The 71,591-nt window shown below is 43.3% G+C and overlaps 3 protein-coding genes across 14 annotated transcripts in view; all 3 read right to left on the minus strand.

The window, feature by feature from the left end:
* Window positions 1-3,263: 3,263 nt before the first annotated feature.
* tet3 (tet methylcytosine dioxygenase 3) lies at window positions 3,264-33,381 on the minus strand. Of its 6 annotated transcripts, XM_053420552.1 has the most exons (12): window positions 32,715-33,381; window positions 32,173-32,291; window positions 31,961-32,020; window positions 17,359-20,314; window positions 15,439-15,529; window positions 13,615-13,708; window positions 12,734-12,942; window positions 11,897-12,047; window positions 11,669-11,758; window positions 11,186-11,323; window positions 10,689-11,037; window positions 3,264-9,936 (listed from the first exon to the last, which is right to left on the minus strand). In XM_053420552.1, the coding sequence occupies exons 2-12, from the start codon at window positions 32,176-32,178 to the stop codon at window positions 8,168-8,170; spliced, it is 5,913 nt and encodes a 1,970-aa protein (XP_053276527.1). In that variant the 5' UTR covers window positions 32,179-32,291; window positions 32,715-33,381; the 3' UTR covers window positions 3,264-8,167. The 6 variants fall into 6 exon arrangements, with proteins under 6 accessions (XP_053276527.1, XP_053276532.1, XP_053276530.1 ...); XM_053420557.1 differs by lacking the exon at window positions 32,173-32,291 and having other exon boundaries at window positions 33,081-33,381; XM_053420555.1 differs by lacking the exon at window positions 32,173-32,291.
* A 10,989-nt stretch (window positions 33,382-44,370) lies between these two features.
* Window positions 44,371-51,155, minus strand: ap3m2 (adaptor related protein complex 3 subunit mu 2). Of its 2 annotated transcripts, none has more exons than XM_053420559.1 (9): window positions 51,041-51,155; window positions 49,296-49,580; window positions 49,026-49,197; window positions 48,539-48,676; window positions 48,347-48,432; window positions 47,721-47,854; window positions 47,345-47,552; window positions 46,985-47,129; window positions 44,371-46,202 (listed from the first exon to the last, which is right to left on the minus strand). In XM_053420559.1, the coding sequence occupies exons 2-9, from the start codon at window positions 49,566-49,568 to the stop codon at window positions 46,102-46,104; spliced, it is 1,257 nt and encodes a 418-aa protein (XP_053276534.1). In that variant the 5' UTR covers window positions 49,569-49,580; window positions 51,041-51,155; the 3' UTR covers window positions 44,371-46,101. The 2 variants fall into 2 exon arrangements, with proteins under 2 accessions (XP_053276534.1, XP_053276535.1); XM_053420560.1 differs by having other exon boundaries at window positions 49,026-49,194; window positions 49,293-49,580.
* Window positions 51,156-53,075: 1,920 nt separating this feature from the next.
* The window catches only part of kat6a (K(lysine) acetyltransferase 6A), a 35,276-nt gene continuing 16,760 nt past the window's right edge, over window positions 53,076-71,591 (minus strand). For 4 of the 6 annotated variants that reach the window (XM_053420567.1, XM_053420561.1, XM_053420563.1 and 1 more), the window contains 13 exons: window positions 71,078-71,159; window positions 70,703-70,817; window positions 69,387-69,700; window positions 67,654-67,766; window positions 65,815-65,930; window positions 64,541-64,682; window positions 63,618-63,779; window positions 62,623-62,716; window positions 62,230-62,461; window positions 60,760-60,964; window positions 59,944-60,660; window positions 59,546-59,807; window positions 53,076-58,842 (listed from right to left, as the gene is read on the minus strand). In XM_053420567.1, coding sequence (XP_053276542.1) covers window positions 55,349-58,842; window positions 59,546-59,807; window positions 59,944-60,660; window positions 60,760-60,964; window positions 62,230-62,461; window positions 62,623-62,716; window positions 63,618-63,779; window positions 64,541-64,682; window positions 65,815-65,930; window positions 67,654-67,766; window positions 69,387-69,700; window positions 70,703-70,817; window positions 71,078-71,159 — 6,048 coding nt within the window. In that variant the 3' untranslated portion in view covers window positions 53,076-55,348. The remainder of the gene's footprint in view (window positions 58,843-59,545; window positions 59,808-59,943; window positions 60,661-60,759; window positions 60,965-62,229; window positions 62,462-62,622; window positions 62,717-63,617; window positions 63,780-64,540; window positions 64,683-65,814; window positions 65,931-67,653; window positions 67,767-69,386; window positions 69,701-70,702; window positions 70,818-71,077; window positions 71,160-71,591) is intronic. The other 2 variants (XM_053420566.1, XM_053420565.1) reach the window with 2 other exon arrangements.

Below are 71,591 nucleotides of genomic sequence, written 5' to 3' on the forward strand. Positions count from 1 at the left end.
ATTCAATATCAAAGTTTTAAATTATGGAAAGGCCTTTTCATAAAAATGCGATTTAAGTGTTGGGACGCTAAAGTCGGAGTGATACGTTCTGTTCTCCAATCTTCAATTTGGAGCCTATTGTGTTATCTTTGCTTAAGACTTGTGAAAACACATTACAATAATCAAGCCGTGAAGAAATAAAAGCATGTATGATGATTTTAGAGTCTTTAAAACTCAAGATCAATCTGATCCTGGATATATTCCTGAGATGGTAAAAGCATGTCTGAACAAGTCTTAACTTGGCTCTCAGAGTGTAGGCTGGCTCAAATATGACCCCACGGTTTTGGTGACAGACATGACATTGTGGATAGCGGATGCAGAGATGACTGAGAATCTGGGAATTTAAGTGATCTGGGCCTATTATGAGAATTTCAGTTTTTTTCAGAGTTCAATTGAAGGGAATGTCCTTACTTGTTTATAACAATCATCCACATGAACAATTCTAACTCATCTGAATGTCACCTACTCTCCCTGCCCTGACAGCATCCTCATTATCTCCTCTCTCTCTCTCTCTCTCTCTCTCTCTCTCTCTCTCTCTCTCTCTCTCTCTCTCTCTCTCTCTCTCTCTCTCTTTCCTCTGAACGAACCACAGTGAACATGAAAGATTGAAAGATATTATGAGTAAAGAGGTGGTGTTTTTGGCCATTATTGAATCATTTGAATCATTTAAAATTTCTGATCTGAATAGCAATGATTATTAAAGTTACATTGTTGATGAATGATGATGGAAATCTGAAAATACAAGAGGCTCGCACACCAAATTTGTCTTTGTGTATTTTAATAGGGGCTTTCTGCAGAAAGGATCAACACAGTCACAGGGATCTAAGAGTGAAGATGGAGGACAGTCAAATGCAAGGTTCATCTATAGGACAACTAGGGCTGTTTGTCTGAGCCAGTTCAGACTGGTTCTGTAGGTGCAGGTTGAGAGAGGAATTAAAACACAGAAAACGGATTTACATATGTTTCCTTTGGAGATAAAGCAGATATAAATTCAGGTCTTTGGAGAGTAAATAAGTGATAAAAACTTCATAAAGGTTGCAGGTGAGTTCAGATCATAAACAGTTCAGGTCATGAAAGTATTTAGACTATTATATATGTATTTACACAGGTAATACAAGTATTTAGACAGGTCGGCCAAAGCTTACTTTTAAACTTAAAAATAGGTTTCAACACTTAGTCAACTCATTTTTCTTGTTTTTAGAGGCCAAAATAACGTATGAATATCACCGGCACCATTTCTCTTCCACATGATGTCCCTCATTTAAATCTTTGATAGAAGCAGTAGTGTTCATATTTTAACTTATGCGCATGACTGTTGGTCGATGGGTGAATGAGTGGCTGATAATACGACCCGGTGCACAAGATGGTGTCTCTCAACTTCTGCGTATAAGTGGTGAGCTTAACCCTTTCCGGTGGAAAAGACCTGGATCGTGATAGCTGTAGCATTACGTTTGCAATAGTCGCAATCATGAGTGTTTTGATCTTTGGTAGATCGTGGAGACACCGCCTATAGAAAGTCGTTTAGTTTTTGGTCTTGTCACTGACTTACATCCTGGAACGTTTGTGCACACCGTCCTCAAACGGAAAGTAGTAGAACGGCGTCTTATGCAACTAGCGAACAGCCTTCTTGGAAACAATTAATGACTGCCTACATTTCTGAGGGTGATCGAAGTGATCGCGACAAGCAGCAAAAATATGCTGGACCAGTTGTGTTTAGATACAGTTGTGTATCCTCGAAAACAGAAAAGCAAAACCACAAGCAGCACTCATTAAAATACAATGTATAAGCCTCTGTTTTTGTTGTTGTGCTAGCATTAGCTGGGAGAGCGTAACCATATACAGACATATACAGTGATGTCATGACGTGGCTCTTTGAACGGCACTGGCCTGTGAAAAAGCAACTGTGAACCAGCACTAGCACCAGCCCGGAACTGGAGCCTGGTTCGAGTTGGTGAAAAATTGATATTGGACAAACGGCAGGTAGAGCTGCCAGAAACAGTACATGAGCTGCACTACACCTTAATTCCTTAATCGTTCAAAGTTTCAAAATGACTATTTCGGACGGCGGTGCTTTTTTTCTTGTCGTCGATGCATAATAGTTTTAGAATGATTATTCATATGTTTAAAATTCAGTTTATGGGGGGGGGCAATTACCATATATAAACATTTGGGGCAACGTGGCTACTGCCCGGCATTACATGATATGCTACGATGGTGAGGAGGACTAAGGCAGAAACTAGATTCTTTGTGGTGTATCAGAGAGGCAGTAAATCAACAGTGTTGTTCGTTAAGTCTATTTTATGTTGCCCAGTTTTTCTTTACTCTTTTAAGGGTTAAGAACAGTGGATGATGCACCTGTGACTTGTGAATATGGCCCATACGAATCAAATCATTGATTAATTGATTGAAAGCTGCTTAATGAGGACACTGCACTCTGCTCTTTGGGTGATCATCCTGCTGTCAGCAGAACGAGGGCCTAGTCCGCCTGCTCTTGTTAGACTGGAATCAATAGTGATGACATGCTCTTCCACTGTTCTAGGGCCTGCTGCTCTTTTAAATACCATGAGTTAGCTGCATGTCTCCAAACAAATTAAAAGGGCTTCAAGCGCTGACCTTTTCAGATCAATATCTTTGTTCTGTACATACCACCGATAGAGCAGACTGAAATTGTGTTGCTCACAATTGTCTTGTCTTTGTCTTATGAGAAACAAATGATCAGGAACAAGAGACTACAGTAGGGTGTCACGTACGGTGGGGTAGTGGTTGGCGCTATCGCCTCAGAGGGTTCAGGTTCGAATCCCAAGTCTTTCTTTGGGTGATCATGCTCCGTGTCTGCCTTAGTTTTCTCTGGTTATTCCGGCTTACAAAATTATCTCATGTTAAGCGGTGACTCTAAATTGACTGTAGCTGTGAATGGTTGTTTGTCTCTGCATGTTAATCCTGTGATGGTCTGTCGACCTGTGTGCAGTCAGTTGGGAGGGGCTCCAGCTCACATGGTATAAATGATGAATGGAGACTACAGTAATTATCCTGTCCAGGAGATGTTCTGCTGCAGTTTTATATTATCTTAATCGTGAATTCCCTTCACTCTTGATCTATTCCGACTGGTAGGTGAGCCATGTGTGACAGGAGGAAAATGGAGACGGAGTATTCACAATATCTGGTCAGCACCCGAGCTGGAGCTCTCTACGCCTGCCTGTAATAATGAATGGAGCCAAAACGCCTTTTCACTTCAATGGTTTTATTTAACGCGCAACATAAAACAATATTGTGGGCTTTTTACCACATACACTATGTATTCACATAACACACCATACAGCTACAAAGAGAGAGAGACTGAACAAAAACACTTTTTTACATACTGCATCCTTGACATGAAAAATAAAGAACCAAGAACAATCCCAAAACTCAAAAAGGAATGTAGCTGCCAGTTGTGTTGGTTCGTTGTCTCTTTTTTTTTTCTTTTTTTTTTTAATGGGCCATGGTCAAAGTCTCTTTCAAATTTGGAGTGTTCCTTAAATTAGGGTCATACACAGTGAGATGCATATGTATGTCTATGTGTGCATGTGTGTGTGTGTGTGAAAGACAAAATATACAAGGTGTTAAGAGAAAGAGAGTGGTGGAGTAAAGGAAGTGCATGACTAGGGAGAAGAAGAGGGAGGCATTACACAATTGCTAACCTTGTATTTTCGAAATATCTTCAGTTAACATGAACATATACAACATACTCAAAAGATAACTTTAATAACCTTTGGTACTTGCGCTGTACCAAACATGAACCCCAGATAACAGTCCTCATATAATCTGATTCTATATCTCGTCCGAGTTTAAATGACTTCAAGTACAACGTGGAATGAATGTTGATACAGAGTAGGATCAGCTGTTTGAGTCTCCCCCTGCCCTCAAAAAAGAGATGTACATTTGTAGCGTTGTAACAAAAGACTTTTCATAAAGTCAGCACCAGGGCAGCTTCCAATCCCGTGAAACTGCTTTAACCAGTATAATCCTCTGGACATTCGAGGAGCTCAGAAAAATATTTGTGGTGATCATTTATATCCCTCAAATTTCTTAAAACACACACTGAATTTAAGGTGTAGCATCAGAATAGCACCAACCCTTGCAAGAAGCACCCACCAAACTGGTGAGTCATTTAGAAATGTACAGTTATTAAGGTATGATGTATACCGTATCCTCAGCACCCTCGATTAGGTTAAGTGTTTATGTGTATATAATGTGGGCCATGCATCATGGGTAAAAAAGGAAAAGTGGGTCCAGTCTCTTCCCCTGCACCAATCACACTACTGTTAACCATAATGTGTGTGTGTGTTTTATAAATATCATCACAACCTAAACACTGTGTCCTCCACAGGGACGTCAAGTGCATACTTACTATTATGAGAACTAGATTAGATTATTATGACAGATACATCTAAACAAGCAGGGAGGCAGATATACCTGATAGTCTAACACAACTGACAAAGATTGTGGTTGTTTAATTACTCGCTAAAACATCGCCCACTGGTTCACATTAGACTTGATCTGCAGCCACCAGTGTGACCCTAAGCATTTGTAACATGTGGCTCCACTGGTTAAACAAGAGCAGGTCTACTGATATTACAGGAACAGTTCAACATTGTGGTTAAATACGCTTATTAACTTTCTCGCAGAGAGACTTGAAAACACTGAAGCTCTTTCACGTGTGTTGGCATAAAATACTAAAACAGTTGCCTAGCACGCTATGTGATCCATACAAAAATCTAAGTGTGAAAACAATAGGAGTTTTTTTCCCCCAAAGTTTCTACACTTAATGCTAAGTAAAGCTAACCAGCTGCTGGCTCTAGCTTGACATTTATCATTCAGATGTGGAAGTGGCTTCGATATTCTCATTGTTCCCAAAATGTTGAACTACTCCTTTAAACAAATGACAGCGCAGATCAGGTTTGTGGCTACCTACTCAGATTTGTCCTTAGCTTACTGACCGTTGTTGTTGAGTTGTGATATTTTTCAGGTTTAAATTAAAATCAGACATTATTATGACTTTATAATGAGAGTTTCTCTACAGATGTTATTAGTCGAGGTTTTGGTCAGACAACATGGGGGGATCATAAGTGAGTAAGTCAAGTGCAGTTCCATTCGATAAGTGGGCTAATGAGTTTCTAGAAAGTGACTGGTCTTTGTCGGTTACATGCTGACATGGGGAACAGTACTTAAGTAAGCAAAACAGCAGTGTTACGAAGCACACATTTACACACAACACATCGGATCCAAGTGTTGTTTACTGTTGTTAAGGTCTGTCAGACACTTCAAAATACCCCCTTTTTATGTCATTGTTTAGTTACTATCCTCACCAGTTAAATAATCTTACCTAAATATTTTAATATATACATTTTTTAAGTCTCTCTTGAGAAACCCCCCCAAAAAAACTAAGCTTCAAGTTGTGAATATTCGGCTCTTTCTTTTTGTCTTTAAAATCAAGATTAAAAGTGCTTTTATAAATCTTTTCTTGTGTATGTACAATTTGTATTAGCTATATAAAAAAGATGAAAAAAACATCAAAGACAATCATTATCATCATCACCATGTAATAATAAATAAAGAGTAAAAAAAAAAAAAGAGGTTTAAACGAGTGAGGAGGTCTAGAGCACACAAAGGGACATATGCTTGATTCTCTGCCCTCAGTAGCACGTTGGGATTGTGACCAGTGTCTCTACAGCGTGAGGTACAGAGCTGGAGACTCACCCCCATGGAGGGGTGACAGGGTCTTTCACAGATGGGCCTTGACCCCAACAACCACCCAGCATCCAAGAGTTAGTCTGTGTCAAGTTCTATTAATCGCTCATGTTCATTGTAACTTTCATCATATGTTGAAAGCAAACCATGATACCTGCTTCATGGAGAGATTATAAAAATGAGGCATTCATGGGACTCTACTGGCTGTTATCAATAGTCTCTCTCTTTGGTTCTTCTCTTTCACACACAAACACAAACACACACACAGACACACACATGCACACACAAAGTGAGAGAGTCATTGACTCAATGCAGTTGCATTTGATGCTAAATCCCAGAAGCGCCACTACTTTTGAAAAATCTCTCTTTGACTCTCAGTGCTGTAATTTTTTCTGTGAATGAGTTACTGAGAACGCATCGAAAAACGTTGCTTTCCCTGCTCTGTACAGTGTACTTGTGTGTGAGATCAAACCACTTTTCCATGATAAACTGCAAAACAATCCCCTCAGAAGGAACCTTTTCTAAAGCCCAGTGACAGAGCTGCGAACACAAGGCCGCTGCTTTGATTGGTTGGCTCTGTGGCGAAAAGGTTCCTGCAGAAGGACACGCCTCGCTCTGCTCCAAGATGACAGCACCATGCAGAGGACGGAGTGGGCCCTTCACAGTAAATCAAGTGTAATAGGAGAGCACCAGAGTGTTTCTACGAGCACCGAAAAGCACCACTATCCCAGCACTGTGTCCTTCTGCTCTGACCCAGGATGGGCCTCCCAAAGCCATCTCTGTTCTTCATTCACATTTGTGCCACAATGGGGCAAAGTTCAGCGTTACCTGGTGCTGCTTTGGCAAAGCTCATCCATGATCAGCAAACAGGGTGTGAGATCCCCCTCTACTGGCCATAGATGGTAAAAGCAGCAATGCAAGACTGCTGGCTTCTGAATGGATCTCAAGTACTTGAAGGTTTGTTTGTAACACGCCACTTTGAAACAGCAGCCACTGCTGCCCTCTAGAGTTTACACTGGAAAGTGGTCAACCCCACTTGAATGTGATCGGAAGATCTAGAGTGCCACCTATAACATCTCTATATGATATTTGCTGATCTGGTTCAAACCGCATTTGAAAATAGTACCACTTATTTTAGCCTCTGTGGATTACCAGATGTTTTCCACATAGGAAACAAATAATGTCATTAGTCATTATACTTTTCTGTGCATGGTAAATTTCCTGCACTTGTCAATAAAAATAATCCCAATCACTCTGATACTGCACCTTGGTCCAAATAAAAATATTTACTTGCAAATACCATTTGAGCCAGATCTGAGCTTGAGCACCAGAACAAAAACAGCATCAAGTGCCATGAAAAGTAGTGGAATGAAAATCTAACAGAGCTGAAAGTTGAGCACCAATTGAAAGCTGGAGGGTGTAGAAGAGGCGGAAGAGGAGCGCATCATCCAGGTACAAGGTAAGCAGTAATTTGGGGTTTAAGGGCTAATGGTTAACATTTTTAAATGGGGCTTTAAATTACCCCTATTTGCATCAGAAAGATTGGATTATCTATGATTTATTATTATTTATGACTTCAGAGCGCGGGATCACTGCTCTCTGATACACACTGAAACCATCCACTGTGGAAAATGTGGAGCATTCAGCAGGACAGCCAAATTTAGGATATTTAGACCCACATTGATAATATTTAAATATATTTTTATGGTGGCCTGAACTAAATTGTATTAAATGAAGGTTTCATGTCTGTCTATAATAGAGATACATATCTACGGGAAGCCTGCTGTGAAGGCTTTACTATAAAGAGTGGTATGATTACTGTGATATTGATTTGCTTTCTTGCCCCGCAAATAATGGCTCCTCCTCTAAGCACAGCTGAATATTGACAAGAACAAAGAAAATCAAATAGAAAATAGGGGACATGTTTTCCAAACATGAAAAAAAAAAGTTTGAGTCCCACTGACTCAGACTGATTGATTTGAAAAATATATATAAGCAAAAAATTCTATCATTAATAACATTAATGAAAACATCAATAATAAAAAAAACGTCTTCATTATAATAATACCTGTAATAACAACATTGACAATAACAATAGCAATCATAATAATATTGATAATAGCAATAATTAGAACCATTAAAATTCTACAAACAAGAGAAAAGCAATGGAGTTCCTCTCCAGGGAAGAGAGAGACAGAGCACCACAGGCTGGAGTCAAAACCACTGCCTGACATGAGGTAAAAAACAATAAAAATGTCCCCTCCTCCAAGAGGACAGCAGAGGGGGCAGGATTCAGAGATGCCAGGCTGTTAGACGGGCGGAGAGACATTCATCCTGCTCATTACTGTCTCCAGCCCTTCACTGCACCACTCTGTAGTCAGTTTGTGTCTGTCTGACCTCAGACAAAGTGGCTGTAGGGCCCAGTGAGGCGGGTGAAGGCATAGGGAGACACAGTAACCATAGAGGTGGTGTGGAACGTGGGGGCTAACCTTGTCACTGGCCCTTCCCTCTTGTCTTTAGATTGTCCTGGGCCAGGACTCGCACCTGCTGCTGTAGCCCCCCATTTGCGTTTCTTACCGAGGGCCTTGATGTCTTCCTGGGAGAGGCCAAGGAGGGCCGCTTCCTGCTGCCTCTGCAGTGCTCGCTCCGCCAGTATCTTCATTTTGGCCTCCCACAGAGCCAGGCCGTGCATGGGCTGGTTGAGGTTCTTGTGCTGATAGAAGACCAGGGAGATGCGGGTGGGGTGGGAACGATCAGGCCTTCTGAGTGGTGTGGTGGCATGTAATTCCCGACGGGCACATTCAATCAAGATGGAGCCATGGGCTGGTGCAACAGCTACACCCCCAATATTGGGATCCAGGAAGTTGTGCTCGCTGTCCGAGTACACCTCGTCCTCTTCCCGGCGCCTCATGCTCTCGATGTCACTCTCAGCTCGCCTGAAGTCCCAGTTGACCTGATCTGACTGCTGCAGGGCATCAGGGAAGAGACGGCCCTCAGGGGCAGGGGACGGAGTACTGCCTGCCACTGAACCTCCACACGACTTCCAGGCCTTCTCCTGGAGCCCAAGGGGAGTGGAACATCGATTCTCCCCAGTCTTGGACCAGATTTTGTCAGGGTATGCTGCAGGATTGCTGTGCTTCAAACCAGGGCTATATGCAGCAGGGCTGGGCCAGTGTCTGGGGTTGCCAGGGTCTGGGGTACCTGGCTGTGGTGTAACTGAGCGTGAGTGAGAGGTGCCAGGCTGTGGTGTACCTGGGTGAGGGGTGCTTGAGTGTGGGGTGGAAGGACGTGCAGAGCCTTGGTATATGTTGCCTTGTAGCGGAGTGCCAGGGTAAGGGGATGGAGATGGAGAGAGAGGTACCTGGTGGGTTGGTGATGGGGCAGGGGAGGCCATCATGGCATGCGAGCCTGGGTATGATGCCCACTGCTGGGGGAAGGGAGAAGACTGCCGCTGCTGTGAGTGTTGGTGAAACTGCTGCTTTTCCAGGTTCAGTGATGAGGCTTCAGAACTTTGTTTCTGGTTCAGATGGCTGTCCCAGTTTGATGGAGCGATACTTCCATTAAGCTTGTGTCCTGGCCAAGCAGCATGCTGGATGATGTTGCTTGGTGTGTTAGCACCAGCCTGGCTTGGCACTGTGCCTTCATAGACTGGCACATCCATAGGCTCCTGTTTGATTACTGGAGTGCCCCTGTTGGAGTGCTCAGAGGAGACAGAGGAAGGACGGGACTGGTTGTAATCTGCAGGCTGGCCATAAGCGCTATGGTGTGGTTGGCTGGTTTGCTCCAGGTGGCCAGGGTAGGACTGGGCCAATTTGGCCTGAAGGCTCTGAATATCAGGTTTCTGGTCTACTTGGACAGCCTTACCGCCTGCTTTGGGCAAAGAGCCATTTCGACCCTCGTAGGTTCTCAGCTTAGGGGGGAAAAGTGCATTAGGTGGGTAGTTGTAGTAGCCATAGTGCACTCCGGGCAGATTGGTTGGTGGATGGTAACCATTCACTAGATCAGGTGCAGAGGGCTGGCCATTTGGGGGGAGGCCTCCCCTTGCATAGTAGGCAGGGTGTGGATAAATGTTGTTGAATGGGTCTGCTGCCTGTACAGGGTATCCACCAATTGATCCGTTGAAGGGCTCCTTCTTAATGTTGGGCTTCATCTCTTGTTTTATAATTGCTGAATGAACAAAACAAATGAAAGGATAATTACACTCTAAACTTGTTATCATCTTATTAAAGGCATTTTATCTTTTTATTTTCTATATTCCTGCATTGGACATTTATTCTTTGATTCATTTGACACACTGATTACCGGTTAAGGTAAATGAATATCAGGCTGCCATACAAGGCCTCAAGTCAAACAACATAAGCCATTTTCAGACATAAAGACTTTACTTTGCTTCACTTTTCACACATGCACAACACAAGAGGACGTTCTCTGGACAGTAGCTTTCGCAACAGCAAGAGGTGGTGCAGCCCGGTACAGCAGGCAGAGACAGGACATATTAATTCTGCTGCGGAGATCACGTGATTTTCTTAACAACACTCAGACACCGGTGTCTGCTCTTATCACCAAAACTCTCTTGACATGTTTGTGTCTTTTATGTGTGTGTAATTGCCCTTTTTGGCTTTGTTTTGTCTTTTTGCTTAATTTTTTGCATCTGGTGTGTGTTAAAAGGGTCATGAACCCCCTTGTGGTGATGTGTCTCACATCGGATTTTCCTGAGTTTCTACAGATTTTATAAGCCAAGAGCCAGATGGAGAGAGTCTGCAGATAATCTGGGGCCTCTCACTCTTACATCATCATTTACACATGCACCTCCTCTGGAGAAAATACAGAGGATCTGCGTTCAACGCATATCTGAAAGCAGCTATAATTTTCCTTAAAGTGAAACAGAAACAGTTTCACAAAACAAAACAATAACCCACCTTTATTGGCTTGGGGTTGAGGTGCACTGCAGACCTCAGTCTTCACCACTGTTTTCTCTGGCATCTCCCCTGCCTGCTGCATTAGTTTAATTTTCTTCTTCTCGGTCGCAGCCTTCTTGGCGTCCAGTCGGCGCTGTCGGCAAGATTTGGCAGGTTCGGGCAATTTGCGTACTTCACGGCGGAAAGCCTGCAGGACATGGATGGCTTTTGTTTTCATCTTGAGGTTCTGGGCCTCTTCGCTGCCAAACTCATCAGTCCGGGAAATCTTGTAGAGAGGCAACACATGAAGCTGCTCGTCATCAGGGATCTCCGTCACCGAACGGTTGTCCTCTTTAGTTAAAGTGCACACCTATCAGAGAGGGATATGGTGAAATGTAAACTGTGCTGGGCTACAGAGCAGCCCTTTATTTAGCTTCACAGAAAAATAACATTGAGGCCGTTATTCACAGTGAATTAGCACCAAAACAAACAATTAAGATTATGGTGAGTGGTCTTACCACTGTGCAACCATTATGGAGATTGTGCTGGTCCTTATGAGCGTGGGCGCAGAAGTCCATGCAAGCAGTGACTCCAGAGAACGGTCGGCCTTCCTTTAAGCCCAGCCTGCACTCTGGAGCTTTGGACTCTGTCTGACACTAACGGACAGGACAACAATATGAGACAACATGTTAACAACTAAAGTATTTTTATCCATTCTCAAAGGCAGAGAGAGAGAGAGAGAGAGAGAGAGAGAGAGAGAGAGAGAGAGAGAGAGAGAGACAGAGAGAGAGAGAGAGAGAGAGAGAGAGAGAGAGAGAGAGAGAGAGAGAGACTGGTTTAAGCGAGAGAGACACTTTGTAAGAAGCAGGAAGTGTTTAAGTGTGACAGCCAGTGTCTTGATAGCCTGATGAACAGGACCATTTACTGTATGTGAAAAACATTTGAGGTCTAGTGGGTGGTGAAATTAGGTTTTTATTGTCTCAAGATTATGTACAACAAACCTGATTACTGTACGCCTGTGGGGCGAGCCGTTCGTACAAAGGAGCCACCTCAGTTGCCAGATCCTGAAAGTTATCCCTGAGTTTCTCCTCCTGGAAAAAAAACATGAAACACAGGTCAGAAGAAATCGCAGACCCACAGAGCTTTAAAACTGTTAAAATAACTGCATTAAAATGGTGACCAAACTCTAACATAAACAACTCCTTCATTGTTGTGGTTTTGATGAATACCTCTTCAGGGCGTTCTCCTTGTAGCCTGAACTTGCGCGGCAATTTGCTTCGAGCGTACTTGCAGCCATTAAAGTACATACTCCACGAGCAGCCAAAGGAGAAGGAAGCACCACAACTCTCGGAATCCTTGCCTTGACATGCACAGGTACGGCTGCAGGGGGAGACAGTGAGCATGCTCTCAGCTTAATGTTTAAATGATGCGAACCCAATGAATGCGTGTACATCATGCGTGTACACTACATGTCAACTGAGCTGAATAAGACAAGAAAGTGGCAATGAGAGAATTTGGGTAACATTTAATTGGATCACTAATGTTACACAACGTGGTCTCCTGCAAGTCCAATGGAACAGATATACATTTTATCTTGAACTTATAATAAAGACATTTAAGATCATGAATTAGCGATTCAATAGGTTAATAGCATTTAAGGTACATGTGCAAATATCTGGTGAGGAAGATACATAGTTAAAATGTTTTGCAAACACTTTATGTTTTGATTTCGGGTGATTTTATCTAAATGTCTATAGAACTTTAACTTTTCCATATAACAAATATCTATACACATCTCACAGGATAACGTGCATAAACCCAACCACATAGAAAACTTAATGATTTGGGTCTTCCTCTAACTCCTGATAAAATTACTTGAGATAAAATAGTTAATGTTACAAAATTAACTCTTCACTTTAAGTTCCTCCATGACCAAAATACCAGGCATACATGCAGCAAAAGTACAGTAATAGAATATGATGCTGACATGCAGACGCCATTTGTTTGAACATTCACAAACATGTCGTTTAGAAAACCAGTGTCAAAGAGTACCGATCAATACTCACTCATCATTCAGGCCACAGCGTCGACTGGTGGGGTTGCCATATTTGGTGAGGCTGTCGCTGAGCTCACGGTACAGCTTGTCAGCCAGCATCTTCGGGACACCTTCCCAGGCCATAATGAGGATGATGATGACTGCGTTGGCACAGTGGTGGCCAGCCCGCTCACGCACCAGGCAAAGCAGTTTCTCTGTCTCACTGCCACGGCGGATGACCTGACAGGAAACAGAGCTTATCATTATTCTTGCTTCTACTTACACAGGGGAGTTAGATAAGCATCCTAAATCATCAGAAACCGCTCAATTTATGCTCAATTGTTCAATACATTTGAATGCACACTGTCATTCTCACAACTAAAATGAAGTGATAGTTAAAGCACCTTTAGAAGTATTGCACATATACACACTTTTGAAATACTGTACCAAATACAATGTAGTTAATGCTTACACTGTAATTTGGAATTATATATGATGCATGTGTAGAAATATGCATTACTTTACTGAGAAGAAACAATTCTACTTATGATGCTGTATGTTGAATTAGCTGCAAAGTGAATTCACAGTATTCCCTCTCTCTCTGTCTCAAACACACAATCACGCACACACACACACACACACACACACACACACACACGCAGTTGTTACAGAGTGAGACCTCCTACGTATTTACTCACTGTTAGTAAACATGGCTGTGTGTGTCTCCTCACATATTCAGTTCAACTACATACACACATACATCCCCTTCCACATCAATCTGCTGTTGATTGGCTGCCATTGTTGTTCTCTCTCTTACTTTAACACAATGCACCATTCTTTCATTATATCTGTCATTCGATGAAGGCTTTTTCAAACTTCAGCAACTGACAGTGGTGATGAGATACAACTTACCCACTTCGCGATTGGACATCCTCGTGAACTCTTTCCCTCTCTGCCTGTGTACACCACCTTCTCAATCCGGACAGCTTCCCCTTTCTCTCCATACCTACACAGGGGACGCCAAAAGTTATAGTTGTTTCAATGTTCACGCATTTCAGCACTTAAAAACATTGGATCAAAAACATTGGATCAAAATTGAGCACTAAGGCTTGCAGTGTGAATGTAGATTAAGATTAATAAAGACAGGCCAAGCTCAGCAGTTCTGGCAGGAGAGAAGTGTTCATAAGACTCTGCTGAGTTTCACATAGGAGCGTCAGTGTAAACCAGAACCCACTAGCCTCTTCACAATGCCAGCCCCAGGGATCCTATTTGACAGATTTCTCTGCTGGGGTTTGTGTCCAAATATTCACACATCATGTTGTGTATTTGCTCTGCGTGTTTGTGTGCATGGGCATTAGGAGTGCCCGGACAGCTAGACCTCCTTTCCGCCCCAGCTTTTGTCAAAATGTGGAGGTGAATAGTAGAGGGGAGGGGTCATAGGTTGCGTTGGGGGTGGGGGTTGACCATCAGAACCTGTCAGATGCCATATCAGGTCACCTCACTGCCTGATACCTGCCATTGTGAAAACTTCAGCCCTGAACGGATTTGGCGTGACAGTGAACACAAGGGGTTCGTGCTGAATAGGAATGACTCTGAGGGGGGTGAGAAAGTGGGAGTTGGAGTAGGCTCTAGCACCACAGGGGTGGCCTGCTAGGGTCAGGGGTGGGTCAAAGGTCAGCTGGGGACTATGGGGTCTTAACATCTTACATCATCTCTCAAACAGAAAGTGGTCCAACGTCCCCACTCAACCTGTTCTCTTCCGGGACTAATGACTCATTGGTCTTATTCAGTGAATAACAACCAAACATGTGCCTCAGTGAAATGTACAATGTTCAGTTGAAGTAAATAGGAGGAATGACTCAATGAGGCATCCAGTTATAGAAGGTTATAACTCTGATTGTTTAAGTATCATGCGGTTGCAAATAACAGACACCATAAAATATCATCAGATTGTATTAACTAATCCTAAACCTTAAAAAAACGTCATCACGTTGGACAAGTTTTTGTGAAATAATCCGACAGCATTTCATCCCAGAGGCTGTAACTGCACTTTGGTTAATAAAAGCACCAGCAGGGGATCTTTCTGCTGTTGCGCCCTAATTTGAATAAATAGTAATCCTTTCTTTTTTTTTTACAACAATGTCTGATTGATGCACTTTAGGCATTGGATTATTGAATTAGTTTGGTGAGGCTGTCTTGTTAATACTATGTATGAGACATGGATTAGATGTCCTGTTGACTAATACTGAAAGTCATCGCTTCTTGGATATTAACCATCAATTTGAATTGAGATTGTTCTTTGAAGTTGTATTAATATCATTTATATACATAAAACAATATATCAGAAGTATTATCCTCAATTAATAGAAAAGCAATATTATAAAATACAACTGACGAAGATCGTAGTGCACAAAAACACAATGAATAATATAATGATGATATCATATCATATTTTCTACTACAGTTTACTTTCTCTCCACTTCTGTCCCTTCCTTCTGACTTCCTCTCCCACCATCTTTCTCTGTTTCTCTCTCTGTGATTGGATCTCTATCCTTCTTCCTCCCTCTGATATGCTGAGGATTGTGTTACTCCTACTGGATTCTGGGTCACAGATTCCCTGAGGACAAAATGTGAGGAGGAGGAGACATGGAAAGCAAGAACATGTAGGAGGGAGAGGAGAGGAGAGGAGAGGAGAGGAGAGGAGAGGAGAGGAGAGGAGAGGAGAGGAGAGGTCACCTGGTCTCCATAAGAGTTCGGATGGATGCAACAGTAGGTCCAGATCCCAGGTGATTGTAGTAGGGACCTTCATCTTTCTCCTGGATTTGTTCTGGAAAAACATACAGTGAGGACGTTAGATCTGGTATTGACAGTTTAGTCATTCTCCTAATAATTGTTTATTACATATCATAAATATTTTTGACAGACACTTGAGTTTATCTAAATATAACTATAATTTAGTCTTGATGTTTATTACTATGAGATAGGGAGTAAGACAACATTTGACTGACTTTACTAGCATGTGGTTAGTTGGTGTAAAATTTCCTAAAATCTGCAACAAAAAAAATTTAAAGGGTTAAATGAAAATACACTTCTTTTCAATACATTGTGCTATACTTAGGTTAAAATCATTTTGTCAATACTATCATCAACACCAAAAAAACGTTTCTGTGGTGGATATTAGATTTTTTTTTTGCCATTTCATTGATTAACTAAATGTCAACAATTAGGGGTTAATTCATGTCTCGCTCAAGCTGCAAACATTTACCTGTAAATCTATCTAACTCAGTCAAGAAGTGAAGGGTCTGTGCTAAGATATATCTCATGTGTTTTGGTGTATTTTTTTAACATTGAGAAGCGTGAGAATATCCGACTGATTGAAACATCCCCCATGCACAGACAGTGGGCTGTGACTGCAGGGTGTGGTGCATGAGTGGAGACACTTTGCAAAGCAGAAGAGTTTTGAGGTAGTCATGACTGACTCAGTGTATGTGAGTGTTAATGGGACTGAGGGTGTGTCTGAGTGCCAGTGTGTGCTCTTGTGTTTGTGTTGTGTGTGTGTGTGTGTGTGTGTGTGTGTGTGTGTGTGTGTGTGTAAGTGTGTAAGTGTGTCTGACCACCGTCCTACACACGCCTGTATTTTTTAAACCAGGCCATGTGACTTTAGTGCTGCTCTGTGTGTGTAACACAGAGCAGAAGTTTATGACCTACATTAACTTTAAGGAGATAATCATTTAGACTTTATTGGACTTTGCATTGCCTATAGTATCTCTATCATAACAGCTTTGTGTTTTAAACCAGAACTGTTTAACAAATAATGTCCTCCTCTTACTTCCGTAAATGACATCTCTCTAAGTGTAAATGTTTACAACACTCAGCCGACTGTCTGAAATATGGACATACATTAAACACATGTGTTGTGTATGTCTGTCTCAAAGACAACTTGAGGTCAGGGTGTGGCTCAGGGAAGGAAGTGGAGGAGTGATACAACATTTTTGTGAGGAAATTGTGTCGGTTTGTGTACATCATGGTTGTATATTGTATCTTTTTGTGTTGGAGGCAGTCAAATGTGATGTTGTGCTACCATGAGTAGACATGGTAATGTGGGAACACCCTAACTGTTGTAAATAAATAACCTGAGCAGGTTTCTGCCCAAACTACAGGGCTGAAATCCACTTCTGTGTGCTTTAGGTCTAGAACGACTGCTATTGTTTTCTTCTGCTGCCTTTATTGTCTCACAGTATGTTGCAGCCGGACAATCCACCAACACACATTCTTAGACACACTCAACAAGCATCTATAGAGAAGCTGGAGGGGGAGGTGTGACAAACAAAAACTAATAGCTGACCGGTGTGGATTAAGTAGTAAAGCATTGGCTGTGATTGTATTATTAATGTTTAGCTCAATAGCTAAATATTCAACTTGCAAGTTTAGAATGTTTTCCCACAAATGTATTCCTGCATGCAAACTTGCAACCTTTATTATCCGACACTGGTCAGATCAACATTCTTGAATGTCCCTCTACTCAGAGATGAATGGGTGATGTTTGTGTGAACATTAATGAATGTGGATCTCAAAAAGGGGCTAATGCATTTTGTAAACTGACAGCAACCTAATTCTCACACACAAGCACTGACAGGCACTAACACACTGACTTACCCACACAGGTACAGGTGGGAAACTCTGACTGTAAATCCTTTGAGGGAGTATCCAGCAAGCTCTTGGTGGGGCTCTCCAGGTAACGCAGAGGAGACTCGAGGAAGCCTCTGAGAGATGGAGAAGAAGGCAGACTGTCCTTTGTCGGAGTGTCCTCTTCAGAATAGCATGTGGTGGACAGTACTGTTATATCACCCGAGGTTTCAATCTTCATGCGTTTCGGCAGTGGGGAAGAAGGAATGCTGAAATTATCCTCTATCACACTGGGTTGCTGCTGCTTGTCGAACATTGCCTCATGATGCAGAGAGACATGGAGGGGGCCCTCATGCTTCTCCTTCACAGGGGTCTCTGTGGAAGCCTGGGTCATGGCTGATTCACTTTGGGTCCCTGACTCATCCTTGTGAGCATCCATCTCCTGATCAGTTAGATGAGGTTTAGAGCTAGCTTGAGTAGTGAGAACTGAGGGAGCTGACTGGGACGTGGATGATGATGTGGTACTGAGGTCCCGAGGACTGGTCTGGGACTGATTCCCCAGCTGTGGTGCTATAGCAATTTCCTCCATTGGCTGACCAGCAGAAGCATCTGGGGCGTCCCCAAATTCAGCCTCAAACTGGCGAATCAGATCTTCGTACTTAGGGTCTATGTTGATCAGACTCGGTAATTGTGAGGTGCTGGATGGAGACATGGAGGTCAGAGGTGTGGTGGTGCTGGTGTTACTGGTGGCCAGGGTGCCTATTCCTTCTGACTTTGCGTGGGCTGCAGGAGCCATAGGTTGGGCCACAGGGCCCATATGGGCTGGAGTGTTTTCTGACAAAGCAGAAACAGTGAAAAAGGGAGTCATTGAGGAGTTGGACATGGATACCTGAGATTGGGCTGGGGCAGGGAGGCCTGCAGCAGAAGCCTGAGTGGAGTTACTATGGAGGTGCAGAGGAGGGAAACAACCTGCTTGCAGGCTGGTCAGGGCCGGGGCTCTGTCCATCATGAGGACTGATGTTTTTTTTACACTGATCTGAATCTGAGGCAGGAACGTTGGCATGGAAGCTTTCTGCTTGGTCTTCTTGATGATTATCTGTTTGGGTTTGGGCAAGGGAGAGCTCGCAAGCATCCCACTTATACCTTTTAATACAGGAGACCCCTGGACACTCTTTTTCTTCCTGGGTTCTTTAGGTTCCTGCTTGATGGCCAGATGTGGCAAACCTTCTGCCTCCATCTGTGGCCACCATTTTTTCAAACTTTGGCAAGCCAAAGCTGAAGATGGGCCTGGTGCTCCAAACACAGGGGAGTGGTTAGAGAAGAGGTTCCTCTTGTAGTGAAGGTGCTGTTGTAGAGCTGCCTGAGTGGAGTGGCTGATAACTGCTTGGCCCGGTGACAAGTGAGTGCCAGGGTAGTGCTGACCCTGCTGCTGACCATTAGCCATGCCATAATGTCCCATGGAGGCAGGATGATGATAGTGCTCACCAGAGTCTTGCTCTTGCTTTAACCTGGACAGTGCTGGGTTATCCTGGGCCTGGATACCTCCATTCTGGTTCAAGCTGAGCTGCTGTGTGACTGGAAGCTTGAAAGGAGCATTGCTGAACGTACCACTGGTGTCCCCAAGCAGCTGTTTGAGCTCTGACATAGGGTCTGAGCTACTGTGAGGTGCAGCAGCAAAGTGAGACTTGGGCTCAGACTTAATACATGTCCATGCATTCCTCTGTTCAGAGCCTCTGCCTGGGCCCTTCTGCCATTGTTGGGGACTATGGCTGAAGCCTGGAGGTTTTCCCTGACCTGGGAAGGGAGAGGTAGAGGAGGGGAGAGGGGAAGCATGAGGTGGCTGGCCCTGTGACTGGGGCCTGTGGTGCTCAAAGGACACTGGAGCCTGCTGGCTGGTGTGTATTCCTGGGGGGACGGACTGGCAGCGTGAGGATGATGAGTGGGTGCCAGGAGAGTGTAGAATCAAGCTAGAACCATTGGGTGGCTGGGATGGGAGATTCTGGGTATGTTGGTGGTGATGAAGGTTACTGTTGTAAGGGGTTTGACCAGGAATGCCAACAGCTTGTGGATTGGTACCAGATAACTGGGTCAGGGCTTCAATGGCAATAGCTGTCTGAAGATTGATGTTCTTTGCCTTGGCTAGGGAGAGCACCTGGGGGGAGCAAGGAATTGGGGGTTTGGAGCAGGGCACTTGGTCTGGGTATGGGCCTTGAGATCCCTGTAGCTGCTGAGAGTATGAAGTAGAAAGATGGTGGCCACCATTCACCTGGGTGTAGGGCTGATGTTGATGCTGCAAACGGGGCTGTTGTAGATGAGGGTCTAAGTGTAGGGGAGCATCAGTGGTCTTGGGGGCACCTTGGTCCTCGCTGGTTGCCAACTTAATCTTCTTATCCAGCCACTCAAGGTAGTCTGGACAGTCAGGCCCATCGCAGTTGCAGTTAGCGGGCTTGTGTCCGTGTTTGGCTTGGCTCAGTGCTGTCTGTAGGGTGTTCAGGTCTTCTGGAGTTTGACGCCTTCCCTCAGGAACACCTGCAGAGATTCTGGCCTGAGCCCCTTCAGCACCCATCTCCTGAGTGAACCTTTCATATAACTGGGCTGTGTTAGGCTGCCCAGGAAGGCAGGATGAGGAAGAAGAGGGAGGCAAGGCGCCAGCAATAGCGGAAAAAGCCACCAGATTGTGGGCATCCTCCATGTTTGCATGGTGCACAGGCTCACCAGGGGTTGAACCACTGCTGCTGTTCCAGCATGGCTGCTTTTGTTGGGTATCACTAACTTTCCCTTTGCCTGCCACCCAGCACTTTCTCTGAGGCATGCTTTCTGCCCTCTGCTGCTCTGTTTCCATAGATTCTTCATCATCAGTACAGTAGCGATTCACTCCATTGGCCAGTTCCAGGTTCAGCGCGCCTTCCTGGAGGCGGTCATGTGACCCAATTTCCATTTGGCCTCCACTTCTGGGGCCATCCACTGAAGTGACTTCACGAACAGTCTGAAAGACAGATATGAAACAAAGTTAGTCAGGTTATAAGAATCCAATAAATTCAGGAATGATATGCAAAAAACATACATTAGACATAATCACCCACTGTCACCACGTGTAAATAATAATAACTGTGTATATTTTCACTTTTCACAGCTCTCCCCTCTGACATATACATAACATACAGTCCTCCAGGGTCACGTCAGTAGGGCCCAGGAAATGTGAATTAACTATGGTTTCAGTGAATTGATTTCACAACAAACTTGTTTTGTCACAGCTCGTCACAGGTCATGTGACACATTTTCACTGCTGTATATGAAGACACACAACTATCAGTTGGACTATGCAAAGCACACAGATGGTGTTGAGAGACTGTGTGTGGTACAGTTGGTGGAGTGGTGAGGGAAACAGAACGCAATAAACAAACAGGCCAAAGTTGAATCACAGGAAAAAATATTTTTCAGCTCTCAGGACTGGACTAAGTAATATTTGTGTGGAAGTGCAGAAACTACTTGAAATACATTGTTATGCTGTCATATCTTGAAGTAATGCACACATTACACAAACAATTGTGACTGCACATCCTGAAATCCCCTAGAAATACACCAGTTTCAATATGAGTGGAGAGATGTTGTTGAAGAACAAAAAATTAAAGGACAAACAGTAATTTATGGATTTATAAGGGGGGTTATTGAGGATTTTTTGTGTTATTTAGATTCTTAGTATAAAAATGCAATGAAACACCAATTAAGAAGAACTGTGGATTATCATAATCTACAAAAAAATACACAATTAGTTCCTGGGTAACAAAAGCACTATGTCAGAAACCATTTAAACATGTTAAAGATCTTCTTTAAAATAGAGAAATATACTGTATCGGACTACAACACCTATGCTCATACAAAATTACTTTCATCTGCCAGAACAAGGTATTACTTAAGTTGTGGTCTTTGCGGAAAGCACTGTTATCGCTGTATTAATTATTAAAGAGAACTACTTTTGGAATATGCTTTCCAATAATTTTAAATGGGCTTGTTGAATTTTTGTGTTGAGTGTTCAAAATGATTATGGCGGCAAACTTCAGCTAAACTAAGGGTCTGAGAACTTGCAGTGTATCGCTCATTCACTGGAGTATAAAACCAAAAGATAACTATCTAGAAAAAAACTTAAATGGCAAACCTAAAATGGTCAGTGTGTAATGCTTAAATAATCTGAAACCCAACAGACAGCACCTTATCTAACACAACAGCCTAGAGCAGGGCTGGTTGTCATGAGATGTATCAGTGAGAACTGCCTTTGTCAAACGAGGGACAGAACATCTTGTTTGAAGATGACCTGGTGTCTGAACATAACAGTTACTTGGTCATCCTGTACTGTCATGTATTCATAGTTTCCACATCTGTTGCAACACACAATCACATCACATGACCATTACATTTTTAAAGACTTTATTCTGCTATGCTGGAGGCACCAGTACAATGAGTATTACCATAATAATGTATCATTATATAAATAGTATATATAATATGTAATCTGAGTGGTCTGTTAAAGCCAACTATGTTTCTCCAGTTCACATTGTCAGATATTACGTGTGACAATATTTGGCCCAGGGGAGCTCTTCATAGATCACAGTTAAATTAATGTAGAGAAGAACAAAAAACAAACATAATCCAAGGGCAGGCAGATAAATCATTGACAGAGTTCATGTTATGTCTTATTGGTCTTGTGAAATGACAACAATGGCGGACTCAATATAAAAACATATTTTTGTGTTTAAATGAAGCGGATGTGCTATGAATAACATTTATAATGTCAAACCATTCACCTTATGTGTTTACTATAAACACAAAAGTTAACCCTCAACAAGCGGCTACTGATTCACAAGGAAACATTTGGCTGTAAGCACATCCTTCCCTGCCAGGAGACATAACAAACACTGCACTATGATAATGTGAAGGGGATATAAATATTTTTTTAACCAAACACACAACTCAGCCACCTCATGTCCCACAGCCCAACCTAATGGGATCAAGTTCCTGATCCAGATTGATGTGAACCACAAAGTGTCTCCAGCTAGAAAAAAATAAAGGAAAGATGGCTTCTGATTGTAGCTCCCTCAGTGTATGACAGTAGAAGTGAGGCTGGCGTCAAGCTTCCCTGTCATTTTAATATTATTGAAATTAGCTTTTGAAGTGGCTAATTACTGGCCAGGCAGTATGCTCAGCTCTTTTGAGTCCACCTTCTGCGCCGGGTGTCTGATGGGGGGTCCCTGGGGGTGGCGGTGGTGTTGGTTAGAGGTTGTGTGCGGGGGGGGGGGACGACGACGACAACGACAGCCGGCATGCAATACGTGAGAGGCCCCATGTCTGCACTATCTGTGGCATCAGACGGGAAAGAGGAAGGGGGTGGGGGGTTGCTGTACGGCAGTTATGAGAACTGCAGTGTTGAAACAGAGTGACTGCAACACTGCACAGCCTAACATCCCACAATCACGCACCGTCAGTCACACACGCTGACACTCTCTTTTCCTCTTTTTCTCAGAGTTACACACACAAAACAACTACCACAGGCTACAGTCACATGGGTTCAGAGCACTTCCTGCTGAACATTTACAACAATTACATATTCTCAACTCTGCCAGTGCAGATAACAAATACTTCACCACAAACAACCTTGATTGACATTTTCTGAGTCTAGGATGTTAATAAGCAAAAACCCTAGCATTCACACCTGCAGCGATGTAAACCTCACCAGGACTGTACAGGTCACGTGCTTCGACAAATATTTACTCTATCCTTGTCTTCCCTTTAACTGTGTGACTCACACACCCATACACATATTTGAATAAGCTTGGCACACACCAATAACTGTGTCTAAAACTGTCAACACACCAAACAGGATCAGACCTCGCAAAACCTGGTCAACCAGGCACTAGTGTCTGGGAGCCCTTTAAACAAGAGCCGCCTTTACAGCTCTGTGTGACAATAAATCCTGTTCAACACTGACACAGCAAAAATGTCTGGAGGGAGGAGATAAAGTGTGTAAAGATACTACTGGTGGTAGTGAGGGGGTTAAAGTCAGCTTGTTAATAGACAGCTGAACCTAAATCCTAGATACACAACAGCCCCCTTCCTCCCTCTTGTCCTCCTCTTTCTCCCCCCACCCCTTCCCTCCGCTGCCGTGCTGAGCAGTAACATGAAGCAGAGGCTCTGACAATATGAAGCCGGCTGAGAGCCTGAGGACCAGCGACGCATACTTACGTGGTCCTTGACGTCCAGACGGAGTTGCCGGTCATAGAGCAGAAGGCAGAAGAGGACACAGAGAGGAGCATGAGACTTGCTTGCCGGCACAGCAGCCTATAGGCTGTACGGCTTTGTTGGCTTGTTCCTTTTTACTTCTTCCAGTCCGTGCAGCGCACAGACAGAGCTAGTGCCAAAAAACACATGCATGCATTCACACGCGCACACACAGTCGGCTGCATACACACAACACACCTCCCCCCAACACAGCACACACGTTTCTCATTCTCCTGCCTCTTCTTATGTCCAATGCTTTCTGTTCTCTCCTTTTTCCTTTCTCATTATCTCTGTCTGCTCCTCCCTTCCTTTTTTCAATATCCTCTTTCTTTCTCTCAGCTACACATGCAGTCGGCTTCTCTTCGCAGCCCCCACCTTCCCCTCTCTCTCTCCCTCCCTCCCTACATTCCCCTCCCTCTCGCGCAGCCTCTCCCTCCATCTCCTCTGCTCTCTCTCTTCAGTGTGTGCAGAGCGAGAGGCCATTATCTGAGCCACAGCGGGCACGTACGATGGAATGGAGGAGTGTGCAGTGAGCAGAAACAGAGAGCGCTGTGAGGGATAGTAGCTAGTAGCGGCAGTCTAGGAAACAGCACAGTGCAGCAGAGCTCTTACCAATGAGAAAACCTCTCCCTTTCTCTATCCACGCCTTTCAACACTGCTTGCTTTTCTACATTAGATGGCGTTACATATAAGGCTGTGTAGTTTTCTGTTCATTCACAAAACCAAGTATTGGCAATTTCAACTATGACAGAGCTTCCCTGCGAACCAGCGGCTGCCAACGAATAGACAATCTCAACTCACAATGGTATCAACAGAAAAAAGAGAAAAAACGTTGTTTATTCATTCCTTCTGCAAACGACAATCTGCTTTTTCTTACAGAGATTTTCTTCCACCTTTGAGCGTCGAGCCCTGGGCCAACGGAGAAGCCATCGATATTGGTTCCACAATGTCCATTTTCTTCCTCATCTACATTTACGTCGGTGGCCCATTCATCACGTGAAACGAGAAGCTTCTATCTTACACCTGGGGCTGATAATACATCCTTCAGAAAGGCTGCATGCACAAGAAAGTGGAAGGTTTCGTAGATGGAGAGGAAGCTGGCTCGCTGGCACTCTAGCTGGTCCTTCCTCTAAGATTCAAAGGATACAGACAGGTGGAATGTTTTTGACTGAGGGAAGCGAAGGGTCACTTGATATATAAATTCATTCATCCAGACTCGATATCATCAACCCCTTCACGTAAAGAAAGATGGAAATGGAACAGTGATGGAAGTATGATTACAACATAAGTAAAAGAGCGAGAAAACTACGACACTTCAATGACACTTCACCCAGCCAGAAGAGCAGGATGAAGAGAGCGGAAAAAGACACTAAGGAAGACAGAGTCATTCAGTTACTCATGTGACTGATTCTGTAATGGAAGGTGAGATGATGAAGAAGAGGAAGAGGATGCAAACATAAAGAAAACTGGCAAGTTGTAGCCGAAAGCAGACAGCAACCGCATGTAATCAACCCTAAACAGTTCACGAGGGATGCAAGACTTCTGTCCTCTCCTGTTCACCAGCCTATGATCATGTCCTCGTCATGTTCTCTCCTCACCATCGTTCTGTCTTCGCGTCACAGCCACTACCATCAGCAACGACGTTGTGATCACTGGATGTTTTCTCTCTCCTGCTTGCAGGCTGACCGGCCTTGCGGTGTCTCCTCTCTTCTCTCCAACATTGCTTCGGAGTTTCAGACCAGATTTAACCAGGAGGATGAGAGGGGAAAACATGGCTGTAGCTTCCATGCAGATCGCCGTCAGCTCCGTCGTAATATTTTTCTGTTATGTTACTGAGCGTGTGCCAGCAACACTGCGATAACTTCAGTAACCTTTCCCTGCTTCTCATAGCTGGGCCTCCCCCGTTTCTCCTAGTCTCTCTTGGAGCTTTCTGCCTTTGCCTCCCTCTCTCTGAGCCTCTTCTCCTTCTAGCATAGCTTATTGCATTGCTGTTCCAACGCTTTCTGACGCACCCGATCACTGGCCCCGTAAAAATTACACTGCCTTTCTTTCTGTTGCCACACATATTCGTATGTACACACACAGATGAGCGTCAATCCCAAAGAGAAACACTGCGCAGCCTAAGCTGTCTAAGGGAAGGAGAGAAGAAGTAGAGCATTAGGTCACATGACCGGGGACTGCCAATGAGCGAGAGAGAGCAGTGAGCAAGAGAGGTAGGAAACACATGTGGATGGTGACGTAGCTGCATCGTCACCATCGTCAGCGTCTCCCACCACGATGCTTGCCTCTGCCACGGGTTGGGCGTATGTATCATCTGACACATGCCCAGTCACTACTATCACCAACACCACAGACCAACGGACGCAAAACATGCTCTTTCACTCACTCGGCTGACTCGTGCTCGCACTGTCCCCCGGCTGAACAGTGACGCAGCATTTCTCGCTCAAGATTCGACTTAACCCCTGAATCACAAGCTCTCCACGCACAGTTGATCGTTTCACAAACCAACTGAGCACAACAAAACTTTCAGAGTTTTTAAATGAGCATCAAGAATCAGAACAGAAACACAAGTTGAACTTGTGACGGAAATGATGGAGGAAAACCATAACACAACATAATACATACACTCACTCACTCCCATAGTGAAAACATAATCTCGGAGTGGCTTAGTCATTGTCAAAGCTTAGTAAACAACCGAGGTGACAATAAGACCATAACATTACCATAGAAGAGGGAACCTCGTGTGTAGAAAATTCAGCTGTTTCCCACACACGAGGAAGATGCTAAACAACAAACTATGACACAATTTACTGACTATAGGTAAATTACAGTTAGACTTCTCTACTCTGGATTGAAACATGTACTTTTAAATAAAAAGAAATGTACTACTGAATTAAGACAGAGACATACATTAGGTGTTTTACTGTTTGAATAAAACTACACAGGAGTATCAGCACAATGTTGTCATGCAGGTTTAACCAAAAGAGTGAACCTCCTCAACACAATAGGTTACATCTCAACGAGATAACAAAACTTGACAGGTTACAATACAACCAGGAAGCATACGGTCTGTAGCCATAGTTACCTTTTAATTTAACTGTTTCCTCACATGACACTGAGCAAGACATTATAATTAACATCAACAATCCAAGTATCTAAACCTTTGAGTGAAAGGAAAAGAAAAGAAATATGATACTTACAGTAAACCTGCTGTAGCCGGGCATTGTGTGTGTGTGAGAAAGACAACGAGAGAGGATGGGACAACAGAGAGACTCCAGTTCTCACATTGATCACTTCATCTCACAAAGTCTTCAACGTATCATTCAAATGACTTGTTTCACGCCCTCGTCTCTCTTTCTCTCTCCATTTCTCCCTCTCTTTCCATCTCTCTCACTTCTGTCTCTTGCACACTGTTTCTCAGCAGCGTGGAGGAAAGATCTTTGCTTGTAGGAGGGATGACTGACAACAAAAGTCCGACCCTCAGCGATGTGTGTTGGGTTGACTTGCATATGACTAAGCCTGACTCATCTTTCTCATTTCTTCTCAACAGAGTCCTGACATACAACCCTCACAAACTGAAACAAGCTTTTAAAATATGTTATCATCACCATCGGTAGTAGGAGGTATGTGTGTGTGTGCTAAGAGCAAATTGTGTGGTTTCAAGGGCTAAATTGGTGAACTGATGTGAGTTTTCATTCTCTTTGCGCCTCCATCATCTTTAATCTGTGAGAAGATCTGGGCCATTTAGGGTAAAAACACTTTCTCTAGCAGTCATTTAATGACTCACATGAGCATCATGGTCATGACATGAGGGTCCTTTCCCCCCCTCCCTCCTCTTCCTGTCAGCTGACTCCAACTCTCTCCACCACTGCTCCTATACCACCCCCCATTTGCCCTGGAGTCTAATGGCATCAAGGTCATCTGATTTGACACACTCTGTCACTCTCTCTCCTTCCCCCTCTCCCTCTCTGTTTTCCTTTATCTCTTTACCTTTCACTTTCTTTCTTTTTCACTGCACACACACGCCTGTTTCTCATCATCTGCACACAGAGGTTGAGACACCAAAGGGTCCTGCAAATGCAGGGGCACATTTCTATGGGGTTTTTTTTCTTCACACACACACACTGGAGCTCATACAGTATTGGATTGTTAACTGAGGATCACTGGGTTTATTGGTGGGCGGGACAAAAGGCAGCAGGGCTACAGTGAGCGAATTTGATTTAACAGAGTAGAAGCAACACAAAGTGTCTGAGTCAATCTGTTTCTCTATAGGAGTAACAAACTGTAAACATGTTGTTCATATTCAAGAATCCCCATTATGTCTTCCTTCCATCTGTCTGCTGACTTCCCAGGCAGGTTGGTGTTAGGTTCAGGGTGTGTTTGGGTGCGGATCGTAGTAACGAGTGTAGTGTATCCAGTCTTAGTCATACCTCCTGACATTTGGCACGTGCAAGTCAGCACGAACAGACCCAGCTGGGGGGGGGGCTACCCCCCCTAAACTCCTCACAAAGAGAAAGGGAGGAGTGGTTTGGTGGACAAAATATTGAAAGGCAGTGATGGGCGGGGGGAGCTGTTGGGCTGGGTGGAGCCGCTAAAAAAAAACAAGGAGAAGGAAGAGGAGGGGAGGGGGCGCTGTTTCTAAGAGGCAGCTCTTTGTGCTTGAGGATAGGGAGATGAAAAGAAAGAAAAATGTAATCAATAAACATGTTTTGGAAATTTTGGCTTTGAAACAAAGAGAGTGGACAACAGACAGAAGGGACATGGATATGGAAATATGGGAATTAAAAGCATAAAAAAAGAACCTGAATCTGCTCAGGTAATGTGTGTAAAGCCATGGAAAAGAGCTAAGCAGTCACATCTAGATGCTCAGTGATGTTATCATAAACAGTTATAGATGAATCATATTCAGCCTGAGAGAATATGTGGCTATTTGTTTGTAAAATTATCTGAGAGTACAATCATAAATTAGCTCAGAGGGAGAAAGAGAGAAAACCTTTCTCAGTCCTGTACAGTGGCTGGTTGCCAGCCTTGTCTCTCTCAGGACTTGGGCTAAGATTAGCTTCCCATATGTTCAAGTCAGGCGTAGCCGGGCTTAAAGGGACAGCACTCAAAACAGAAGAACTTTCCCTATGAAGCCATTTTAGTGCGTAATATAAACTAAACTACCTGCATCTACAACCTGTCAAAAAGTATCATTTCATTATTCAAATAGAATAGACTGCTAGGATGAAGAGAATGAAGAGGATAATTTGTCCTGAAGTGAACATGTTTTACATGCAATTAATTTATACTAGTTGGATGTCTTATCTTGTCATAAGTTCAATTCTCCACCTTTTTAGCAGATATCAGCCACCAGTGAATTTACATATACTTTAGAAATCCATATTTTCAAGCGCGTGTCCCAATAGCGTGTGATGAAAACTCAAACAGCTGTGGCGCTGTATTACGTAAAACCTGGCAGCATCTGGCAGCAGAGGGATTCGGGGCTGAATAAACCGCGTGCCCAGTGGGAGCAGCAGAGGAGCTGCCAGAGAGGTGAGAGTTAAAGAGCTCCAGCAACAGCTAAGAGCTCCTCCCCCTTCTCTTTCCATTCATTTTTTATTAACTGCGGCACCAGGCGGTTGAAAACGTCCCTGCGACATCAGACACACACACCACCAACCTTTACTCATATTGCCATGCAGGCTATCAATCCACGCCAGGAATCGGTATCGGCTGCAGTCACGTTCAGTAGTACATGCAGAACTATACGCAGTGGAGCAACAAAAACATTGCAGAGATGAACGTCTGATAAATGTCATTTATTGGAAATATAAGATGACATCACAGCTTCACAAGTCCAGAATGACTGGGTGTAAGTGAGGCAACTGTTGCTGACTACCCAAATTCTAATATCATGTAAAATCTGAATTTATGGATGTTGTTTTCAAATCCTTGCAGTGTCTTTGATAAAAAATATATCTTGTATAACCATTGAAGGAAGAGTGAGTGTAATTAACTTGCAGTAAACACCAGTCACTGCTGATGCAACAGTTGTTCAGAGCTGGGAGGCAGGTGACTCATCTGGGTTGGCATGCAAGATTGTAGCGGACAGTTAATGGTTAATTGTAGTTAAGTTACCTTTTTACAATGATTCATCTTAAACTGGATTCATATTAACAGTTTTATCAGCATGAATTATAAAGAAAGCCACAGTTATTTCACTAACAGACTTTCAATTAATGTTTTAGGACATTAATAAATCTTGGTTTTAAATATTTGACTGATTTGACAAATAGATGGATAAGTGATGTTTCATTGTGTATTTTGCACAGTACTGAACTCTGTTTAGTTCTGTGAAAGACCATTAAATATCTTTCATTACAAGCCAGTATCAATGAAAAACTCAGGAAAATGAGATCTGTGTGTCAATCATCATTTGAGTTGAAGTAGAGACCAAAGACGACCTAGACAACATGAGTCCTGAAGGATAAACAGATGCCAGTCTCATCCTGAGAAACAAAACCAAGTGTTCTCATAATCATTGACTACATGTTACAGACTCTCATGGGAATCAGAGCTGCAGTTCTTTACAGTCTGAGCGGAAACCTAACAGAGCAGTAAACACAACGAGAGCCAACACTGAATGGAAAAGGTGATGTCAAACCCTCCACTTCCTGAGTCTCTACTCTACACCAAAACCACTCATTACCAAACTATACACACACATACACATGTGCGTGTGGTGCCGGCTAGATGGTCATGTGACCAACCTTGGATACCGGACTTGAGCTAAAATTAAAGCAATGATTTCACTAGACATTCAGTGTTGCCACGGAAACTAGGTCAGTGTTAACCCTTTGTGAGCGAGGCTGGAGATTCCATGCGAGTATAAACATATGATTAGCCAACATTCCATCTGCTGTCATACACTCAGTGGTTTGAGTATTTCTACTCTAGTTTTGACTCTTTCCCACCAGTGAGCTGAGTGAAGTTCATCTCGTGTTTAAAGAGGAAATCCTGTATAAGGGCGTGGAAAACAAATCGGCGCAGTCTGTCTGTCTTGTAGCGTGTTGTGGTAACTTCACGACTCGATTCTGCTTCCTGAACTGCAAAGAAAGCAGCCAGACAGCATAATTCAATGTGCTGCTGGACCACGCTCAATGTTTTTATGTTTCTGGAAAAACCCTAATGATATATAATTGATCTATAACTGCTCATTTAAACAGTCAAAAACAGTGCTGGTGTAGACCAGGTTTGTCTTGATGATTGTCCAGGAAACAGATCCTCATGAGATAAAGACACACACAGAAACATCGACGCATCAGGAGCTCAGGAAACCATAAAGACTAAGAACACAAACTTGTTAAACACAATCAGCACTGTCCCGCAAAAACGGGGGGGATTAATTATTTTTAATGATAATTATTTGAGGCACAACTTATCACTTCCTCGTGTCTGACGGTCGCAACACTGAAAGGTTTCTTTCTTCTACGAGGGGACGGTGTTCTAACATCACAATTCATATACAACTCTTTCTATGACACCTCGCCGCACAAACTATCTTTCCACATAAACAGACAAGCGTGCCCCGACTCGGCAAGTAGAAGAACAGCAGCTCTCAGTGGCCACGCGCCACAGGTTACTACGCCGTGCAATCAAACACGTACGCATGCGTGACCCACTAACTTTTACTCCCTTTACCTCATTTGACTCCAGAACCTAGGAGAAGAAAGACGGCCCCCTTGTAGCGCGTAGGGTTCCTCCTCCTCCGCCTCCGCCTCCCTCTTCCTCTCCTTGGTCTCTTGCATCTACACATGCCTGCCTCTGGCACCAATCACTGGGCAGCGTGGGACACTTTAAACTGAGGACGCCGCCACTTCATCACTAAGGCGCTCAGCTCACCACCGCGGCTTGGAGATAGAGTCAAAGTCGCTAATTTAGTATAGTCAGTTCTCAAACAGAGTGACTGGGATTCAGACGATAAATGACTTACAGGGACTATTGCACCTTTATGCCAAACCGCGAGGATGTCAAAGATAATAAAATGAGCTTGTGTCTTCGCTGGAGAGAGTAGCGAATAGTCCGACTTCTTGAGTTGCTCAGACAACCACAAGGTTTTCTGTATAGCAGGTGTTAATGGTGAAACTCATTCTCACAAATACATACAAATACATACCTAAATACAATGGGCACATTTGTAAAAACGCTTGTCGCTGTGTTGACTAACCACCTTGTTTACACCTCCTTAGAGTCTCACTGCACTGATGAACCAACAGCTGAGAATCAAAGCAACATGGACATAGCTTACACACATATTCCAGAGATGATACACACAAACACAAACAAAACATTGCACAAATCAAATGCCCTCTCTTACCTCAGCTGCCAGCTTAAGGTTTCCCAAACTGCTTTGACTGATGTCTTCAAAATATTCCACCTTTACAGCCGTCCAACAGAGCAAGAGAGGGGGGAGTGAGAGGCAGACAGAGAGAGATGGGAGGGGAAGAGAATAACAATCAATAGAATAATGCGACAAGGGCCTGTTCAAAAAGACTCATCATTATAGACAGTTGAACCAGCAGCTACAACCTGCATGAGGCATTCTTTTTATCATTCCTGTCATCCTCAGTATACGTCAAAAAGCAGCCGTGCATACAAATCTCCTTTCTTTGATTTGTGCTCAGCCAGTGAGCCGGCACTTCCCTCTGCTGCTGGGACAGAGAATGAGAGACAGCAATGCCAGGATTCAATTTCAATTATAGAATTATGCAATGTCTGTATCCCAACCTGCAGCCTCCTGATGTAGGCATCAGACAAGCCCCGCTTTTTTTAAAGGGCAACTTGGCCAAACGTGCACAAGTGTCAGCGGTTAGTTCAGCTGAGAGTAAGATGTAATAGGTGGAGATGGTTCATCAAAGCAGAGCTGATAATTGGACAACAAAAGCATCCTCTTATTTGGCACAGCACGTCCCCCTTGTCTACATGGCCCTGGCTGTCTCAATGTTAAACGATGTGTTTTGTCTTGAGTCATTCCCCAGTCCCGCCAATCTCATCTCTCACCCCCTCCACCCGTCAGCCTCACACCCACCCACCTATCAATCCTAAAATAGTCTGGAGTAATGAATATTTACCCTCCAAGCCTCTGAGCTGCCTCGGTTTGTACTCCTCCGTCCGCTGGCCAAATCCCCATCAGAGGACTCCGACTCCCTCTCGTCTTCACCTCTTTCCCTCTATCCCTTTCTTCTCTCTCTCTTTCTCTCTCTCTCTCCCCCCACTCTTCTCTGTCTCTCTCTCGTCTGTGTTCCTGCAGCCCATTCAGGAAGCCATCTTGTGTTTTTAATCTGGTTTTACATGAGCGCTCGTACGCACGTTCTCTCTCTCTCTTTCTGTCCCTAGCTCTACCCCCCTCCCCTCTCTCTCTCTCTCTCTCTCTCTCTCTCCTACTAGTATGCCAATAGGTCTACCGAACACACACTTAAACACATCCACACACTTACACACAACAGAGAGATTTTTTTTCCCTTTGATCACTATCGCACCTTCCTCCCACGCGTTCAGTTTTTTTTCTCCCCTCTCCTGCATATATGATGTGAATGCCCCTCAGCAACCTCCTCCCCCCTTCGCTGTCTCTTCAAACATATACACAAATGCGCGCACACACAAAAAACACACGAACACAGAGGTCGTCGGAGAGACGTCACGCTACAGATAGCACACAAAGCCAGGCCGTCCACCAATCAGGGACCGGGCTTGGCTCTGCTGCTAGGGTGAAATTGAAGGAGAGCCAGGGAGGGCGGCGACAGCGAGAGAGAGAGAGAGAGAGAGAGAGAGAGAGAGAGAGAGAGAGAGAGAGAGAGAGAGAGAGAGAGAGAGAGAGAATGAGGGTTAAAGAGGAGGTTAAAATACAAGAACGAAAATAGTTTGTATGTGTGTTTCTGTGTGTGTGTGCAGATCCATGAAAAAAAGAAAAAGGAGCTGACATAAAGAGACAGGGTAAGGGTGGACAGAAGGTGTGTGTGGATGTGTACGCACATATGTGTGTGTGTGTGTGTGTGTGTGACTGTGTTTGTGTGCATTGGGGGGGATGGGTTCTCTCTATGCCTGTCAATTATCTCCTCGAACTCGCCTTCCCTAAACAATGCCTCTGGTATGTGGTATCACTGAGCACCATCTGTGTCAGGGCTGCCTGCAATAACTGGACTGGACTGCAAAGTGTGCGCACACACACACACACACACATTCTGACAAGAGAAATGCAACATTACACAGCAGAGCCGAATGTGCTGACTCAAAGCAAGCAGAGAGAAAATGAGCACAGTGCCACTGCTGCACATTAAAGCTACAAAGTTGATGCCACAAGATCAAATAAACATCAGCTTTGAGTGTGATAGTGTCACACATGCAAGAGCTACCTCAATCAAGAGCAGCTGAGGTTTACATTCTCTTTCTTTCTTTTCGTGCACAGCATATCTTCGAAGCCTGGGTTCGTAATGTTAACACTGAGAGTGAAAGATCCTCTCCACCTTCAACCTTTTTAAACCAGACATCAGCGTACGTTCATACCAGACTGCTAATCATAACCACAAGAGCCTAGCGAACACGGGTTTGTCCAAATCAGCAACCGGGTACCGCTGCAAAGATGCATTTCCCTTTCTTTTCCTTTTTAACAAAGCCCTCTTCTGAAACTGTCACTCGTCAGCTCTTCTGAAATTGGGAAGTTCAACGAAAAAAACAAATGGTGAAGCAAAGCGCTCCGTCGAGATATGAAAATCAGCAAAAGCGTGCAACAGATTGCTAATGGCTGCAGAATAAGAAACCACCGAAAGACAAGACAGAGTCAGCGAAAGTTCACGCAGCCTGGCGAAGAAGCGGCGGATCGAAGCGAAAAAGACAGACAGCGAGAGGCAGACAGACACACAGAGACCGAGAGGGAAGTGAAAAGGGAGAGCGAGCTGAAGTGTGGCGTGTGGAGGTGAGGCAGCCCAACAGTGACACAGCATTTCTGGTGTCGGTCTGACGCTCTCGTGTGGCATGGGAAACCCCCTCTGCTGACGTCAGATGGGCCACGTGTGTGTATGAATGTGTGTGAATGTGTGTTTATGTGTGAGTAGGGGCGTGTTTGTGTTTGGCCGGACTGCAAGAGCGATGGCGTGGCTTCAGTGTACCGCACACACACACACACACACAAACCCACTGAGTTAGTTCGCCTTCAAGTACAATTGGTGTAGTTGATTATTATAAAAATAATTCAAAAAATATGTCTCTGTCTGTCTGTCTGTCTAGATGAATGATTCTAGAGGCATATCTCTAGAATCATTCATCTTATTAGCTTCACATTTGGCATGTGTACTTTTAAGGGCATTGTCGAATTTTGTACAGATTGTACATGGACTTGATGCATTCAAACCAAACCAGGTGACCAGCCCTCTGCAGCAGCGGTGGCTGGGACTCATCAACGTCAGTGAAGTTGTTCATCACCACAGTGGCAACGACAATTGATTCTCTGCATTGGTGTTTTTTTGCCTATCAGGTCAAGCGTCACTAAACTTTGAATAAACAGGTGAACAGCTTTTTGTGCTGCAGCAGTTTTGCAGCGTCAGGGTTCTGTGGAGTCCAGCAGCCAATCTTTACCTGATGCCTCTCAATCACTACAGTTCACTTTCACAGTTTCAGAAAGAAAGCTGCTACCAGTATCATCACAGGCCGAAACAAACAGCCCATTCCAAACAAGCAGGTAGAGAACTGCCACTGCACTAGTGGTATTAATCAAACTAGTCTGAACTACTCTTGATACTGATAGAAGCACAGCAAAGATCTTCTCTCTTTTAAATACATTATGTGAACATGCACATTATTCACTGTATATAATCTCAACCAGGCGGTAAGATAAGAACATGTTATGTGAGCGGAAAGGCTCATGGGTAAAACCCACATTTCATGGTGACATTTATTTTGTTAGAGCTTCAATAGACAGTGCCACATTGGATTGTAGTATATGATGAACAGCCAATGGTTAAAAGCTGCTGCCGGATTCCACATGTACAACAGAGAGCTGCAGCGCAGTTGTCACAGGAGAAGATGGAGGATGTGGTTACCAGGCAATAAGGGACTGAGCTGCTGCTGCATCCATACAGAGGTTAGAAGGCACAGATGGAGGCACTGTGAGGGCGGAATACTGATGGATGTGTGGATTCCTCGATAAGAGCGGCATGTGGGGAAAAGCTACACCTGCTGTCCATCTCCTGCAGCTCCATCTCACTTTACTCACAAATTTCTGCAGAGATACTGAGGGTGTGAGGGTCGACAAGATTATTTTAGAATCAAGTATAAAGTAATTATTTTGTTTTGAACATCTAATTTAAATACAAAAAATGTAATATAGCCCTGTCAAAGGCAGGGTGAGGCCACTAGGGGGCCTGGTGTGTCTGTGACCTGTGATATCCTGTATTATAATAGTTAGACACTGTAACTCAGGTAATGTCCTGTTTTTAATAACAGCTCAATGTAAGCCTGGCAATCATAGCAGCAGTGCATTATGGGTTGTTTTATTCTATGATCAATAACTCAGAAGAGTATAAGAAAAGTTTATTTCGTAAACTGATGCAGAGTCTACACACTACACTGTGTTTATGACAGAATGAGAAAGACTTGTTACTGAATTTGATTCTCCAAAACAATTTCACTAATTCATCTACACACAATATTTAGTAGAGGCAGACGTGTGCTAATGTTTGCAGATTGATATGTTCCTAACACATTTTGAAATTTGAAATTTCTAGTTTAATCTCGACATCTTGACTTTTCTCGAAACGAAAAGGGGATAAAAATCTTCCCCTTTTCGTTGTTTTTCTTATGCCTGGTCCTTCATAACAGACTGTGGAGATAGATGCTGATAAAGAACCAGGAGGAAAGGGGAACGAGGACTGGCTGAATGGAGAAGAGTTCCCTCAGAGGTCAGGAGTTTAAAATATGGAGGCTATAAACTTCTATTACCCCCCTCAGCAACAAAAGAAAGAGACAACAGAACCTTCTTTAAACAAAACTGTTTCCCGCTCAGCTGCTGAACACACATGACGAAGTCATGGTTCTGAAATGTGAAATTTTGTCGGCCATTGTTAGAAATGTGCTGATGAATATGCTTAATGATTCTTACTATTACAGAGTGCTTTTCTGTCAGGACAGGACAGGACAGGATAGACCTGCAGAGTTCTGATGGAAACCTTGATTTCCTGTTTATGGCTAAACAAATCCTTGGCATCTTCCTCTAGACCTCAGCTTTCAACACTCAACACTCAACATGTCCTAGCCGGCTGAGACGTTGATCTATTTTCTTTAAAGATGCAAATAGAATCTTAAAGGGGTGTGAATCAAACAATAGTAAAAAAAACATCTCAGTTCACCTAATCAAATAAAACATTGGCAGATAAAGGCCTAAAATTAACGAACTCAGGTGGAGCTGACCTCCAAACACTCATAGATAAGATGCATTTTAGTGTTATATTCTAACAATTTCTTTCCTTGATCAAAACAACATTGATACAAGATACCTTTTTTTTTATAAGAATGTTTCACTGCTGTGTTACTACCTTTCATCTGCATTTCTCTGTCTGTTAGTTAGTTAGTTAGCAGGATTATACAAAAACCTGTAAACGATTAACACAAAAATAGGTGGGAGGATTAGGGTTGCAAAATTCCGGGAATATTCAAAGTTGGAAACTTTCCATGGGATATAACAGGAATATACAGGAATATACGGGAATATTCTGGAATTAACGGAAAATAATGGGAATAAAATGTAAATTTTGTGGGTAATTTATGCTAACTGTATTTACCTTGTCATATACAGATATAAATATAAACATTTTGTTTTGTCATAGGCTGATTTGAGCCCTAAGGAAACTTTGGGCACTTGACTATATGCTTCTGCATCTTTGTCTCATTCTTAACATAGGTCTTTGCACAGTATTTGCAAATGTACACAGCCTTTCCTTCTACATTGGCTGGGGTGAAATGTCTCCACACATGAGATAGTGCATGTGGCATTGTTCTGTAGAATGAGAAAAAAGCTTGTAAAAAAACACTAATGCAATGCTAGAGATATAAATAGTTGGCCAATTGGAATCGTCTTTACAAATATTTTACAATTAATGGACAAATGAATAGAAATAGGCTAGATGGACAGATGAGCAATCCTCAATCAGCATGTTAATATATTTTTCCCCAGTTATATCATCGAAACTTACCTGACTAGTCCTGCACACTACAGCAGGCCTCAATAGCCCTGCTGTAGTGTGCAGGATGCTGGGAATGATCTGTGCATGTGATGGAGAAATGCACAGTGCAGGGTTGAAATTCAACGTGCAGCGTGTGCTGCATTCCATACATCTTTAAAATAGAGGTTTGAATGATGTTTTTATTGCTCAGCGTTTAATTTGTGTATTTTTCAAAATTCCCAACATTTCCGAGCTTAATATTCCCATGGAAAGTTTCCGAAAATGTACCGGACATTTTCCACCCCTTTGCAACCCTAGGGAGGATTAAGAATGGGTCAGATACTTGCGAGTCTGTGCAATTGGGTGCAGATCTAAATAAAATATCAAAATCTAGCGGATTTAAATGAGCTTTCGTACAGGGACTGTTGGGCCTTAGTGGAGGGATGTGCTCAACTGAGTGACATTCTACTCTTGCCTTTGTATTTTGAGGTGATCTATGTTCTTTCTAAGGATTTAAAAATCCCCTGACAGATACCAACTTATTATGATTATCATTTTATAAAACCATGAGAATAGAGGGAGAGGGATTAAGTATGGAATTGCTATGCTATGGAAATTGTTATATGGATAGTCACCTTAATTCCACAAATAAATGTATCTTTTAAGAACTTGCCTGAAGAAATTAATACTATTACAAGCCTATAAAGGATATGTAGCTGCTTTTGCCATTTATATGTCTTTGCTTTACTACAAAAAAAGTAACTATCTGATCATTGCATGTGTGACATCAGTGTGATAATGTCAGTGACTGACAATTATGCATTTGTTCTGTTGTACATTAGGCCCTTACAAAGGCAACAAGTGTCCAGTCCTTAGTCAGTCTTTAGAAGCCTTTTCTGTTTTTTCCTGCTTCTCCTCCTCCAATGGTGCTGACCATTTACTAACTTTATAAACCATCCCCCGGTTTAAGACCCTGACACAACTACAAACACACACATGCACGCTTCCATTAACACAAAAGTGCACACATACTCTCTTGCTTTCTTCACACACCCACATGCGCACACACACACACACACACACACACACACACACACACACACACACACTCCTACACACATACACACAAACAGAGTGGCCTAAGGTTAACCCCCAACCTCATTCGAAGCCTTAGAGGTCAGAGGACAAAGCACAGGCAACTGCAGGAATTCTCTACTGCTGCTGTTTGGTAGCACTCTCGGTCTCACAGCCATGCAAACACACACACCCACACACATACAGTGTCCACTCTGTTAACACACTGTTAAAACAGACTCTATGTCCTCATACACACATTTATGAAAGACATTTAAGGTGAATATAAGGTGAATGTGTCTTTCTCTTTTTCTTACAATTAAAGATTCACATCTTCACATATACAAACATCAGTGGGGTGTTATATCGGCTGCTTGAATTTGTGAATGAGCACTTCCAACCATGCTCTATAAGTGGATTTTCTAATTCACTACTTGTTTTAATGGTAAGAGTAAAGTGCACAGTATTACAGCATTGTATGAGGTGTCCTTTATGAATATAATTGAACTGGCAGGAAAATTAATTCCAGTAATTACATACTACATTTGTGTCTCAGAGAGAAGGGTTAGTTACCATGAGAAGAATCAAATATTAAAGTGTAGCTTTAAATGTATAAATTAGAATTGAATTCCTATTACAAGTGCCACATCTATCATATGGTCTGTTATTTGGGTAGGTGCTTTAAAATACAACACTGCACATATGGCATGTGCAACTGACTATCTAACCCCAGTCTGAGGAGAATTTAACAGATAAGGAATGCCAAATTTTGCATGAGTAGCTGAAACGCTTAAAGCTATCAGTTTAAATGGACACCAATAAAATTGTGTGTGTGATTTTTGTATTGATTTATAATTAAAGCACTGCAGCAAGTGGGATTGATGGGTGGATGGATGGTTTCCTGACTCTTTCCTAGTCTTCTACTCAGGTGTTTTACCATGAGCATGGCACTACAATGCCTAAACCCAACTTACTCTGCCTAGAAGCAGACTGCTTCTCCTGAGGAAAATTTGAGTCTCTACTAATGTGACTGATTTTTGGGGTGGACAAAAAGTAGAAGAAAACGTTTCTTAGTAAAGAAAGGTTGAAATGATATCTTTCTTTGGGGAAAAAACTCCAAAGAGGTTGTTAGAAGGTAAGTACCGTTGGTAAACAGCAATCAACAGTATGGAAGAGTTTTCTCTGCATTCATTAGCCACAGACAATAAGTCATGCATAACTACACAATTAGTAGCGAACTCTGAAAACTTACGACAAGCGTGATCAAGAACTTGTCCAGGGTGTAAGCCTAATTTTTGCTTCCATAAGAGTGCAATTAGCAGGGATTGAAAAAGTTGTGACGGATGAGATTGATGCAACAGCCTCGAATCTTGATACTTCTAAATGTCAATATACTATTTCCCAGACAATAGAAGTACTATTATTCGACATTTAATTCATCAGTAACTCACTCACCTCCAACTCGCTCCGTCTCCTCTTCAACTCATCACATTTGCGCAGCTTGCAGATCTGCTTGCCCGTCTTCCGGTTCAAACAGTTTGCGCAGGTACCGCAGTTCTCATTGCGGAGACAGGAAACGCAGGCGCCACATTTCTTCCTCCGTTTCTTCTGCAGGTCATTGGCGGCATCCAGGGAGCCATTGAAGGGAGAAAGAGAGAAGAGCCCGGCCTGCTGGTGTTCACTCTCGATGTATTTGCTGAGAGGAGACATCTTCTCTGAAGATTTCCTATTAAAGTGAAGAGACTGAGCCTCCTCTGAATCCATGGAGAATTCAAAAATGTCCTCAGGTGGTGGAGCAGGCCCAACTTTTGGTTTAGGCATGGTGGATGTCCTGCCTTATGGGAATTATGTCTCTGAATTAAAAGGATTTGTGGAGTTTAAAAGAAAGTGTGTCTGGTCATAACAGTTTCTCGACTACCCTGATGGATGGTTGGTGGTCCACCACAAGTTGGGAAGTGTGGCTCGAGCCTGGGGAGTCATAGCAGTTTCTGCCCAGTCAGGACACAGTCTGGAGGGGTGCAGAGAGAGCAAAGGCAAAGGATGAGCCAAAACTTTTTTCATTCATTTCATTTCATGTGTATTTCATTTGGAACCAAGTCCATGGTTCAACTAGCTATCAACTTTAGACAGATAGAACATAAAAGTATAATAAAACAAGCTAGCTTAACAATTAGGTTATCTTATAAAAACCATACAGAAGTTTAGTTTGTAGACTCGACCAAACCTTATCTTGTTAGGCAGTTACTGCTCCAATTTTATAGAAATGTTGTTATTACATTGGTACAACTAACAATAAATTATTTTAGATGATTTGTCCTGCAGTAATATTCAGTCTGAGATCTGTGACTGCTGCCTGATATTGTCTGCTCTGCATACACAGCTGCCAGAGTTGTGTATCCAGTTGGCTCACAGCCACACAGAGCTGCATGAGCAGTTTGAGAAACTGTGGCAGACCTGGCAGTGGTGTGTGCCTGTGCGCACGTGTGTGTGTGTGTGTGTGTGTGTGTGTGTGTGCATCCTGCATGAAAGATGGGGGTGATAAGTTGATGGCAGGGACAGTCCTCTTTGTGTTGTGGTCACACCCTCCGGTCAACCGTCAATGACGTGTATTGTATAAACCCTATCCCACTGTTTCTTTGCTGCTGCCTGGTTTCAGAGGCTTAGCTGCACATGCTTTGGAGGGAACTATACACAAACATAAGGTAGTTTTAAACCACTCTGTGAAATTGCCCACTGCAGTAAATTTAGAACTTTGTGGATATTAAAAATGAAAGACTGACTTCTTGTCTCGGTTTCACGTATATTTTTGAATTTGAAGTGAGGGAGCAGCAGTGTGAGCCAAAACAACTCATTGTGATGTGTGTTCCAGTTCTTGCAGCACTTACTTCCATTGATTTATGATAACATGACGATACAATAAAAGGTTCAAAACCCTCTGCACATATGGTTAGATGCACACTGTTGTGAAACCAAGTTCCGCTCAAATGATCTTAACTTAAAAAAACTTGTTGCATTAATATCTTGGAGAGGTCACAGTTACAAATCAATATTTGTAACTGGAAGCTGCCAGCTGCTGCAGGAAAGAAGGGACGAAGTGAATTTAACGCCAAAAGTGAAACATCTCAACGTTTAGCTAGTTTGCAGCTGTGCTAACCGACCAACGCATATTTAGCATTAGCCAAACTTCACTGCTGCCTCAACACTAGTTCATGAATAATGAAGTATAAGTATAATTTAGGCTTTTTAATTAATCAAGAAGAAAAAGTCAACTTACCACATGGAGATTCAGGATGGAACTCAGTGGGTTTAAAGCATTGCTGCAATTGTGACACTAGCTGCTCTATGACGTGTAACTTAGACTTCTGATCAAGTTAGAGGTAGAAACTCTGAGGCTCCACCACGACGTAGATGAACATAATAACTGTATTAGGGTAGAATAGTTTGAGATGTTCTGTTTTTAAATGTGTGTTCCTCAGGTGTTAGCGGTGGCACGCGCCCTGACACCTCCCCGTAAAGCACGTGCTTGAATAATACAAGAGTTCGCCAGATGTGAAATGCGCGACATCAGCCGCGGGAAAGTTAAAGTGAGGCTCAGAACTATCGTTGTCACTATGGTAACTGTCCCAGTTAGCCCACTGTGTGTCCACGCGGTCGCCTACAGGGAGTTCCTAACATCCCAGCGGGACGTCCGGTCCGCCCACAGCCATCAGATCAGTTAGCAGCTAACACACATCCTCAGATCCACACTGAGATAAACGCTGCTTATCAACAGAGTGTTACACAAACTCATTACAGGGCCGCGGGTCGCTAATGACTGTGGGTGACAAAAACCACACTGCGACTGACTAGGTGTGATTCTGATTGACATGCACGTGTCAGGAAAAGTCACACGCATGGTCTCAGAGAGTCTCAGTAGTTGTTCTTAACTTGCATTTATGACGAAGGCCTAATCATTCATTTGCATGTGAGAAAATAATGCAGAACGGAAAGTTAGGCTTCACACATTCCTGCAGACAAAACATACAAGTAGGAATTGAATCATGCACATGTGCACAACGCATGCATACACCGTGGGAGGAGAATAAACAACTTACCAGCCGTGATGCATGGCTCTTTAAAAGTCCTCCTCACTTCAGACTTCAGACGCGTGTTTAAATTAAAGAAAAGAATGGCTCCATAAAAAAGTCCCTCCACTATCTGATGATGATGCAAGGGCTATTTACTTGAGTGTGAGATATGTCATGACAACAATCTCCATCCAAAATACTCGTGCACAAAATAGGAGAGGGAGGAAAAAGTTTTGGCCTGATGACATAAGTCAGTCTTGGAGCTGCTCTGTCTGGTCCTAAAAAGAGAGAGAGATAGCGCGCGCGAGCTAAAGAGAGAGTTTGTGAAAAGGTTAAAGTCATCAGTAAATTATGGAGTGGACTCCTGCCAGCTGGAGCCAGGGCGGGGGGGGGGGGGGGGGGGGGGGGGGGGACGGGGGGGGACGTTACACAGCCAGAGGATGTGGTGGTTAAACTGGTGATCAGTTTACGTCTGTACATGTGAGGTCATAAGATGATCTGAAATGATTTATCTGTGATTTCTACAGTTTAATTGGAGCCTCTGGCGTCAAAGAGTAGTGTTTTTAATAGGCTGACGTCACGCGTGGGTTTCAAACCACATGTTGTAACATCAGGAGGCAGGATGAGGATCAGGACCTCTCAGGTCCGGAACCCCAACATCCTCCTCCTCGCTCTGTGAGGAAGAGCAGCGGCCCCAGCTGCCGAGTGCAGGTACCTCAGCCACCTGCTATCACAAGCCAGGATCAGTGTCATGATCCAGGGTCAGACCAGGAGCCTCCTCTGCTGCAGGGAAGTCCCACTTACTGTTCAGCTGTGGTGGAGAGGATGGGGAAAAGGATGGAGGTTTAGATTTAGATAGATGGCCCAGATTCCATCCTGAAAAATAACAGGGAACCAGTGATAATTCAATTTAGATTTCATTGGCCAAAAAAAGATTTAGTCAGACATCAGTAATTACCCCAAATGACAGCATGTTAGCAACTCTGGACGTTGTGGTGGCAATCATCAGGTTCAGTGAATCCAAGGACTGTTATTCAATAACCTGTAATGCTGGTTCAGTTGAGAACTGCACCAACTGCACTTCACTTTAAATTAAGTTGAACTAATAAGAAACATCCTCTGTGGTTTCACTGTTCCCATAATTGTGATTTCATTACTACTACTACAGTTTTGTAATGAATGTATACAATCTAAATTAACAGGGGTCTAGTCCACAGTTATTCTGGCTGTGGATTAAATCTGACTGTGCATCTATGTGTGCTTCTTTCACATGAACATGAAAATATTAATTTGTGCCTAGAAATACAACAAAACCACTCTGAATGTTCATCAAAAGAGTAGCTCCACAGTCTGATGAACCACTGAGAACTGAAATGAAGAGAAGTAGACTTGTGATTAACTTCACGGTATAATAAAACAATTTGGAATCAGAGTTATCAACCAGTTACAACACATCAAATCTTTATTTTTACACAAGTATAACACTCCCCTGGAGGCTGTTAAGCAAACAGACAAAATACAAACCATAAACAGCTCCTGTCATTGTTCGATAACAGTTTCATATATTTCTGCAGTTGTAAACTTGCTCACATATCACATTCCATTTGCAACCATCAACCTCTTTGACCTGCGAGGCTTGAATATGATGAATATGAGCTGATTTCAGAAGAGACCCAGCAGCACGCATACTTATTACCCTGACTCTTGGAGCTGTTTATGCGATTTATCCCAGTTGCCATGGCGATACTCATATTTTTGTGTTCATAAGATCTTTACAAATAGATATTATGATGCACATTATACTGTTTTTATGCACTGGAAAAAAAACATTTTGGATAATCATAGTGTCAAGCATCAAGCTGAGAGGGGGAAGATTCTTTATGATGGATATGTTGAAAACTAAATCTGGTGTTTGGCCATATCACATTTTGAAATAACCAGTTTTATATAGAGTTAAAGCTGATGATGGACTGCAGGGAATGGGAACACTGTAAACACAATAATATTAATTTAGCAAATCATTTGTTTACTTTAATAAATAACAATTTTATTTGAATAAAACAGGTGAACAAGGGCCTGGAAATCTCCCAGAAACAGTCATGTTAATAAACAGCTATAGTCGCTCTACTGTCCTGTCACCTGCATTAAAATGAAATGTTAGTACCAGCAGATAGTGCATAATCAAGGATGCCTCTAGTGTCACATTCTCATACAGTAGTGAGCTGGCTCCAGTGCTACAGACATAAAATCATCAAATCATTGCAACGTGGAATAGAGCGCAGAAACAGGGCAAACAGAGAACAGAGGAACGATGGGGAAGTAATCACACAGGAGGGTAAGACACATGTTAGTTAGTTTCACAAGCAGTTCGCAATGGGAATGGTTTGAACACAGAGGATCATAGTAGCTCTATTCTGTGAAATGTGGGAGAAAGAAATGGACATTTTAATTTGATTTGGAACAAACGATGTCAGTCGTTAGAGCACATCCAGCCAAGCAACAGTTTCCTGAATTAGTTTGGTGTATGACTGTGCTGTAAGACAAAGATATTGTTTCATCTTGAAGGGCTCTATGGGGAAATACTGTAATTTTAATCATACTATGTAACTCATGCTGTCAGAATTTTTTTTATTTACTATTGGTCCAATATCTGATATCTCTTTTTTGCTGTGCAAATAATAATCACCTGCACTCATCGAATCCAGACAAACATTACGGTAATGAAATACTGGACAAGTGGAGGACGGATCGCTTTCGAGGCTGAAACAGGACAGCAGCAGATTGTTAGTGAAAGCTTCAAATGTAGTTTTAACTTACGCTTGAAATGAAACTTGGAACTCCTTGGGTTTGATTTGACCTCAGGGTTTAAAGTATAATGGAAATTCTTGTTCAGGATTAATATACAGCACATTGTGATAAGCTCGGTTTGACCTGGGTTCAGTTCAAATAGAAACATTTGTTTAACCTGTTTTCTGGACATTTGATGCTTTTAATTCACGTTTCTATGTGAAATGGCCCATTTTCATCTGCTACAAGGACCCTTCAGTTGGTGCCGGTGAATCCTGAAAAGCATTTACACAGGGTATGTACCATCTCCCCTCTCCCCAACATGTAACCCCTCTGTCTTATTGTGGTTTGGTCCAGTCGTCACTGAGCAGGAGTCTTCATGTCCGGACCTGGAACTTGCCAGCCTTCGTCATGTACTTGATGCCTTTGAAAGGTTTGTACTTCTCACCGTACATGTCCAGTCGATTAACCTTAAGTCCTGTTGAACGACACAATTATCATGAATTCATCCATACTCCAATACGCCATCATAAGTGTTTGGCATAAATGTGTGAATATTGTGTTGCTCAAAGTGGAGATGCTGATGAATTAATAAAACATCCAGAGAGATTTGTTTCAGCAACAGCTTCTCCAAAGAAGAGATGTAATGCTGTTCCATGGAGAGTGTGTCTTTGAGGATTTATAAACTGTTATTAAATCACCTCAAAGGCCAAAGATAAATTAATGTAGCATTAAAACCAGTTACCTGTTTTAATATTTTGGCTGATCAGTACATGTAAATACATTAAGTTAACAACAAACGGAAATCATTCATTCATGTATCCAAATTTCTGCATTTCAGAAACAATTATACCAGAGAATATTTAAAATCAGCTTATACAAAACTTCACACAGATCGAGGTTGTTTATTTGTTGCCTTTGGTGCCATCTAGTGGTCACTGTTATACAGGCTGAGACAGTCAGGTGGTTGTCAGCTGAGCAGATATACATATCTATCTTCAATGTGGGGGTTGAGGGTGAACTACTTTCAATGCTATATTGACTCAGTTTGAGAAAAAACGTGTAACAATAAACTTTTAAAATGTTAAATAAAACAATAAATCATATGATTAATGAATCAAATGTATAAGAATTTATTAGATGGTAATTTTCAACCATGGAAAAACTATTGTTTCATAGAAAAAAAATAATTACACAATAAGGACACAACAATGACTCTTATTACAGATGAAGTTGTTAAAAGTGTTTGTGTGTTTGTACCTGAGATGGCCATCTGCTGGATCTTGAGCTGGATGTTGATGGTGGGGTTCTCGTCAGGTTTGGAGGCTCCGGGCTGAAGACTCATGGTACCCTTCAGACTGGGAAGCTTCTGCGGGTTGATCTTACCAACATCCCATGTCAACATCTGGACAAAACAAAAAGGTATGATATGTGTGAGATTAATAACACAAGTCATTCCCTTTACACTATGAAAATGCAGAATGGAAGCATACAATGACTTTTGGACACTTGTGGCTTTAATGTCATAAATCGGACTTCAAGCAACATTTTGATTCCTATGTTCATGTACTCTCTCCTTGTTTTAGGTGTATGATCACACCTGGACACATTTCAAAGTACCTTTGTGACTGGGTCGAAGGTGTGTGTTCCCTGTGAGGAGTTGAGGTTGGCGTTGAGGACTCCACGGGGCAGCTGGCTGCTGACCAGGACCGACTCCACCGACTTACCCATGGTCTGTTTGGGGCCCAGGGTCAAATCAAAACGACCCTGAGAGCTTCCTTCGCGGAAACTGATGTTGTGCTTGACGTACACTGGGATTGCCACAAGACTGAGGAAGAAGCAAGACAACAAAAACTTTAATGTAAGTACACAGCTTAAAGATCATTCACATATAGATTATAAACTGAATTCATTATAAAGGGTTTTATGTGTCTTTTTCCATAACGTGGTATAGCAGATAATGTGATATAACAGAGAAACTGAATAAAACACTGACTTCTGCGAGCTGACGTGATATGAGAGCAACCGGAAGTTTCCATCTGGGGGGATGAAGGAGAGGATCCGCTCGGCCTCCCACCGCTTGAACCGAACACACGGGTGGAAGCTGACATCATCCAGCAGCCGAGGATTCTGGGGGAAGGAAACACAAACGGTTTGGTGGTGGTTAAACCAGAATACATTTTATCGTATTTCCTGCAGTTTAAACCATTGTATTTTCATTTTTTGGGCCCATTCAAACTTTTTTTAAAGCATTTTGGTTAAAGCAAAAACAGGGCTACAACAACAGGTTTAATGTCAGCAGAATCTTAAATATTCTGTATATGTGATATAGATAGAAATTTTTACATTTGCCCTTTTACATCATTTTAAACATATTGTAATGCACTGAGACGTCTGATTCCCATAAAACTGAAGCACTTGCTCTAATAATTCACAAATGCAAAGACAAAGCTGAGGCAGAGCACAACAGTGAGAGCTGGGCTCTGTGACTTTGTCTCTGTTTGTAACATAGCCATGTATATACCACTTTCTAATGGTCTACATTAGTCAGATAGTGTAGATGCCCTGAGAGATAACTTATTAAAAATCTGCAAGAGGAAAAGAAAAGGTTTGTAAACACACCATGAATGACAGGGTGAGGTCAGGCATCCCCGTCAGCTTTACACAGGCATCAATAACTCCCTGGATTTCTGCTGTTATTGTGGAGCCTGAGGAGAATACAATGAGTATATATTCCTTTACAGTAAATGGTTCATGCAGATATATATGTCAGTTTAATCTACGTGTGTCTTTGTAATCAGTACAGCGCCATGCCTGATTTATCGATGATTGCATCAATCTCCTCCACCACATCAAAATAAGCTTCGTTGTTTGTGTATTTGACCCCAGTGCGTCGCCATGGCACCACGGACAGCTGGCCTGTAGGGAGCTGTTCACCCACATTGGTGCTGCCTGCAAAACAAACATTGATGTGAAACAATACGTACAGTCAGTAGTATACAGGGATCTCATGTTGCTATGTTTCAGGCCATGATTATAGAGGATGGCTGAATTTCTGGACTGTGTTAATATATACCTCGACTTTTTAACATCATAATTCAATAATAACAGATACAATTAATATTTTTGTGTTAATGGATCCTCTGAGGTTATTAAAACAAACGACCTGCATTGAACCATGCTGACCGACTGTATCTCACATCTGTATTTTGATTTGACAAAATATTAAGAACACCTTGTTCTCCTCTGATGGGGAGCGTGTCTGTTTCATTAAAAATGTTATCATGTAAGTAGACTGTACCCGTGATGGTGTTGACCATAGTGCGGAGGATGGTGGGAGGCTTAATGAGCTCTTTGAGGATGTTCGACTCTGTGGCCAGTGGGAAGCCATTATCCAGCATCTCTTCCAGCAGTTCATACACCACTACCACATTGTCCTTAATGGCAGCCTCTGTACACACTCCAAAATAGTCCTGAGATCATAGACAACAGGCAGAATGTGGAGAATTAAAGTCAGATCTGAGTCAATGAAATGAACAAAAATGCACAGAAAAAAAGAGTAAGCAAGAACCTGGAATGTGTCGACAACTCTGTGCAGAAACTCGATGACGAAGAGCGGCGGCACTTCACTCTGGATGACCGCCACGAAGTAGATACGATGCCGTAGCACACTGATAAGGTAGTGGTGCGGCGTAGAGATCACCGGGGGGACGTTCTCTGGCTCGGTGGCGCGCTCCTGTGCCTCAAAGAAGTAGTCGCACACTGAGCGGCTGACCACGCTCTTCCAGTGCTTCTCCAGGAAAATGTCCCCAGAGGCGTTTATGAGGAACAGGCTGTGGATCATTTTGGCTGGAGGCTGGAAGGCAAACGATATGAGTATAAACCAGCACATAAAATAATAGGCCATTATATATTGCCATGATTCCTAAGATATGGTTTTCAAACCCATATGACAAAGATATTTCGTTGGATCTTGATATTTTACATTTTAAAGAAAAACTTCATTATGAATATCTGTACATAAAATGAAAATATAAATTAAAACAAATATATAGAATATAAATTTTAGGAAATAAACACATTTGTTATGTAAAATGTAAACATAAATTTATGTTTACATTTTACATAACAATTGTGTTTATTTCCTAAAATGTATTTATATTTACACATGCACATAGAAAAGATGTGCATATACTGAAAACATAAACGCATATACTGATGACTGTGAGAGGCTCATATTGGCAGATTTTTGTCGGCCAACTAATAATTCAATCAGGGTTAAATATTAAGTCCCCACAATAGAAAATATTGAATGCTTGATAATGAAATAGGAAAGTAATAGAGATTTAGGAGTATCCTAAAACTGAAACAGCTACATGGCAATTATATAATTTACACCTGAGAATTAACTGCTGTGCTGTTAGCCGCTTATTGTGTAATAATGCAGTTATTTCGCAGTAAATGTATTTACTCAGCCTTATTTATTTGTTTTGCACTTGTATGTAGTCAGTGGTCATTTCACTGAGCCTCAGAATGAATGAGTGAACATTTCACCAGTGTTTGAGTGAACATTAAAACTAATGCAGCTGAATATAAGGACAACACTGGAGTGCTTTGTTGAGCAGCACGGGTTAGGTCTGTAATGTAGATGTGTGCTGGTTTATCACGTCAACAGAATGGTGCTACACCCTTGTCTAAAGCAAATATCAAAAAGGTGAATCTGAATAAAGTACTACCAGTTAAACCCATTGGAACAAATGAAAGTATAATTTACAGTCACATCCTTTATCTGTCCAACTTTGTGTCTCACATGTCAATGGACGGCTCGCAGACGCATCACATTAAACCTTCTGAATCTATTTGTTGACGTCGACATTAAATGTGTAACTTTGTAAAAGGAGCTTGGAGCAGCGCTGCGTCTGAACTAACCAAGCGGTGTTTGACTTCATACAACCTGGCTCTGTCGTCTTCAGTCTAACTTACGGCGGCTGAGGGAATGTGACACCGGAGTATTCATTAAATATGCGGAAGAGATATCGAGTTCAGAGCAGAGTGGGAACCACACGAACCTGGACACATATACTGGAATAAAACCAGGACTATTAGAACTGTTTTAACAGAAGAACTGTATCCGTCGGAGGCTGGAGGCCTTCATCTCCACATATGATGCTACAGCAGTCCCTCCTCCTCCCCAGTCTCATGACAGAGGAGCAGCCCCGTCGCCCGCTCCGGCATCAACACACAGATCACCAGCCGGACACCAACGCCACCTTTTACATTAGCTGCAAGCGTCCTTCAGACATTACACACACTCACCGAGGGATGTTGCTCTATGTTCACTTCTCGCCTTTCACCGTTTTTCCCCAAAGAGCCACTGAGCCGCTGCTTCCGGTTCGCTGAGGCAGATCCTGATGAGAGGAGCCCTGAGCACCGTAGCAAACCAATCAGAGGCCGAGGCTACACAGTCCCGCCTACTCAATGGAGACATAGGTCAACAATACGGAAGCTGCTTGGCTGGTGGCTGCGCTATGATTGGACCGCGGAGGGAGAGCCCCAGTAAACAGCAGCAACTCTGGCCGCTGATTGGCTGTGAGATGGAGCTTGTCTGACATTTTGTTTCTGTATCAGATTTCATCTTGTTGAGTTTCTTTCCATTCAAACTTCACACACACACACACACACACACACACACACACGCACACACACACACACACACACACATACACATACACACACACACACGCATGCACGAACGCACGCACACACAAACTTTTAATGTTCGATCTTGCGTATTTGCAAATTAATGAGATTTATGGTAGTTTCCTCATTTCATTTTTATTGAATTTTTTGGGTATATTGTTTTTATTATGTTAAGCCCTTTATGCTTTCACATTGTGTTTGTATGAAGGTATCAAGGTGGACTCTCTCTGCCTAATTTCAGATATTACTACTGGCCAGCAAATATATAATATATAAAACAAATACTGGATCAAGCATCCTCAAGTAAGCTGGTGTCTAAACAAAGCTAAATCGTGTACATCTTCCTCTCTTTTAGCATTGGTAACCTCTAGGCTACCCTTCTCCCAAAGAAATTACTCGACCAACCCTATAGTAATTGCTACATTGAACATTCTTGCACAATTCCATAAAAAAGTATATTTGAAATATGCCTGTGTTCAGGACCTCCCTGACTACTTTTTTACTGAATATATTTGGAGATTTTTCTAAGTAAAATCCAACATTTTCACTGTGGAATAGATCATTTCAGGATACTTCAAAGTACTGTAAAAACAATTTGGTAAATAAGTTCAGAGAGAGACTGATATGCCTGTGTTCAGGACCTCCCTGACTACCTACCTACGGGAATATCAACGATTTTACTGAATATATTTGGAGATTTTTTCAAAGTAAAGTCCAACATTTTCAGTCTTTACAATTTTTCAAAGTAGAATAGATCATTTCAGGATACTTCAGAGTACTGTAAAAACACTTTGCTCAATAAGTTCAGAGAGAGACTGATATGCCTGTGTTCAGGACCTCCCTGACTACCTACATACGGGACTATCAACGATTTTTACTGAACATATTTGGAGATTTTTCAAAGTAAAATCTAACATTTTCAGCAGGACTGAGAGAATAAAACGTTTTCATGAAAGTGATGTCGTCAGCCTGATTCTGACACAAAGAGCACTTTCATAAACCAGCACGTTGGTTTAGTTAAGGTGTTTATAAACTGTGCTGACATCATTGACTTGATCAGACATTGAGTGTTCACATCACGACAGATGTGACTCGAAGGTGAGGAGATGCTGTTATTCTCACATCGAGGCTATATTATCACATAAGCTCTAGTTCTGCAGGGACATCTAGTGGCCAAAAGTAGTCATACAAATCTCATAGGTAACTGCAGTAAAGGCTGAGGTTTATTTTCTGATGCTGTGTGAAACTAAATATCTGGAAATAATATAAACTCCCACAGATCTATTAGCTACTTATCAAAATAAATAAAATTTGAGTTCTATGTTGAAAAACGGTTCAAGTGCCACTGGTAGAGAAACTACACAATTGGATGATGTTGAACTAAATGTGAGTAGTAGCATTCAAATTGGATATATTTGAATAATTTTACCCATTTTTAAGTAAGACTCCTTTCTTGTATTCTCAAATCCAATTCCAAAATCTAAATATTCGGCTTATAGAGGAGGGCCGACTGATTTAGAATATGACCTGGGTGCTGAAGATAATGAAGCAGTAGATTTTGAAACATGTCTCTAGAGTGTGGACTGCCACCTTATTTTATAATTAACTGAACTTAGTGAGATACAAATACAAAAGGCTCAAGGGAAACACGATGGCTCAACATAATTTATTTTCATTTTATGTTAAAATGTACAGAGTTCTTTGAAAGTACTTGCTAAGAAAAAAAACAAAAAAAAAACGAATAAATGGAAATACATACAGGGACAGAGTCGAGAGTTGAGGCTGCTGGGCGCAAAACAACCTTCACTGTTTGCCCAGCTGTCACGCCTCTTTATTTTGCGCCATCTCTTAGCATACAACGCAACATGTACAATTACAAAGGATACAAAAAGGGAAGCGATATAAACAGACAGAAATATACTGAGCTCATTTTTACATGCCTCTTAAATGTAAGGAAGTCATCCTATACACACACAAGTTGTAAAAAAAAAAGAATGCCAAGTGACCTTTAGATATTTGTAGTCCTTTTGTTTAAAATAGCATTAATATACTACACAAAGATAGAAAAACTCTAGAGATGAGATGGAATGGAGCAGTTAAAGGCATCTTAAAGTCACTAAAAGTGAGTGGTAATTTTTTTAAATTTTGAATTTCTTAGTAAGTATTACCCAAGAGGCGAGCTAAAAAATATGTATTGTTTTTTTTCCTGAAACATAAGTGAAAAAATGACAGTACCAATATCAATGTCAGAGTTTCCTTTTATATTATAGAAAAAACATTTTCTCTACAATAGGTTTTCTAAAGTCAAAAAGAGTCAGCTCGTGTCATAAAAGAAAGCTGCCCAGTCTGATAAAATTCAGAAAGAAACACAACAAAAAGGAAGTACAGAAGAGAACAATACACACAACTTAAGTATGCAATGTCACGTCTGTAAGAAACCGAAAAACTCCTCTTTTGACTTTGAATACTGGTACATGGAGCAACAAGGTCAACCGTTCACCTCCATAGCCGACAGGACCGCGGAACACTAACTCCCCTCTGACCCTGCTTTCATGTGTAGAGTGTGCCTCTCTATAGGAGGGCCAGTCCATGCACTAGATCAGGCAATTAGGCACACCTTTTATAAAAGGCATACTGTCTTACTGCCACGTTTCTAGCCAATGGGAGTGCAGATTTTTGCAAAAAGAACAACAAAAAAATACAGTTTCAACAGAATACACCATTCAAAAGCAGACTCCTCGACCTCTTTGGGTCACTAACACTTAAAGAGGGGATGTCAGCTATAATTTCCTTTAAAGCAGTTAAATGGGAATCCCACTGTTTGTTCTGCATTTCCTAAACTGCTAAAAAAAAAAGGCTGACGTTGTACACCGTCTTTCAGTGGAGTGTGGAACAGCTGAATGCTTCCTGAGCCAGCCACCAGTTGGCGACAGCTAGCCTGTGTGTGTTTGTGTGTGCTGGATATTGGGAAGTACCAGAATATTTACATCTAAACGTTTCAGAGCGGCGGTAAACTGGAAAATAATGCTACTTATTTTATTTATGGACATAAAATGGACAGTAACGCGCTCCTCTCCTCTGTGTCTTTGCTGTGTTTTGGTACAACAACACTGTCCATTCCAGGAAGACAAAAACTCTAAAAAAAAAAAAAAAAACAGCTCGCACACCGGAGGTCCCGCTCCTATGCTTTTCTGGAACCAGGTGAAAAGCTGTGTGACCGGGTGGCCTGCAGAGATGTTTGGGTATTTCTGAGAGAGCGCGAGTGTATCACTGCACATATAAAGACCAAAGCATATAAGAGGTCTGACTGCACACAAGTATTTAAAAAAACAATCAACAAAAACATCGACAACAAAAATAAGATTTAACATCATGTTTAACAAAACAAAACAAGAGTCCGCCTACTATGTTTCACTGTCTTTCTTTTTTCAAGGTAAGGCTTCCTATTTTAATTAAAAGATTGTGTGCATGTTTGAATATATTCAGTTTTCATTCGCAGTCTGACAAAGCAAGGTACTCCTGATTTGTCTTTCCTCGTTGTTCTTGTACTCCCCGTCTCTCCTCCTGCACTTGACGAGGAGGTGGAGTCTCCTGCGTCTGTGTGAAGCCACGTTTGCCGACTGTGTTCGCCTGACACGAAGCAGCATGGCACTGTCGTGGTCCATGTACACACCCCGCGCCAGAAACCCTTCAGCCTTGCTCCCATACACAGCCAGCTGGGAGGGGAGGGGAGACGAACCCAAATAAAAGGGGACGAAATCTCAACATAGAAAAACAGGAACCCCAAAGACCCTCTCTGTTTCTTTCAGGCGCTCTCCCTGGTACCCGCTGAGGCACTGGAGAGGGTGAGCAGGAGCATTGGACATTTAGAGTACAGCAAGAATCAGCTCTGGCCTAGTGCCTCCTTTTTCAGTTCCTGGCTGCTCATCTACTCATGTACGGCGACTGCTTTGGGACACCAGCATAGCTGTGATGGGAGGGGCCAGTGTACATCATGTTGCCGTGGTGATTGGGCTGCATAGGCTGCTGTGGGTAACCCTGCCCTCCCATCATGCCCATTTGCATCTGCATGGGGTACTGAGCTGCCTGGTTCATGTAAGGGGGATTGCCGTGATAACCACTGTTCATCATGGGTTGGGGCATTCGGTAGCCGGCAGACATGGCGTTTAGGGGTGTCATGTTCATGGAATTGTACTGTGCCGGTGTGGGCATGAGGTTTGGCATCATGCCACGCTGCACAGCCAAGGTGCGTGGCGTGCCCTGCATGGCCACGGCCCCTGAGCTGCGGCCATAGAGCTGCTGCTGGTGTGGGGCTGGGGCCAGCTGCTGGGTGGCTTTGGACCGTATGGAAATGTGGCCTTTGACTGTAGCCATCTGGCCCTGTAGCCTCTGAGTGTGCGGCGGGGGTCCCAGGCCAATGTTGGTGCCGGGCATGTTGCACTGCAGCTGCAAGGAGCCTAGATTCATGGAGCCAGAGCTGAGGTTGGGAGGCGGCGTCATAGTGGGCTGGCCCTGAGGGAGGGGAGCGTGGGGTGAAGGGGCCAGCCCCGGGTTGGACAGAGAAACACTTGTGGCGTAGGAGGTGACTGATGCTGAATGAGAGTAGGGCATGGCGTGGGGGTCCATGATGGTGTTGGTGAGCTGCTGGAGTTTGGCCAGGCTGAATGTTGCAGAGGGTTGTGGGTAGCCCCCTGTGCCAAAATCCTGACCCATGCGCTCATAGAGGGTGCGGCCACCTCCTCCGCCTCCACTCTCGGGTATCTCCATGATCATGGGCGTGGAGGCAAACCCGTTACCCATGCTACACTGGGACAATGCCTGCTGCTGTTGCTGCAGTGGTGGTGGCGGTGCTGAGGGCTGAGGGTTGGGGGCTTGCTGCTGCGTAGGCTGCTGAGGAACCTTTTTTTGGGACTGCTGCTGCTGCTGCTGTTGTTGCTGCTGCTGTTGTTGCTGCTGCTGCTGGTGTTGCTGCTGCTGCTGCTGTTGTTGTTGTTGTTGTTGTTGCTGCTGCTGCTGCTGCTGCTGCTGTTGCTGGTGGTTGGCGCTGGGAGGCCTTTCAATCACACCACAGCTTTGAGGAGACTTAATGCCACAGTTGGGGGTGTTGGATGGGGGTGGGGGTGGTGGGGGCTGGGGCACACCACTGCCTACGTTACTCGCAACTGGCCCACTGTTGGGCCCTGGTCCTGTTTGCTGAATGAGGCTACAGCTGCCCATCGCTAGCTGGGATCCTCCGGTACCCGAGGGTGATGTGAGGGTGGGGGCTGGCACAAAGGAGCAGCTGTTGGAGGAGGATGGTGTGGCCGAGCTGGAAGAAGAGGAGGCTGAAGAGGAAGAAGCTGTGGAAGCTCCTGTAATAACAGCAGCTGACATCCCTCCTCCGTTGCCCCCGTTCCCGCCTCCGTTGCCCCCTCCACCCATGGTGGAGTCATAGCTGCTGGGGTTGTCATAGTTTTCTGTGGTGCTCTCTATGCTGCCAAGGTCGCTGAAGCCGCTGTCAACCACCTGCTGCGAGTGGTCTGATACAGATGGCACGTCCATCATCGGCGATGTCTCCATGTTCTGCTGGGATGGGGCAGACAGAGAGCTGGGATGCTCTGGTGTGATTTGGGTGTACCCCGTTCCAGCACCTCCACCATTGCCCCCGGCTCCTGGGGGGATAGGTGTCCCTCCTCTCTGCCCCGCTGATGTTGTGTCCATGATACCTGAGGGCAACCCCGGACTATTAACCGAGCGCACAGACTGACTGGGTAGGGGTGGTACAGGGGGATTGGGGAGGGGACTGCTGTGCTGGGAGGCCCCACACTCCTCTACTAAGGCCAGGGCCTCCTCCTCCGTCTCCCCCGCGTGGCTGTAACTCTGCAGGGTCCGGCAGGCAGCTAAAGTCTCCTCACAGTCCTGGTAAGCCCCGTGGTGTGGCTGGGGCTCAGTCTCTTCGTCCTGGGCTTCCCCCTGTGTCAGGGACTGGACGGCCTGCATAGTCTCCAGGTCTAGCTCGTTAGAGTGGTGGTGGGGGTGGTGTGGGTGATGGTGGCCCAGCTCCTCTTTGAATTCAGAATGCTGGTGAGGGTGAGAGTGTGTGTGTGTGTGCTGGGGTTCCATTAAAAGTGTGACGTCCTTGTCGTCAGGGTGCAGAGGCTGGAGCTCCATGGGCTCAGAGGGAACAGACATGGCTGTGACTGTCTCCACTGCTGCCGCAGCTGCAGCAGACTCCTCCTGCTCTCTGCGCCGCCGCTCTTCCTGCTGCGGGTCAGCCGAGGAGGGCCGACACTTGGTGACCTGCACCTCCTCTTCAGCCTCCTCCTCCTCCTCTTCTTCCTCCTCCTGTTTGCTGACATAGTCCCGGGCCACGCTGTTCTCCATGTCTAAAAAAGCCTCTCCGGCTTGGGGTTCTTCTTTAACCGGTGGAGAGCTTGCCTGGGAGGCAGGCTCCTCCTCCTCCTCCTCCTCGTCATCATCATCTTCGTCATCTTCCGAGTCCTGACTTTTTCTTTTCTTACTGCTGTTGTTGCTGCTGTTGCTCTTTTCCTCCAAGTGTCCGTCACCTTCATCGTCTGCATCGTGGTCTTCACTGCGCCTGCTTCCTGAACCTGGTGTGACGGCTGTTCGTCTGTTGATGCTACCGCCACCACTGCCCATACTGCCACACTCCTCTTCCTCCCTCTCATCATCATCATCGTCTTCTTCCCTGTCGCCCATATCTGTGTCCTGGGGCCGGCACTGTGGAGCCCGGGGCCCTGATGTGGAAGAGGAGGAAGAAGGGGACAGCAGGGGACGGGACAGTGGACGGCTCGGCTTGTCCTCTTCCCAGGCTCTTTCAGTCTCTTCTTCTTCGTCCTCCTCCTCTTCCTCCTCTGGCTCAGAGGGAGGAGGGGGTTTGGGGGCAGGCTGTGGCGGCTGGCAGAGGTTGCGGTTCTTGGGCGGTCTCCCTCGTCTCTTGGGCACCTTCTGCTCAACAGGCTTAGAGAGATAGTCGTCCTCTTCGTCTGAGTCTTTCTGTTTGGTGTCTCTATCAGTGCTGGTTAAGCATACTCGCTTGGTGTTACGATCGTCTTTCTGGAGCAGCTGAGGGTCTTTGTCAAGCTGCTGCTCCAACAGCCTTTGTCTTTCTTGCTCCTGCCTCTCGGCCTCTTCTTGGGCTCGCTGCAGGTACCAGCTGCGGGGCTTGCGGCCTGGCTTCATCTTGATTTTAGGGGGTGGGGGATCCCCGCTTAAGGCCTGGCTATCTGCAGCCCCTCTCTGGCTGGGCCCGCCACTAGGTGGTTTACCAGGTCCCCGTTTCTTCCAGTGCAGTGGTTTGCGGCTCTTTCCTTTGGGCCAGCCTTTCTTCTTCTTCACTGGGATGTCAGAGTTGGCTTCTAGGGTCTTTGATGGAATTGCTGGCAGAGCTGCCACAGGCTTCAGCACAGGTGTTAGTTCTGAGAGGAGATAAGAAAATAAGCCAGTGTTAGATAAAGCTAGAGAAAACACTACCTGTGCAATTATCATTGCTTTGTAGGAGTCATTCCATGTCAAGTCATCCAGAGTTATGACGTTTAACTAGTTAATGTTGAGAATTTTTTAAATAAAATTCAGCAAAATGTTATTTTAAATTCATGGAACATTGCAAAATCCTTTTGGTCAAATCAATACTTCTTTTAGTTATGAATCTTTGAAGTTTGGCTCTCAATTTTTTGTCTGCGATTCCTTGTATAAGTATTCTGGGCCTCACTAATAGTCTATCACTGAAATGGATTGAAACAATTATTGAACATCTGAATAAGTCTAATGGTAATTTATAATGAGAGAATACAATTAACTAAATTCTAAATCTTTACCTGAGCAGGTTTCTGGCAACCAGATTGTCATTGTTATTATTTATACAGATTTTGGATTATTCCGATTATTTTTATATCCATAATACTATTTTATGGTGAAGTGATACTATTCATTGTATGTCTATAAAACAGTTAATACATTTATTTAAATTGCTGATTTTACCCACTTTTACTAGTGAATCCCTTTTATAAGTGAATCAAATACAAGGTTCCTTGAACTTGATTCAAGTTTTTACAACAATCTATGACATGAAGTGGTAGGGTCTAGCATGGAATGACCAACAGCTAAACCATCTCTACTCACCATCTTCCTCTGAATCTGAGAGGTTGGAATGCCGGCCTCTTTTGGGTCCTGGGTCGGATAACCTCAATGCAGAGCGAGCTGGGGGGTAACGGCGCAGTGGGTGACCCAGTGGCGTCTCCTCCTCTAATCTGGGCATAGGCCTCTCTGAGTCAGAGTCTACGAAGGGCTCGTCCAGAACCTCCGTGGTCTCAGAGATGGTCTCTGTCACTACGCTGCTGTGAGGGTGGCTGCGCTGGCGAAAGCGACGTTTCCTCAGGGGCTTCTGGGTGGAAAGAAAGATGTACTTTTGAATTTCGTTGCAAACGTTGCTACAGACCTACTTCAACTGAAACTGAGATTTAGTTGAGGATTTAATTCTGAGATGTTATTACAGTATCAATAACGTTAACATTTCTTACCTTGCATTTGAGCCCCATAGGAGGCTTAGTGAGGATGGGTGGGGAGCAAGCTCTCCTATCATCGTCATCTTCATCATCGTCATCCTCCTCACTGCTTTCACTGAAGCAGCTCTTCCTGACAGACGGAGGCTCATTTAACCTGGAAACCAAAGGAAGCTGTGCCAGCCCCTCACCAGGCCCTTCACTCAGTCTGGGCTTTGGGACTGTCTTTTTCCCTGGAGGCCGCCCTCTTCGTGCAGGGGTTATGGAGGGGTGCCGGGGCATGTCTAGTGAGTGAAAGGCTGTGGACTCTTGTCTGTCGAGGGAGAAAAGGGAGGGGGGGCCTATGGCAGAGCCAGTGGCTTTTCCTCCCTCTGTTCGCTCATCATCATCGTCATCATCCTCCACGGGGCGAATCTTAGGTGGCCTTCCAACCCTTGCAGTGTCCTTCACCTTGCCCCAAGGCCAGTTTTTGGGTGGGCGTCCCCGTGGTCTGCGTTCTCCGTTTGTTGGCGGAGGGGGTCGTGGTGGTTCTTGGACAGGGGGTGGACAGCGGATGGGAGGGGAAGTTGGAGAGCTTTGGCCAAGGGGAAACCCCAAAAAGCCCTTCCTTTCCTCTTCTTCATCATCGTCATCATCATCGTCGTCATCGTCGTCCTCCTCCTCCTCTTCCTGCTCCCTTTTCTTCCGTTGGCGCATGTGCCAGGACATTGGAGGGACCTTGTGAATTGGTTTGATCTGTTGATAGATAAAGTAAAATAATACATAAGATATCAATACGAACGGGTGCATTAATCCATCATCTCCATTTGAAGCATAGAAATGAAATGCACTTACCTCCTTGTGGATGTCTTTCCTGGGTTCTTCGTCCTCCTCCTCGTCATCATCATCATCATCTCCATCAGCGTCAGAGACCACGGTGTTGGTAACAATGACGGGAGTCCAGCGCAGACACTCGGGGTCGACCTCCAGCTGCCGCGGCCGAGCCTTGAGACGACTCATGTGATTCGTCACCAGCTTGTCCCTTCGCACCAGGACGAGTCTAAAAACAAACCAACAAAGAGACAAGAGCGTTAGGACTAAGTTTGCATGCTTTTCTACATACGGGTGCAGTAAACCAGATAAATGACCATGTATGTCAGTATGTGTGTGAGTACATCCACACCAGTGTGTTAATGTTAGCTTGTTATAAGTGTATGTAGACACAGTTCTGCTCATAACTTGGCATCACAGAATAGCACCATCTTTAACCAAAACTGAGGTGCTACTTGGTATAATGCAATTCAGTTATCCTTGAGGTGTCGGCACAATAAAAAATAAATAATGGTAAACTGACGGAGACGCAATTCCTTAATGAATATTTTCAAATCGCCACGGAACTTTTTTGGAGAGAAGCCCGCATTTCAGCGGAAGTTGCTTTAGTTTTGTTTTGGCAATTGATGCTTGTTGTGCCACCAGACTGTGGTTCATTACCAGCAGAACCTGTAACAGGGTTCCTGTACAATTTCCATTTAAAAATTCCAGACTTCTTAGCTGATTTTTCTAACCATATTTGACATTTTTCAAGAGTCATTGCACACGGTCTGGATACTTGATGTTGACTAGGGCTGAAGCGATTCCTCAAGTAAATCGATTACTTAAAATCATCCAATCAAATTCTCTGCCTGAAAGCCTTGTTAAATCCATATACTGCAGCGAATGTGTGTAGACAGACCCTCGTACTGCCCCTGGGCCCCTGTGTTTCACAGGGATGACTATTACTGTTGCACAACGAGCATGTTTAGAGGGTAGAAGTCTATTATATTCCTAGCCCTTTACTTACCAGTATTGCATGTTACTTATTATAACTGATGCCTATTTTGAGTCTTGCTGCTGTAATCTAAATTGCCCCATTGTGGGACTAATAAAAGATTATCTTATCTTATTTTAGTAATTGCAACCTGGGTATGTCAACTTGTATTTTTATAAATTTTTTTTAAACTGTAACTTCATTGATGCACAATCAAAAGACTACTGGTATGTTTACATGTAACTACATTAGAAGTCTGGTCAGAGCTTCATACTGTCACCATTTAGTGACATGTTGCAACCATTCAGATGCTACCACTGACATTTCTTTTTCCACATCAGTGTTATTAGAGAAAGGTCAATAATGACGGTGAGAATGAATTAACATGTGCAGCTCATTGAGAAAATTTAAACGCCACGCAATCTGAAAGGAAGTTCGTAATACATGAGACAACACAATCACTGCAGTGTCTTTGAACTGAGTTGTAATCTCAGGGTTTGCTGTGTCCTGACTCTGACCTCTCTCCTCGCTGCTCCAGCATGGTGAGGCTGTGCAGGGTGGTGGTGATGTCCTGCGGGCAGATACCCGTCAGTTTGCTGAGCTGTCGTATGGAGATCTGCCGGTCACGGACCTCGTGGAGACACTCCAGCACCACGCTGCGCCAGTAGGCCATGTAGGACAGCCGACCCAAGTCCGACAAAGGCTTCTCTGGAGATCCAGGCTGTCCCTCACGCTTTGATAATAAGTAACCTGTGGGGAGGGACGAATAAATCAAGGGCGGACACACCATATAAAATGTTAAACAACACTATTAAAAATATATATATATATATATATTTATCAAGACATTTTCTCAGTTATCGGTCTTATCACTGTGTTTTCTTTGTTATGTTTAAAGCTGAAAGCCTTACTGAAGTCTATGAGAAAGCGTCCATAGCCCCTGCGCTGGTACTGTGGAAGAATCATGATGCATGATACGTTGTATTTCTGTTGACAGTGCTTCTCCTGGAAAATAGAAAAAGACACAGACAACCATTAGATAAAAAAATCAAGGCTCCAAAAACAGCGCTGTGTGGGTGTAGAGCAGAGATGATACCGCATCCGCTCACTCACTCGCTGCTGTTATTTGGCAGCGTGGTCGCATGTTAATTAGAGCACCTGCGACTGCAAACTCCACAGAGGGGCAGGGGAGCTCACAGCACCCACTGTTTATCTGAGACACATCATGAGCATTTGTGGGTTTGTTGAAATGTGCCAGTGTGGGGTGATGCCAACGCATTTCAATTTCTCTTAATGTGAAATCATTTCCTCTTCATGTTGGTTCATTAAGTGGTTTAGGTTTGTGCTGGGTGATTATAATATACAGAGCGTTTGTATGTATCCCATCAAAATGAATATGGATAAGACCCATATGGATAAGACGCATGCAAAATTCATAAGAAATGTAACATCGCTCGGAGGCTGTGGAGGTTCAATCCAGCACAGGAATGATGTCAAGTACTGCAGGGCGATATGACTTCAAATCCATATCGACATTATTTCAAACCTTTACCTCAATTAAAATTAATGAACGATCATTTTATGTTTTGTTTACCATTGCCCTGATAATTCTCTGACAAGGTCTGTATGTGAAATATGCGGAAGTATTAAAGCTGGGATCTTTTTTCTAATGAAGTTCATATTTTTTATAATTTGATGATGACTCAATGTAGCATTTCGTTACAATGTAATGTGAATTTAACAATATAATACTAAGCAGTGTTTCCTCTAGGATTTTTGAGCAGCGGGGAAAGTATTAAACAAATTAACCAAGATGAGCACGATTAAGTCAGTGAGGTTATAAATGGCGGTTTTGATAAATTTTCTATTAATTGCTCAGCCCTAATGTCAAGCATCGCAAACAAACCTTTGAGAAGTAGCCGACGAGGTGGCAGCCTTTGCCGTCGTTCTGTGTCAGGACGTAGAAGAGGAAGGGCTCCACGTCGTAGTAGAGGGTCTTGTGGTCCAGGAACAGCTTGGCCAGCAGACACAGGTTCTGACAGTAGATCGTGCTCACATTCCCATCAACCTGTTGTGGGATCAGTGAAGAAACACATGAGTGCAACACCAACAGACAGTTTCCTAAATGAAAGAATCTCAGGAACAGTCCAGAAGTACATCTTTAATGTGCTGGTTGTGAGTTGAGCAGCAGGAGTGAAAGTGAATGGAGCAGAAGTTAGTGTCGAGCAATGATCTCAGCGGAGTCTCTAGAGGCTGACAGATAGATGGGGCAGCGGAGAAAAACAAAGAGCTGTACAGAGAAACGGAGGGAGGTTCAGATTGGCAGCTCGCCAGCTATCTCTGCTCTCGTTGGAGCCAGGACGGACCGCAGAGTGAGGAAAAAGAAGCAGCAGTGGCCATGGCCTGCAGGCAACACTCCACTGAAACTGCTGTTGTGCTACAAGACCCAGAAGAGGAGCTTAACTGGAAATCGGTAATTATGAACTCTTCCAATCCTCCAAACTGTGGTAGATAACATCACATACTGGAGTAATAACATAACTGTCAGTTCATTTGGGAGGTAGCAAAGAACAGGTGTGTAACATTATCTCTGATCTCTAATTATCAGTGATAATATTTAGTGGGTCTTGGTACATATATGATGAACGATTCACTGCTCTGAGGTGACTACCATGACAAAAATGTAGACACTTTGTGCAGAAGAGTCAACAGAGACCGGTTGTTTGGTTAGTTTCAGTGTCATCCATCTTCATTCACTCACAATATATCTTCTGTTTGCTGTTCAACTATAACCATGCAACCTTTCATCATATTGAACAGTGAACTCACCTCAAATACAGAGACGTTATCCTTCCTGTAGATCTCGTTGGCAGGAGGGTGGAACCAGTTGCACTTCTTCATGTGCTGGTAGAGTATGCTGCGGCTCTTCATGTAGCGCAGGCAGAATTCGCACAGGTAGAGCTTGGGTAGCCTGGGAAGGGAGAGGGGGAGAAGAATGAAGGAAGAGTGAGGTGCAGTCGTAAAAAGTCCCAGCTTGAACTGAAATAAACAGCTGAATAACTCAGTGTTTTGTACATATATCAGGAACTATTTTACCAATTAATAAAATTCCTCATCGATTCTAGTTTCACTGGTTACAGCTGCAGATGTTCTGACAGCGGTTGCGCTGCACTGCCAAGTAGCGCTTTAACAGCGACAAAGAAGAAGTGATTTCTGATTGTCTAGCATTAGTCAGAGCTAGCTAACATGTCAGCTGTTTACCTTGTACTGTGTATTCAAAGCTTCAGTTTTGGGCTATTTAAAGTAACCGCTGTGTTTTCCTATATTTATTTATTTGAGTTCTTTTTCAGGAATGATTGCAAACTAGATAATAAAAAGATGATCTGATATTCATTCATTTGTTTTTCAACGGGTTTAACCGTCAGGTCATACGACAATGATTGCAATCATAACTTCCATAAAATGTCAGTAGCGTGCTGTAGCTAAAATATGTCTTTTAAGTTATTTATTTTTTAGTGCAATGTATGGGAATAATATGCCAATATGCTAGGTCCAGGTATCAGAATCATTATGTGGAAGGGTAGCATGGTATCGTAAAAGACATAAAGGTTTGCAGTTTAGTGCTCTATGACAGTTTTAGTGATTATGTAGAGTTATGGGCTGTTGCCCAGCAAAAAAGGCAACAGGACTGAAGTTTTTTTTTACTTCACTGACATTTTATGGACCAAATGATTGATTGGATATTTGAAGAAAATAATTGGCAGTCACATTTTAGAAACCCTTATATATATATATATATATATTGTTGCTCAGAAAGAGTCTGTAAATGTTTCTTCCATGCTAATATTCTCATATGTATTTTCACATACCTAATGACACCAGACTTGGTAAGAAAGTGTTACAGTTTATTCAGCAGTCACATAAAAGTACATACTGCACCCTGACCAAATCAGAATCTCCTTGGCTTCTTGACTCTGACTGAGTACCAACTGAAGTGGTTGTAAACAATGTTATTATTGAGCTTACTGGAGGCAAGCTATACGCCTACAAGCAGACAGTGAGATAAGCATATTACTGCTGCTGTGCTTCATTATGGTGCTTACCTGCTGTACTCCTGGGGGTAGGGAGATGAATACCACGTCTGGATTTCAAACTTGCCAAATTCAATAACTGACGGACAGCGCATCTGAGGATCTGGTGGACCCGTCACCCCGACTTTCTGTTGGGGTGAACGAAAAAGATGGAGGAAGAAAGGGAGAGAGAGACATTGGAAGGTCAATTCCAGGTTTGCTACAATATTGACCAGGCACCTCAGGAATTACTGAACTGCTCCACCCGTTTTCAGAAGTTCCAAACAAGGGGAGTTTGGACTTTCTCTGGAGGTTGCTTTTCATACATGAGCAACGCAGCAGGAGATTCTCCGCTCAGAGGCGTTCACAACAGAACAGACTTAAAGAGGATTCAGGTGAGGGGGGTTGCAGCATGATTCCTGCTGGGTGTAACACTTTAATTCGGCTGCAGAGTTCACATGTTATTATTTACAGCTTATCGACACCGGCGACAAATCAACACAACAGCTTGCGTGAATCCTGCGAAGGATCTCCTGCTGGTTTCTCACTTTGGCTCATTCATACATTCTTCTGAGTTTTAAACTAGAGGACTGGCTGGAAAAACTCTTATTTGAATATTTGAAACAACAAAAACAAAAAAATATATATATACAGTGTATTCTCAATGAATGTCTGGAGATTATCTGGAGTTCAGTGCATGCCTGAAAGCACCTTGGGAGTCCATACATCAACACATCAGTATCCAGTTAAGACTATAACTAAAGAATTATAAGGGAAGCTTTCAAAACACATTGCTGGTTTGGACATCCCTGCCTGCCGCTTTACGATGATCACGTATTCTCTTCCACTGCTTCTCAGCCTCAATCATGACATCAGCCCTTTTCACACACCATTAATTCTTACTACTCTGCCTGCGTCAAACACTTGAGCACTGGTGTGGATGTTCATGTCGGGATCTGAGATGGTGTTTTAATACGACTTCTACGACAGCAGCCAAACACCCACTTTCAGGTCAATCTACTGCTGCAGTGATGCAGTGAAAGAGGACATTAATGAGGCTAATTTATGGTTCCTCTCTTTACCTCCTGGCTAACCTGTCAGTGCAGGACACTGACATTAGTGCTGCCCTGCTCAACGCTCACGCCCTCAAACATAAGACAATTGACACTTAGACTAACTATAGAGCTTGTGAGGCTGCTGCCAAATCTGACACATAAAGTAGTGGGTATATTACATTGACCAGAACTGCCCTTCCAAACAGGAAGTCGATTTTATCATCAATAACGAGTATAATGTGAAATTCAAGCAAAATTCCAAGGTCTACATTAAACTTTAATTACCTGGTGGTGAAGCTGTTGTTGTTTGATCAGCCCTTGGTCCATGTATCTATTGGTCATTTAAAAACCGAACCTCTTATTCTCACTGGATCCTACACTGTCTGCTCCATTTGCCCTGCATCAATGGTAATGGATGATTTTAATATACAAGCTAAACCTGGCAGCTGTTCCATGGCAAATTAATTTGTTTCAGTGCTATAACACAATGGTTTCTCACAGCTCATTGACTTTTCCACCCACCAACATGCCGGCATCCCACAGACCCTGAGCCGGTGACCATCCTTCTACAACCTGGCAGCTGGTGACTCTGCTCTTTCTCAACATTTCCCTCACAAATGAAATTCAGCTCCCTGTCTGCACACAATATCACGTCCACTGACTGCAGCCTGGCAGTCTTAGACTCCATCTCTCAGGTTCCTCGGCTGATGGTGCTTCACTCTACAATCTGGCTCATCTTCTCTCGTCCCTTTAACCCATCTCTGTTCATTCACCAAATTTGAAAGACATTTATCAGTTTGTCTCCCTGCGTGCTTACCTGCAGTGCCAGCTCCTGGATTTGTCGAAACAGTTCAATGTCTTTTTCCGTCAGGTTCTCGTGGCCCGGTAGTTTTTCATCTTCGTCACGCCAGTCACTGCCTTCCTGATTGTCTGGAGATTGAAACACAGTGGTCATTATGCAAATCTACAGAGAGGAATGTCAGACAAGTCTGCTGATTCATTTTTTACAATGATGCTCCTTCCACAGAAGGTAGAGGGCAATGAGACACTGGTACATGGTTAAAGGTTTTCTTAGAATAAACCTTGATAAACAATATTTTCTCCCTAATTTGGAGGGAGTTTGCTGCTTCACTAGAGGGGATGATGTTAAAGACTAGTGTGTAGGTAGGGGGGGTCCGATAACATAAATGCTTTGCAAGTGCTTAGCCACTTAAATGGTAAGTGGTCTGTATTTATATAGCATCTTTCTAGTCTCGATGACTACTCAAAGTGCTTAACAGTACAGTTTATTGCCAATCACACACACATCAATACAGTGCATCTATGGCTAGCTCTTTTTCTATAAGGGGCAGTACGGGGTTCAGTATCTTGCCAAAGGACACTTCGGCATGGAGACGGGGAAGACTCATCGAACCATTGAACCACTGACCTTCGCTCTACCGAGAGGATCAGCCACTAACCCTTGCTTAAATGTGTGATCAACACACTCAATCTTGCTTTTACTGTTGCATTTTGGAGTTTGCTTTCAACAGGCACTTGCGGGAACTGTTGGGTATATTTATAAATTTAAGGTCTTGACCTTATTATGTTATGATTTGGCTCTTAAAATTGACCTTTGTTATAATTCGTTCCTCTTTTGCCATGGGGTTTTGGGTGAAGCATTTCGTAACCTTGTTAGATTAGTGCTATACAAATAAAGTTATCATTATTACTTTATTTGGGTATTTTCTTGTCATGTGTCAATTTCAGAATACACATGTCAATACATCAGAAACGGATACAAATTATAAACCAAGAGTCATAAATGCACATGGTTTTTATAGATAGTTATATATTTAGTTGAGCTGGCTTTTTATACACATACAGGGTAAACAGGTTGGATTATGACTTAGTGAGATCGATGACTTTTGATTTCTGCTGTTATTTAAGTGTAGAGTTTGAAGCTCTCTGCAACCCTCTCGCTCTCAAACATGTTGACCCATCTGATCTTCTAAGGATTTTCTAATCTTTTAACACCAAATACTCATCTTCCTTGTTGTTCAACTCTCCTCTTGTCATTTGACAAGATTATGATGTGCTGCACTGTGGAGGAGACAATTTCCTTTCCACCTCATTGCTGCAGTGCAAAATTAACCAAACAAGTTTTATTTCTACAAAAAAAGGAAATAGCCGGTGTGACCAGTGAGCAAGCTACATATTTAGTATGTGTCTGAACACTGGTAACACCGACGACCAATATACCCCTAGTCGCCGTGCCAAAGTTATATATGATATCTATGTCAAATTGTCATCCTACAGTAGGATAATGAGACAAACCAGCAGCTCAGTCTCTAGACTTAAACAGCCAGCTGCTCTATGATGAACTGGACAGAAATTGAAAGTAGAAAGATCCCAAAATGTATGGGTACTTCTGTAACAGTGTTGAGACGAACTTTCCAAACAACGTTTCATTACCATTGTAGAAAGACGAAGTATCAACAGGGAAATTTTGGTTTTCTATATCTTTTGCCCCGTTGTGTATATAAGCAGATGAACAAAACTAATATTTACCCCCCCTGTCATCTCCTTCTCCCTTGCGATTGGCTTTCTTACGGATGCGGCACTGCTGGGAGTAGTCCACCACTTCCTGTCGTGCCTTGCGGCCCTCGGGTGACGGTGTGAAGAATTTTGTGAGGGCGTCGATGAGGCCCTTGGTCTTGTTATTGAAGCGCAGGCCGCTCTGTGAAAGGTCGTCGTCGTCCCGCATCGAAAAAAGCAGCCGATCGTCACCAGGGTAACCTTCGCAGGAGGAGCTGGAGGACGAGTTGGCCGAGACCGAACGCTTCCACCGACCACGCCCAAGTTTCTTGAAGGGCCGCCCCGGCCTGAAAAGGAGTTAAGTAGTATGGTTAAGCAGAGTAAGTCCAGCCTGTGGAACTACATATGTACTGTTCAATGTTTCCCACTGAAATTAAGCCGTTCATTTGGTGTCAGAACAATCTGAAATTAGTTCCTGACTGGTCAAATTAATGTGCATGTCATTTCAAGGAAGAACAATGACATTTCTGACATTACTTATAAACCATTTTTTTTTACAATTTTACAATCAGCTTTAACTAGTAACTAATGTGTTACATTTTTGTCTCTTGCCAACTGTGCATTCATCTCTCATAAGCACAGAGCAACCCTGTCTAGTCTGTTCAGATATTTTAATGACTAACGTGCAAATGTTTTAAATGATTAATATGTCAGTCCCACTTTATCCTTTTTCCTTTGCTCTTTGTCACCATGTAAATATTAGGCTAATGCATCAAGGTTGTGTTGAAATGTTCTGAACACAAATGCAACCCATTTTTGTTTACTTTTTCCACCTCCTGCCTTCATAGCAAATTAACACAATGAAGTCAATTTAACAGCTTCTCAACCTGGGGAATGGAACCTTCTGGGGAGCACGTGAACACACACTTAGAGTCAGTCTGTGGCAGTAGCTGCCGGATGGGAAGGATGAGGCCAGTGTATGTTGATTATTGTAATTGTACAGCAAACATACATGCAGTGTGCTCTCATGCACATCAGAGTGACAGCCTCACAGTGAGGAGAGGTGGCAGGTGTTATGCCCAGGTCTGCCAGCCTGCTGAGAACGGCATGTCTAGGTAATTAATGTGAAACAATGCTGTAAATACTAAATCAGAAATTAACCCTGCACATTGTTTTTTTAGACACATTATACAAACAGGCAGAGAAAAGAAATGGCAATAAAAGGAAAACACGTCTATAAGCGCAGTCGGAGAATAAACATCGTAGCTGTAAGAAAAATTATGTCTTGCTTGAGCTCCCCATCGTACTGACACTGAAGAAGTAACCATGAGCTAAAGGCAGTTCTTTACCTGTTCTTGGGCCGTCCCAGCGGTGCACTGTAGCGCCGTTTGATTTGTGCTGCCTTTTCATGTAAAAGCGTCTTTCCCTTTTTCCTGGGTTGGCAGATTTGACAAATCCACATGCCTGAGAGACAGAGAAAAAGAGACAGGTTCACATACACTGGAGGTGGATTAGACACGATAGGCTCCAGTGCAGATACTAACACTGGGATGTATCTAACACATCGGTGCTTCATGATGAAGCACTGGATGTTTCATTAGAGTTCATAGGCACCAATAACTCACAAGATGTTTAATTATTTTTCTTTGATTATCAAGATCGTGTATGTATATGAAAGGTTGGACTGATACAGGTGGACTTCAAGAGCAGTTCTGTTTATTTACCTTTTGGCATCCGCGTGAGGGGAGGATCACAGCACTCCATGTGGAAACCCCTGTCACAGGAGTCGCAGAACAACATGTTGTCCTGTACAGCACAGACACACAAGTGTTGATGATTATCAAAGGTTTTTATACAGGGTGGGTCTCAGTGACCTGATTCAAGGGTGATGTTTTTTACGGCAGAACAAAAGAATGAACTAAAATGTTACTTTGTGTCATCATACTGACTGAAAATGAAACCACTGGTCAAAACTCATTCTTATTCCAAATTTTCATCAGCATGGTTTTGTTGGTTTGCAGCATTAAACAAAGCTACTGGACAAAATGCCACAAAACTTGTCAGGATGTGGTATGAGCCAGGGACAAATCCCTAAAATTTGGAGGTGGATCCGGATCAGGGGTATGATTCTGGATTTTTTTTTTTTATCCCTTTCTTTAATATTGTGAGATAAAGTGTTTATTCACAGATTTCCCAGGGAATAACTCATAATCTTTGGTGGAGTTTACCCGCAGTTTG

The sequence above is a fragment of the Pleuronectes platessa genome, chromosome 4 (assembly GCF_947347685.1).
Source record: "Pleuronectes platessa chromosome 4, fPlePla1.1, whole genome shotgun sequence".
Classification (NCBI taxonomy): domain Eukaryota; kingdom Metazoa; phylum Chordata; class Actinopteri; order Pleuronectiformes; family Pleuronectidae; genus Pleuronectes; species Pleuronectes platessa.

Excerpts from the sequence above, each read along its gene's own strand:
- tet3 (XM_053420552.1), bottom strand. Across the intron at positions 12,048-12,733 it reads CGCTGTGGCCTGAATGATGA|CCGTACCTGTGCATGTCAAG; the intron begins GTGAGTATTGAT and ends CTCCCCCTGCAG. Across the intron at positions 11,038-11,185 it reads TCCATAATGGTTGCACAGTG|GTGTGCACTTTAACTAAAGA; the intron begins GTAAGACCACTC and ends CCTCTCTGATAG.
- ap3m2 (XM_053420559.1), bottom strand. The coding sequence starts at position 49,568 with ATGATCCACAGCCTGTTCCTCATAAACGCCTCTGGGGACATTTTCCTG. Across the intron at positions 49,198-49,295 it reads GAGTTGTCGACACATTCCAG|GACTATTTTGGAGTGTGTAC; the intron begins GTTCTTGCTTAC and ends CTATGATCTCAG. Across the intron at positions 46,203-46,984 it reads CCAGCAGATGGCCATCTCAG|GACTTAAGGTTAATCGACTG; the intron begins GTACAAACACAC and ends GTCGTTCAACAG.